Here is a 72,089-nt window from a genome sequence, read left to right on the forward strand (position 1 = left end):
TGGTGCATGGAAAGGAAAAGCTTGATTTGCATGATGACGGTAGTACTCATGATTTTATTTCAGTAAAATTGGTAAAGGAATTGAAATTACAGACTATACCTACGCATTATTGCATAAAAGCTGCATTTTTAGGCACTAGGTATAATGGTACACAAGAAGTGCAAGATTTAGAGATTCAAATTGGCCAATACACTGAAAGAAGAAATTTCTTAGTTGTTCCATTACAATCGAGTGACATTATTTTAGGTATGCCTTGGCGTCACCAGCATAACCCAGATATAGATTATTCCACACACACAATGAATATTAATTTTCAAGGAAAATCTATTATTCTATATGGTATGCATGCATCTAATGTTTTTCCAGTACTTTTGCATACTCAAGCTAAACGTGCATTACGCAAGAGTAGTAAATCCTATCTCATTTGGGTGAATGAATTGCAAGTAAAGGAAAATCATATGCACCCTAGGCATAAGGAATTTCTTGCATATTTTAAGGACTGTTTTGCAGAAGACCTACCACCAGGTTTACCTCCTTCACATCCAGAAGACCATAAGATAGACTTGATCCCTGGCACACAACCACCTTGCAAAGCACCATATAGCCACAACCAGATAGAGCAAAAAGAAATCCAGAGTCAAGTTGAGGAATTACTAAATAGAGGTTTGATTTGACCTAGCTGTTCTCCATTTGGTGCACTTGTATTGTTAGTCAAGAAAAAGAATAATACCTATCGTATGTGTATTGACTATCGAGCTTTAAATAAGATCACTGTAAAGAATAGGTATCCCATTCCTAGAGTTGATGACCTTATGAACAAACTGCAAGGATCTTCTATATTTAGTAAAATTGACCTTAAGTCTGGTTATCATCAAGTGAGGCTAGATAAGTCTGACATATTCAAGACTGCATTCAGAACCCAGTTTGGTCATTACGAATTTTTAATCATGCCATTCGGATTGATTAATGCACCTGCTACCTTTAGTAGAATGATGAACCGTATCTTTTTGAAATATCAATATTGTGTAATTGTTTTCTTTGATGATATTTTTGTGTTTAGTCAAAATGAGAAAGAACATTATGAGCATTTGTCATTGGTTTTTCAGTTATTGAAAGAAAATCAACTGTATGCAAATCCTGAAAAGAGTGAATTCTTTAAGACAGAAATTGAGTATTTAGGTCATATTGTATCATCTGATGGAATTAAAGTTGATCCTAAGAAAATTGATGCAATATTGAATTGGCATGTTCCTAAAAACGTGCATGAGTTACGCTCATTCCTTGGTCTTGCTAGTTTCTATAGGAAGTTTGTACGTAATTTTTCATTACTTGCTTTACCATTAATCAAACTTCTCAAGAAAGGAATTGTTTATCAATGGAACGAAAATCAACAGAAATCCTTTGACTTATTGAAACATGCATTAACCAATGCCCCTGTTCTACAGTTGCCTGACTTTAATAGACCATTCTTTCTAGTAGTGACCGATGCTAGTGGATCAAGAATAGGAGCCGTACTTATGCAAGACAATCATCCTATAGCATTTTCTAGTTGTAAGCTGAAACCCTCTGAGCTGAAATATTCCACATATGAGAAAGAACTATTAGCAGTTGTACAAGCATTAAGACTGTGGAAACACTACTTAATGGGTTCAAAATTTATGATAAAGACTGATCAACAAAGTATTAGACATTTACTTAGCCAACCCCAAATCTCTGACTGTCATATCAAATGGGCTTCCTTTATTCAAAGTTTTCATCCTATCATTCAGTACCAACCTGGAAAAGAAAATGTAGTGGTTGATGCATTGAGTAGAAGACTTGCCATTCATAATATTTCTGTCATATCTTTTGATTCTTTGATTCCTATGAAAGATACATATCACCAGGATATTACTTTTCATTCTCATTGGAATAAATTAGTTCAAAATATTTCATTCATGTTGATTCATTGTCATATAATGATGGATTTATGTTTTATGAAAAGAGACTGTGTGTTACCATTCCATTCCGATCTTTTGTTTTGAATGAAATTCATTGTCCCCCCTATCAAGGTCATAGAGGTATCATATCTACTTTATGTATGTTAACTGAAGATTTTTATTGGCCGCATATGGATGCTGATGTATCTAACTTCGTTTCTGAATGTTTGATTTGTCAAAGAGTTAAGAGACATCATGGTAAACAGTATGGATTACTTATGCCTTTGTCTATTCCATCTAAACCTTGGGAACAAATTTCTATGGATTTCATTACTGGTTTACCAAATACTAAATCTAACCATGATATGATTTGGACAGTTGTAGATAGATTTAGTAAACAAGCATATTTCATTCCATGTAAGAAAACTTTAACAGCATCATAGGCAGCACAATTATTTTTTAAAATTGTTTTTACTAACCATGGATTGCCAAAAGTTATCATTTCAGATCGTGATTCTAGACTTTGTAACAATTTTTGGATTACTCTATTTGCTAATCTAGGCACAAAGATTGATTTCTCATTTGCATTTCATCCAGAAACTAATGGACAAACAGAAGCCACAAACAACACCATTCTAGATCTTTTACGTGCATATACTATCTCTAAACCTCAGACATGGGACACTCATTTGCATTTATTACAGTTTGCATATAACAATACACCGCACACATCTACAAAGAAAGTACCGTTTGAAGTCATTTATGGATATAGATTATCTACACCTGTTGCATCTTTGTCTAATAGAATTCAGAGTGCTGATGATATTGCTAGTATGCATAACAGTATTTTTGATGAGGTTAAAGATATGATTGCTAAAGCCCAGCAATCATATACCAAACAAGCCAACAAGAAAACACAAGCCATGAATTTCAAAGTTGATGATTATGTTTGGCTGAGAATAGAAAAACGTAGACTGCAAAGTGTAGATAGACATCTAGTTGTCAAACTAGCTCCTAGATTTTATGGACCATTTAGAATCATTCATAAAATTAATGATAATGCATTCAAGTTAAAATTACCATCTCATTGGACAATTCACAATACATTTCACATTAGTTTATTGAGACCATTTAGAGGCCAATTACCTGTCCACCCTGTTTATGAAAACCCACCTTTATTAGAGGAAGAGACTGAAATACTTGAACCAGAAGCTATCATAGACACTGACTTTATGACCACTAGAACTGGCTGAAGGTATTCTAGACATCTAGTTAAATTTAAGAACCATCCTGTAGAGGAAGCACAATGGATGCACGCTAGAGACTTAAATGCTTTCCCCACTCTGTTAGCTCCACATTGAGCTAATAGCAATTGAGGTTAATTGCTATCCCACCCTGGGGGTATGATGCCAGGAGGCATATTCCACAGTGGATTCCGTGCCACGGTGGATTCTGTGAGGTTTTGCGGTGGATTCCGTAAACTTTGATGACCGGGGCTCATAACAAAGTGGATTCTTTGTGCGAGAAGTTGATGGGGACACCTGTCCTTTTCGGGCGTTTCATTAATTTAGTGTGTACATGGGTGATTCCATAGCGGGTGATTCCGCAAAATACATATTAAATTAATAAACGTTTATGAGTTTAGAGTGCGCACTCGTAATAAATTAAGGTTAGGATTTATTTCTAACCAGTTGATTTATTTATGTAGCTGAAGACTGCTAGGTATTCACTTTTGTCGGTTTAATTGTATTATTTTACTAACGATTGTGAATGCTTCAGTTAATGTGTAGAGATAGCAGCAGTGGCGGAGGAAAGCATTGGAGTCTAGCGAGTATTCAATCTATGGATTATATTTTGATAGGCGCCACGCCTATATTTTTTCATGTCTATTGAGGCATCGATTATTTATCATTATTTTGTATGCGCCTATGCGCACGGATATGTTATTTCTATTTGGGACATTGTGTTGGGCGTGGTGCGCAGATCGGTCGCAGATAGCTCACGTGGCGAATCCCGGAAGGTCCCCAAGAACAAAGTACTCTACCTTTTTGCACAATAACCAAGGAAAAGCATGCACGACAAGAGGCAAGAGACAAATTGGGTTCAATCTCCCCCATGCCTTGTGTGAGCGCTTCACAAAGCATGTATTTTATGTATATTTCCAATCTTCATGCTCAATAATAGCCCAATTACAAAAATATGACAAGCTTTTAGCTTTTGAGTTTGCTTTCTACAAAAATAGGAAAAATAAAGCTAATGGACGGTGCCCATAGAGTCTGGCACACCCAATCTCAATGTTCAAATAGAAATAACATATCCGGGCGCATAAGCGCATACAAAATAATAATTGATAATCAATGTCTCAATAGACATAACAAAATATACGCGTGGCGCCTATCAAAATATAGTCCAAATGTCGAATACCCGCTAGACTCCAATGCTTTCCTCCGCCACTGCTGCTATCTCTACACATCAACTGAAGCATTCACAATCGTTAGTAAAAGAATACAATTAAACCGACAAAAGTGAATACCTAGCAGTCTTCAGCTACATAAATAAATCAACTGGTTAGAAATAAATCCTAACCTTAATTTATTACGAGTGCGCACTCTAAACTCATAAACGTTTATTAATTTAATATGCATTTTGCGGAATCACCCGCTATGGAATCACCCATGTACACACTAAATTAATGAAACGCCCAAAAAGGACAGGCGTCCCCATCAACTTCTCGCACAAAGAATCATCTTTGTGTATGAGCCCCGGTCATCTAAGTTTACGGAATCCACCGTAAATCCTCACGGAATCCACCGTGGAATATGCCTCCTGACATCATACCCCCGGGGTAGGATAGCAATTGACCTTGATTGCTATTAGCTCAATGTGGAGCTAACAGAGTGGGGAAAGCATTTAAGTCTCTAGCGTGCATCCATTGTGCTTCCTCTACAGGATGGTTCTTAAATTTCACTAGATATCTAGAATACCTTCGGCCAGTTCTAGTGGTCATGTAGTCAGTGTCTATGATGGCTTCGGGTTCAAGTATTTCAGTCTCTTCTTCTAGTAAAGGTGGGTTTTCATAGACAGGGTGGATAGGTAATTGGCCTCTAAATGGTCTCAATAAACTAATATGAAATGTATTATGAATTTTCCAATGAGATGGCAATTCTAACTTGAAAGCATTGTCATTAATCTTATGAATGATTCTAAATGGTCCGTAGAATCTAGGAGCTAATTTGACAACTGGATGTCTATCTACACTTTGCAGTCTACGCTTTTCTATTCTAAGCCAAACATAATCATCAACTTTGAAATTCATAGCTTGTCTTTTCTTGTTGGCTTGTTTGGTATATGATTGTTGGGCTTTAGCAATCATATCCTTAACCTCATCAAAAATAGTGTTATGCATAACAGCAATATCATCAGCACTCTGAATTCTATTAGACAAAGATGCAACAGGTGTAGATAATCTTTATCCATAAATAACTTCAAAAGGTGCTTTCTTTGTAGATGTGTGCGGTGTATTATTGTAAGGAAACTGTAATAAATGTAAATGAATATCCCATGTCTGAGGTTTAGAGATAGTGTATGCATGTAAAAGATCTAAAATAGTGCTATTTGTGGCTTCTGTTTGTCCATTTGTTTCTGGATGAAATGCAGATGAGAAATCAATCTTTGTGCCTAGATTTGCAAACAGTATAATCCAAAAATTATTACAAAATTTAGAATCTCTATCTGAAATAATCACTTTCGGCAATCCATGGTTAGTAAAAATAGTTTTCAAAAATAACTGTGCTGCTTGTGATGCTGTTAAAGTTTTCTTACATGCAATGAAATATGCTTGCTTACTAAATCTATCTACAATTGTCCAAATCATGTCATGGTTAGATTTAGTATTTGGTAAGCCAGTAATGAAATCCATAGATATATGTTCCCAAGGTTTAGATGGAATAGATAAAGGCATTAATAACCCATACTGTTTACCATGATGTCTCTTTATTCTTTGACAAATCAAACATTCAGAAACGAAATTAGGTACATCTGCATCCATATGCGGCCAATAAAAATCTTCAGTTAACATGCGTAATGTAGAAATGATACCTCTATGACCTTGATATGGGGGACAATGAATTTCATTCAAAACAAAAGATCGGAATGGAATAGTAACACACAGTCTCTTTTCAAAGAACATGAATCCATCATTATATGACAATGAATCAATAGGAATGAAATTATTTTGAACTAATTTTTGCCAATCAGAATGAAAAGTAATATCCTGGTGATATGTGTCTTTCATAGCAATCAAAGAATCAAAAGATATGATAGAAATGTTATGAATTGCAGGTCTTCTACTCAATGCATCGGCAACTACATTTTCTTTTCCAGGTTGGTATTGAATGATAGGATGGAAACTTTGAATGAATGAAGCCCATTTGATATGACGGTCAGAAATTTGGGGTTGGCTAAGTAGATGTCTAATGCTTTGCTGGTCGGTCTTTATCATGAATTCTGAACCCATTAAATAATGCTTCCATTTTTTTAATGCTTGTACAACTGCTAAGAGTTCCTTGTCATAAGTGGAATATTTAAGCTCAGAGGGTTTCAGCTTAGAACTAGAATATGCTATTGGATGGTTGTCTTGCATTAGCACGGCTCCCATTCATGATCCGCTAGCATCGGTCACAACTAAAAAGAATGGTCTGTTAAAGTCAGGCAATTGTAGAACAGGGGCATTGGTTAATGCACGTTTGAGTAAGTCAAAGGATTTCTGCTGATTTTCAGTCCATTGATAAACAATGCCTTTCTTAAGAAGTTTGGTCAATGGTAAAGCAAGTAATGAGAAATTACGTACAAACTTCCTATAGAAACTAGCAAGACCAAGGAATGAGCGTAGTTCATGTACATTTTTAGGAACAGGCCAATGCAATATTGCATCAATTTTCTTATGATCAACTTTAATTCCTTCTTTTGATACAATATGACCTAGATATTCTATTTCTGTCTTAAAGAATTCACTCTTGTCAGGATTTGCAAACAATTGATTTTCTTTCAGTAATTGAAAAACTAATGATAAATGCTCATAATGCTCTTTTTCACTTTGACTGAACACTAAAATATCATCAAAGAAAACAATCACACAATACTGATATTTTAGAAAAATACGGTTCATCATTCTACTGAAAGTAGCAGGTGCATTAGTTAATCCAAATGGCATGACTAAGAATTCGTAATGGCTAAACTGTGTCCTGAATGTAGTCTTAAATATGTCGGATCTATCTAGCCTCACCTGATGATATCCAGACTTAAGGTCAATTTTACTAAATATAGAAGATCCTTGCAGTTTGTCCATAAGGTCATCAACTCTAGGTATAGGATACCTATTCTTTACAGTGATCTTATTTAATGCTCGGTAGTCAATACACATACGATAAGTATTATTCTTTTTCTTGACTAAGAGCACAGGTGCACCGAATGGAGAACTGCTAGGTCGAATTAAGCCTCTATTTAGTAATTCTTCAACTTGACTCTGGATTTCTTTTTGCTCTATTTGATTGTGCCTATATGGGGCTTTGCAAGGTGGTTGTGTGCCAGGTATTAGGTCAATCTTATGGTCTTCTGGACGTGATGGAGGTAAACCTGGTGATAGGTCTTCTGCAAAACAATCCTTAAAATATGCGAGAAATTCCTTATGCCTAGGGTGCATATGATTTTCCTTTGCATGCAATTCATTCACCCAAATGAGATATGATTTAGTATTCTTGCGTAGTGCACGTTTTGCTTGAGTATGCGAAAGCAGTGGAAAAATATGAGATGCATGCATACCAAATAATGCAATAGATTTTCCTTGAAAATTAATATTCATTGTGTGTGTGGAATAATCTATATTGGGATTATGTTGGTGTCTCCATGGCATTCCTAGAATAATGTCACTTGACTGTAATGGGACAACTAAGAAATTTCTTCTTTCAATGTATGGACCAATTTGAATTTCAAAATCTTGAACTTCTTGTGTGCCATTGTACCTAGTGCCTAAAAATGCAGCTTTTATGCGATAGTGCGTAGGTACAGTATGCAATTTTAATTCCTTTACCAATTTTGCTGAAATAAAGTCATGGGTACTACCGTCATCATGCAATATAGTTCTTTCTTTTCCATGCACCATACATTTCATAGTCAACAATGAATGTAAAGCAGGAATACCTGGTAAAGTGTCGGAAGTAGTAGTAATATCATCCTCTTCTTCAGTGAAATCTGGCATATCCTCATGCTCTTCTTCGTCCATGGCTCCAAGGTAGTTGATATGTGCTGATGGCTTCTTTGAATGACAATTTGCTGCGAGATGCCCTGGCTGGTGACACTTGTAGCATACTATTGGCTTGGCTTTGGTCACATTATTTGCAATGGCTGGGAGTCTGGGTATATTTGGATTTGCTTGTGGAATAGGCTTAGAATTTGAATTGACAGTGGATGGTAATCAGGTGGTTTAGGCCAATTCTTGCGGAAAGATGGTGATGAAAAATGACCTGGATTAAACCTTCTGAAATTGGAATTGAATTGTTTAGATCCATAATTACCGTTTGCTTGGAATGGCTGTGGTCGTCGATCTCTTCCACGTAACTTATCTTCAGTGTCGTGAGCTAAGGAGATGGCGTCTTCAAGGGTAGCAGGCTTGAACATGTTCACTTCAGCGTAGTAATGTCCAAGAAGTCCAGACATGTACTTCCGCTTATGTCTCGTCTCTGGTACGTCTTCAAGCATGCGTAGCTGTAGGAGTGCATTCCAAAAACGCTCTGTATACTGTGGAATAGGCTCACGATCTCGCTGTTGAAGTAAATCCCATTGCTTGATAGCCTTCTCATGAAATTGCGGTGGAAGAAAATTTTGCATGAACTTCTTCTTGAAATCTTCCCATGTAGCAAGACATTCTATACTCTTGCGGACTACAGTCCACCAAAGTGATGCTCTGTCTATCAGATGATTAGTAACACACTTGATTTTATCTTTTTCGGGATAAGTTTCCTCATGGAAATAGTCATCAAACTGGCTAATGAATGATAAAACAGTCTTTCCTTCTCTTATGCCATTGAAAGTGCGAAACTTGAAACTTCGTTTACTTATCTTGGATTCCTTGCGAATGGTTTGTGCTTCAAGGGTGGCGTCGATGGTATGGCGAATCAAATCTTCAGCTTGAGGTTCTTCTTTATCGGTGGACGCTCTTTGTAGCTTTGTCAATTGCGCTTGCAAGGCTTGCCTAGCTCTTCGCTCTTCTTCCAATTGCAGCATGATAAGATCCAGCTTTTGTTCCATGGTAGGCTCGGGTAGATCGTCTTCAGCCATAGGATCATCCATATGTGGGGTAGTCATCCTATAAAACTCAACAAACCTTTCTCACTCAAAATCAGTTAGCGGGATGAGCGTAGCTCAAATTTGGGGTTACAAGGCTATGTGTTTTTTTGGATATTTCTTCTTCAATTTTCAGAAATTCTGCAATATTTCTGTCTCCGTTTGCTAAAAGTACTTCAAGGAACTTGTAGATAGGTAGAACAGCTTGCTGCAAACAACTTTCCAGTTCAGAGTTTTTGCATACGAACAAGTCTTCTATGAGTTTTAAGCACTAGTCAGTTCTGATTTAGTCTGACTTGTAGAGTTGCAGACTTAGCAGACTTGCAGAGTTGTTGACTTGCTGGACTTAGGCCGACTTGCAGAACTTGCAGAACTTGATTAGAGTCGACTTACGGAACTTGACTTCAGAAGTGCGAGACCCGGAGTTACTGAACTTGTCTACCCAGTATAACTTGCAGAGAATTGTGTGACTTAGCTTAAGGAATTAAGCTTTAGCTTAATAAGCTTAATAACTTAGGCTTTGTGGAGATGAAGAGCCGTCAGAAAACGGCGCAAATCGTGGAGGACAAGAATATGTGTTTGATGACGTCGCGCAAATTTCGGACCCACTCAGTTACTTCGTTAATGAATTTTGTGGAGCTTCTTTACTTCCTTAAGCCTTTAAGCTTGTAGACTAAGATTTTTGAAGAAAAAGATATGGGCTTCTTACTGTTTTATCCACGACTTGTTTATGGAGATGAGGGAGTGGTCCTCCGCCTACAGAGCTTGGTCCTTCGCGATCTGACAGTGGAAACAGGGGTTCTTGATCACCAGAAGTCTGCCTGTATCGACGGTTCGCGACGAGATTGACTGTAGGGCCCGTTTGTTCCTGGAGCTCCGCCTTTGCCCGAGATTGGTAGCGATTGGAAGCTCTTGATCTCTGCTCCACTCTAATACCACTGGTGCGCAGATCGGTCGCAGATAGCTCACATGGTGAATCCCGGAAGGTCCCCAAGAACAAAGTACTCTACCTTTTTGCACAAAAACCCATGTAAAAGCATGCACGACAAGAGGTAAGAGACAAATTGGGTTCAATCTCCCCCATGCCTTATGTGAGCGCTTCACAAAGCATGTATTTTATGTATATTTCCAATCTTCATGCTCAATAATAGCCCAATTACAAAAATATGACAAGCTTTTAGCTTTTGAGTTTGCTTTCTACAAAAATAGGAAAAATAAAGCTAATGGACGGTGCCCATAGAGTCTGGCACGCCCAATCTCAATGTCCAAATAGAAATAACATATCCGGGCGCATAAGCGCATACAAAATAATAATCGATAATCAATGTCTCAATAGACATAACAAAATATAGGCGTGGCGCCTATCAAAATATAGTCCAAATGTCGAATACCCGCTAGACTCCAATGCTTTCCTCCGCCACTGCTGCTATCTCTACACATCAATTGAAGCATTCACAATCGTTAGTAAAATAATACAATTAAACCGACAAAAGTGAATACCTAGCAGTCTTCAGCTACATAAATAAATCAACTGGTTAGAAATAAATCCTAACCTTAATTTATTACGAGTGCGCACTCTAAACTCATAAACGTTTATTAATTTAATATGCATTTTGCGGAATCACCCGCTATGGAATCACCCATGTACACACTAAATTAATGAAACGCCCAAAAAGGACAGGCGTCCCCATCAACTTCTCGCACAAAGAATCCTCTTTGTGTATGAGCCCCGGTCATCTAAGTTTACGGAATCCACCGTAAATCCTCACGGAATCCACCGTGGAATATGCCTCCTAGCATCAGGGCGTGCCAGACTCTATGGGCACCGTCCATTAGCTTTATTCCTATTTTTATAAAAGCAAACTCAAAAGCTAAAAGCTTATCATATTTTTGTAAATTGGGCTATTATTGAGCATGAAGATGGAAATATACATAAAATACATGCTTTGTGAAGCGCTCACACAAGGCATGGGGGGAGATTGAACCCAATTGGTCTTTTGCTCTTGTCGTTCATGCTTTTTACATTGTAATTTGTGCAAAAAGGTAGAGTTCATTGTTCATGGGGACCTTTCGGGATTCACTACGTGAGCATACAGCGACCGATCTGCGCACCATTTATACAGTATATTAGTGAATCTATATTTAAGGCTCAAATTGCTAAGATTAAATTGTCTCCTTTTTTTAGTTTAATGTTAGATGAGTCTATAGATATAGGAAATAGGTAAAATATGATTGTCTATGTTTCTTTTTTGGATCATTATGAACATGTCACCATGTTTCTAGGGTTAATAGAGCTAGATAATGGGACTACATCTTGTCTATATGATATATGTGATGATTTCATGTCAAAATGTGGGCTAGATATTTCAAAAATGGTTTGTTTTGGCTTTGATGGTGCCTCTGCAATTATAGGTTATGATACCAGATTATCTACTAGGTTGAAAACAAATAATCCATTCATGACAAATATTCATTGCTTGCACATAGGATGAGCTTATGTTTAGCTGATACAATAAAAAATTTTAAAATTGCACAAAGCATTGATGCATGCACGAATTCAATTACTTCTTTTTTCTCAAAAAGTGCTTGTAGAATTAAAGCATTAGAGAACTTACAAGAAGAGTTTAATTGTGCGGTTTTACATTTCAGTCATATTCACAAGGTACGATGGCTTAGTAGACAAATTGTTTTAAAAAAAATGTGTGATTCTTATGAGACAATATTAGCACATACTCAAATAGAAAATATGACTCTTTTTTATAAATTATCAATCTTAGAGTTCATGTACAATTTACATTTTCTATTTGATGTCTTTCATAGATTAGGCATGTTGAGTAGAGTTTTTCAAAGTGATTTTGTGGATTTTATGGCCATAACTAGCTTTATAAATATTGAGATAAGAGCATTAGAAAAAAAAAAATGATCCCATTGTTGATCTAAATGCATCAACACATGATAGATGTGACTTTGACATCATACTCGATATTATGGACCACCAAGCGGTCAATCATATACTCTCGGAGCTTCCATTTGAGGTATTTATTACATGAGTATTAAAACTTCAAGAAAAGTTGATGGATATGATTTAGATGTATGTATCACATTTCAAAAGTTATTCGTAAAATCTATTATAGAGAACTTAAAACAATGCTTGTGTGATGATGAGATCATAGGATGTTTTAAAGCACTTGCACCATGCTCTTTTCCATCAAAGAAGGAAGCTTTTAGTGACTTAGGAAATTCAAAAATAGAGAAATTAGTTGAGTTTTATGGAGAAGAAAAGATTAGTGCTGCTGTGAGATGTATGACCCATTAGTTAGGAAATACGAAACAAAAAGAGAATATCAATCCTTTAAGCTTCAAGCCCCATTTGAATGGCATAAATGGAGCTTAAAAGATACATGGATTGCCATAGCTAGAAATCCCATAATGAGGGAGAAATGTCCTATGTTATTGAGATTGGCTAACATTGCAATATTACAATGTTGTAGTACAGCCTCGTGAGAGAGGTTTTAGCAACAAAAAAAAAAAGATCAAATCAAAGCTATGAAATCATTGAATGTAAGGACCATTGAGTCTTTGATGAGAGTATCTATAGAAGGTCCTTTGCTATGAGATTTTGATTTCTTAGATACACTAGAGATGTGGAGACGAGGTGCAAAAGATAGGTAGACATATTTTGGAGATGCTACAATGTAAATTGTATTTTTAACTTGTTTCTTTGATATATGTATTTGTAATCTAAATAAGTTTTGTTAATATATTTTGAAATGTGAATGTAGGTTGAATAATATGGGATAAGCATTAAGCTATCGACAAGCATAGATACTACTTTTTTCTTTTCAAAAAGTTTTCATTTGCTCAACTTATATTCAAGTATGTCTTTTCTTTCCAAGAGAAGTTAAAATTTTTAGATGATTTATCACTTTACAAAACATTATTTGATATTGCCAATGATGATATTATCTCGATCTTTGCTATATGTTAAAGCAAAGAAGAGAATGGGTAGACTCTAGATAATATCTACATTGTGTTAGTTATCCTTCCCTAGAAAACTAATTCTCTATGTGACATTCAAACGAAATGCTTTTCATACATATAGCCTTCCATATTGGAAGTGTCAAATTCTAGTATCGTGTCAAAAGAAATTTGAAAAAAAAACTCAACCTTCTAAGTAGACATGCTAACTCAAATTACAACAAGAAGATCGCATTTAAATAAAACCCTTCAAATATATTTTAGTTTAAAATTGTAATATTTCAATTAAATATAAAAATACAAATAACTATTAAATATTCAACAACCTAGCAATGGTCCTAACTTCTTGCCAACTTGGATTTTAAATTTTCACATATGTGATCACTGATCCATTGAGTTAATGGACTTACCTATAGGAGGCTACTAATAATTAGCTCTTCTTTCTTCATTCACTAGTTTTTTTAACGCACACGCGCGCGCACGCGCACACACACACAAACAAAATTTGAGGACTCTTGAGTCACGACACTGTTCAACATCGTTGAGCAATGAGCGCTTTCTTCTCCTCCTAGTACAGGCCTGCAGCGGCTGTGTGATTGCGCAGTGTGCTAGGGTTGGAGCCTGGGGGGCCGCAGCCACGAGCGTTTTCAAGTTGCATCTTTCCTCCTCTACGGCCTTACAAGCTATGTGACTATGCTAGGGCTGGAGCGTGGGGGGCAACCGGGTCTACGAGCATTCGAAGTTCAACCTTTCCTCAACGCACTCAATGCTACGTTGATGGTGGCAGATGCACGGTGTGCTCAGGCAGCAAGCTCTCGAGTCTACTGTCTCATCAGTGCTTGACACATGATGCTTGTCACTCGAGCAGCCTTGAAGCTCATCGCAGCTCGCTTGTGGCTTCACTCGACATGGGACGTACTCCAGCCTTGAAGCTCATCACTTGTGGCTTCACTAAACAAAAGTGCAGGTAGAAGCTCATCACTTGTGGCTTCACTAAACAAAAGTGCTACCTCCGGAGACTAGACTTCAAAGTTTGGAGTTGAGCAAAACTTTGAGCTCTCTCTCTCTCTTCTGGTTTGATTCTAGACTCTAGAGTCCAAACTTCAAAGTCTCGACTTGAGCAAAACTCTCTCTATCTCACAGGTGATAGCTTTATGCAATAGTGGCACAATCCACCCCCGCTTGAACCAAGCTTCAAGCACAAGCTGTTTGGATTTTGGGGCCTTGACAAGTTAGTTAAGAGATTGATTTCTCTCCATCTCTATCTCTTAGTGGACATATCAGAGGCTAGAGGAAACATTTGTAAGTATCCCTCCCCCGTCTTTCTCACCATGTTGTGTTAGTATATTTCTCTATTTGGTGATTGATCTGATACAACAATAGTTGAAGTCTATCTCTTTCTCTATCACAAAAACTTGAATGGGTAGATATCAAGTGCACACATCTCTTTCTTTCTCTATTTCCCCAATAGTGAGCAGCTTAGTAGAACCACGAATTTTTCTACTATGGGCAACAAAATCGAAGGTGTGTCTCTATTTATTTGTCTATAACATAAAAAATATTATTTGAGTATTGATTGTTTGATGCTATTATGCTTGTTTAGTGTTTAGTGTTTAGTGTTTGAGTTTTATATGTAGGTGATATGAATAAATTTGACTGTGCTGAAACTTCTTAAGTCATTATGAATCACGATAGTGTATTTGAAGCCTCAGCAAGTCTATGTTAGTTTTCTACTCCTTTAGTGGTTCATCTCTATTTTTCCTTATATGCGTATCCCCAAGGCTAGGATTCATTTTGAAATCTTAAAATTTATGTTTTTTCTACTTTTAGATCATTTTTGTGAGTATCTAAACTATATGCATCTATCACTAATTAGAGGTAATACTTATGAATTTTGTCAAGGTTTTTTGGTAGTGGTGCATATTTTGAGTCCATCTATGTTATTAGTTCCCTTCATATGTAGAAAAATGAGTGGTTGTGAAAAAGCAAACTACTTACCTTTTTAGTTTATCTATTGATACAACTTTCTATCATGTAAGAATAATAATTTTGTTGTTAAATAGAGTACAAAGGAGTGTATATTCATATGTGCAACATATGCACCATAAAATCTTTTAATTGTGTTGAACTTGATTGTATTGTAGGGAAATATAAGTAGATGAGGCACATTGTTTGGATATATACAAGGAGCACAAAGTGCAATATTGAGAAGAAGTCAGTGTAAACTTAAGGGTGTTCTAGCCAATAGGTAAGCTTCATCAATGCTCTAGCATCTAACTTGTAAAATAACCACATTGAAATGTGATGTAATTGCTTTATATGATATGGACATTTTTATGTTATTGATTTGGTCTACATATAAGGAAATGAGTATATTCATATGAGTTGAAGTATTGCATTTGTTTTGCTTGTCTTTTTATAAGTTTTTGGTTGCATACACATTAGTTTTAAGATTTGGTTAATATATACTTTTGGAATGGGGAGACCAAGAAAGGATAAACGCCAACGATTGCTAGAGCAATCAGGAGTTGCTATATCATATATGCATCATGCTAAAAATGAAAGTGAATATCATTGTGTTCTCAATGAAAGAAAAAGAATATATATCCGCACCTATGTCTCTCCATGTGGTGCACAGATCGATCGCCGTATGCGCACGTAGTGAGCGTCAGAAGGTCCCCAAGAACAAAAGAACTCTACTTTTTACACAAAAACCAATGAAGAAAGCTTGCACGACATGAACAAGAGACCAATTGGGTGCAATCTCTTCCCATGCCTTGTGTAAGCGCTCCACAAAGCATGTATTTTATATATTATTCATCTTCAAGTTCAAGAAATAGCCCAATTTATAAATTAACACGCTTAAGATTTTGTGTTTGCTTTTGTGCCACTAAAGAATTAAAGCTATTGGATGCCTAAGAAGTCAGGCGGTACCCAAATACAATGTCTAATACAAATATTTAAATCGTGCATCCATGCGCATACAAAAATAATAAATAAATATCAAGCACTTTAATAAATAAGCACGATAAAATATAGGCGTCATGCCTAAGATACGCGCCCATCAAAAATTGATGATAATTTGAATACACGCTATCCTCCAATGCTTCCCATTGCCACCGCTGCTTGCTCTACACATCAACTGAAGCATTCACAATTGTTAGAAAAATAATACAATTAAACTGACAAAAGTGAATACCTAGCAGTCTTCAGCTACAAAAATAAATTGGTTAGAAAACAATCCTAACCTTAATTTATTACGAGTGCGCACTCTAAACTCATAAACGTTTATTAATTTAAATATGTATTTTGCAGAATCACCTGCTATGGAATCACCCACTTACACATTAAATTAACAAAACACCCGAAAAGGATAGGCGTCCCCATCAATTTCTCGCACAAAGAATCCACTTTGTGTATGAGCCATGGTAATAAAATTTTACGGAATCCACCGCAAAACCTCACGGAATCCACCGTGGAATATGCCTCCTGGCATCACATCCGCGGGGTGGGATAGGAATTGTCCTCAATTGCTATTAGCTCAATGTGGAGCTAACAGTGTGGGGAAAGCACTTAGATCTCTAGCGTGCATCCATTGGGCCTCTTTAACAGGATGATTTTTAAACTTGACCAAATATCTAGAATATCTATGGCCAATTCTAGTGGTCATAAAGTCAATATCTATAATAGTTTCAGGCTCAAGGATTTCAGCTTCATTATCTAGCAAAGGGGGGTTTTCATAGACAGGATGTGCAGGTAGTTGTCCTCTAAAGGGTCGTAATAAACTGACATGGAAAGTGTTGTGGATTTTTCAATGTTGTGGTAATTCTAGTTTAAATGCATTGTCATTGATTTTGTGTATGATCTTGAATGATCCATAAAATCTAGGTGCTAATTTGACAACGGGGTATTTATCTACACTTTGTAATCTTCGTTTTTCAATTCGTAACCAAACATAATCATCAACTTTAAAATTCATAGCCTGTCTTTTCTTGTTTGCTTGTTTTGTGTATGATTGCTGGGCTTTGGCAATCATATCGTTAACTTCATAAAAAATAGTAGCATGCATATTAATAATATCATCAGCAGTTTGAATTTTGTTTGATAATGATGTAACAAGTGTAGGCAATCGATATCCATAGATAATTTTAAATGGTACTTTATTTATAGCTATATGTGGTGTGTTATTATATGCAAACTGAAGTAAATGTAGATATGTATCCCATGTGTGTGGTTTTGAAATAGTGTAAGCACACAAAAGATCTAAAATAGTACTGTTAGTATCTTCTGTTTGACCATTTGTTTTAGGATGAAATACAGATGAAAAATCAATCTTTATTCCTAAGTTAGCAAACAAGGTAATCCAAAAATTATTGTAGAATCTAGAATCACGATCAGAAATAATGACTTTTGGTAAACCATGGTTAGTAAAAACAGTTTTAAAAAACAATTGAGTAGTTTGAGATGCAGTTAAAGTTTTCTTGCATGGAATAAAATATGCTTGTTTGCTAAACCTGTCTACAACAGTCCAAATCATATCATGGTTAGCTTTAGTGTTAGGTAGACCAGTGATAAAATCCATTGAAATCTGTTCCCATGGTCGTGATGGAATGGATAATGGTATTAGTAAACCATATTGTTTACCATGGTGTCTTTTAACTCGTTGACAAATTAAGCATTCAAATACAAAGTTAGATACATCAGTGTCCATATGTGGCCAATAAAAATCTTCAATCAATATACACAAAGTAGATATAATTCCTCTATGATCTTGATATGGAGGACAATGAATTTCATGCAAAACAAATAATCGAAATGGAACAGTCACACATAATCTTTTTTCATAAAACATAAATCCATTAGTATAAGACAGTGAATCAATAGGAATCCAATTATTTGCAACTAGTTTATTCCAATTAGCTTGAAAAGTAGGATCTTGATGAGATAAGTATCTTTCATAGAAATAAGGGAATCAAATGATATCACAGAAATATTTTGAATTACCGGTCTTCTACTCAAAGCATCAGCAACAACATTCTCTTTTCCAGGTTGATATTGTATAAGGGAATGAAAACTTTGAATAAAAGCGTCCCATTTAATGTGTCGGTCAGATATTTGTGGTTGATTAAGGAGATGTCTAATGCTTTGTTGGTCAATTTTGATCATGAATTCAGATCCCATTAAATAATGTTTCCATTGACGTAAGGCTTGTACTATGGCTAATAATTCATTGTCATAGATAGAATATTTAAGTTCAGATGGTTTGAGTTTGCAGCTAGAGTAAGCTATAGGATGAGAATCTTGCATAAGGACTACTCCTATTCCGGATCCACTAGCATCAGTAACTACTAATAAGAATGGTCTATTGAAGTCAGGTAATTGTAATACAAGAGCATGAGTTAAAGCATGTTTCAGCAAATCAAAGGACTTTTGTTAATTGTCAAACCAATTATACACAATACCCTTCTTTAAGAGTTCTGTCAAAGGTAATGCAAGTAATGAGAAATTTCTCACAAATTTTCTGTAAAAGCTAGCAAGACCTAGAAAAGAATGTAATTCATGCACATTTTTGGGTATGGGCCAATTTAAAATTGCTTCTATCTTTTTAGGGTCGACTTTAATACATTCTGATGAAATAATATGTCTTAGATATTCAATTTCTGGTTGGAAGAATTCACTCTTTTCTAGATTAGCATATAATTAATTGTCTTTTAATAACTTAAAAATTAAAGACAAATGTTCATAATGCTTATTCTCATTTTTACTAAAAACTAATATATCATCAAAGAAAACAATGATACAATGCTGATGTTTCAGAAATATGTGATTCATCATACGACTGAATGTGGCTGGTGCATTAGTTAAACCGAAAGGCATAACCAGAAATTCATAGTGTCTAAATTGTGTTCTAAATGCAGTTTTGAATATATCAGATTTGTCCAATCTTACTTGATAATATCCAGATTTAAGATCTATCTTACTGAATATGGCAGATCCTTGTAGCTTATCCATAAGATCATCTACCCTAGGAATCGGGTATCTATTCTTAATAGTAATTTTATTTAGGGCACGATAATCAGTGCACATGCGATAAGTATTATTTTTCTTTTTCACTAATAAAACAAGTGCACTAAATGGAGAACTACCATGTCTAATTAATCCTCGGTTAAGAAATTTTTCTATTTGATTTTGAATTTCTTTATGTTCACTTTGGTTATGTCTATATGGTGCTTTACATGGTGGTTGTGTTCCAGGAATTAAATCTATCTTATGATCTTCATGTCGTGAAGGTGGTAATCCAGGTGGTAAATCAGCAGCAAAACAATCTTGGAATTGCGTAAGAAATTGTGTATGCCTAGGATGCATCTGTTTTTCTTTAGCTTGAAGTTCATTCACCCATATTAAATAGGATTTGCTACTTTTATGTAATGCACATTTAGCCTGAGTATGAGTAAGCAATGAAAAATTATTGGAAGCGTGCATACCATGCAGTGTGATTTGTTTTCCTTGAAAATAAATTTTAATTGAATGCGTAGAATAATCTATATCAGGATTGTATTGATGACGCTAGGGCATTCCTAAGATAATGTCACTAGACTGCAAAGGTACAACTAAGAAATTTCTTCGTTCAGTATATTCACCAATTTTAATTTTTAAATTATGCACCTCTTGTGTTCCATTATATCTCGTACCTAAGAATGCAGCCTTGATGCAATAATGTGTAGAAATAGTTTGTAAATTCAATTCTTTGACTAATTTTGCAGAAATAAAGTCATGTGTGCTCCCATCATCATGTAAAATAGTCTTTTCTTTATCATGCACAAAACATTTCATTGTTAATAAGGAATGGGGAGTTGGCATATTTAGCAAAGTATCCGAAGTATTACCAATGTCGTCTTTCCTCACGTTCTTCATCTTCGATTGCTCCCAGGTAATTGATATGGACGGATGGCTTTTTAGATTGACAATTGGCTGCTATCTAGATGTCCAGGTTGATGAGATTTGTAACAAACTATGGGTTTTGCTTTGAATACATTATTAGTAATGGCAAGAAGTTTAGGAATGTTGGGATCTATCTTGGTCGGTGGTAGATCGTTGCAGATTGGCCAATTGAACTTGCAAAGCTTATCGTGCTCTTCGTTTCTCTTGAAGCTGCATCATAATCAAATCCAACTTTTGCTCCATTGATGGTTCGGGTAAATCACCTTCAGCCATAAGATCGTCTATGTTTTGATCAGTCATCCTGCAAAATTCCAAAAGACCTCACACACTCAAAACCTTGTTAGAGGGATGAGCGTAGCTCAAAGGCGGGTTTACAAGGCTTGTATATATATATATATATATATATTAGTTTGGCTTTTGTAGTATGTCTCCTTTACGATTGCGAAATTCGATGTCACAACCATCTTCCAAGAAAATAATTGTACGTATAGTCTGCGTATTGATAATTGATTGTTGTAATCTGCTTCTGTCAATTCACAGGTGTGAACAGGGGCTTCCAGAGAATAGTAAAGTGGGTCGTGTATAACTGAATACGAATTGCCGCTATTGTAGTTGTTTGAGATGACTTGTTAGACTTTAGTAACTTGAGGAACTTGGAGGATTTGGAACTTTAAGCTTTAGTGACTAAGCTTAATTTTTGAGGACCAGAGGACGTTTTCAGCGGAATCGACGGTGGCCAGTTCATACTGCCACCGTAGGCGGAATAAAACGACTAATGAAGATTTTAATAAGCTTCTTTTTGAAGCTTATAAGCTTATTATGAAAGCTTAAAAGCTATGAAGGAAAATTCTTATTTGTTCTTCCACGACTTCTTGAAGGATCTATCCACGTGATCCTCCACCTACAGAGGCTGGTCCCTCGCGATCTGAGTATACAGCAGAGGGCTCTTGACTGCCAAGAACACGCTGGTATTGACCGTTTACCACGAGACTGACTGTAGAGCTCAATCGTTCCAAGAGCTCCGCCTTCGCGCGAGATCGTAAGCGATTGGAAGCTCTCGATCTCACCTTCGCTCTGATACCACTGGTGCATAGATCGGTCGCCGTATGCGCGTGTAGTGAGCGTCAGAAGGTCCCCAAGAACAAAAGAACTCTACTTTTTACATAAAAACCAATGAAGAAAGCTTGCACGACATGAACAATAGACCAATTGGGTGCAATCTTTCCCCATGCCTTGTGTGAGCGCTCCACAAAGCATGTATTTTATATATTATTCATCTTCAAGCTCAAGAAATAGCCCAATTTACAAAATAGCACGCTTTAGCTTTTATGTTTGCTTTTGTGCTACTAAAGAATTAAATCTATTGGGCGCCCAAGAAGTCAAGCAGTACCCAAATACAATGCCTAATACAAATATTTAAATCGTGCACCCATGCGTATACAAAAATAATAAATAAATATCAAGCGCTTTAATAAATAAGCGCGACAAAATATAGGCGCCATGCCTAAGATACACACCCATAAAAAATTGATGATAATTTGAATACACGCTATTCTCCAATGCTTCCCATTGCCACCGCTGCTTGCTCTACACATCAACTGAAGCATTCACAATTGTTAGAAAAATAATACAATTAAACTGACAAACCTAGCAGTCTTCAGCTACAAAAATAAATTTGTTAGAAATCAATCCTAACCTTAATTTATTACGAGTGCGCACTCTAAACTCATAAATGTTTATTAATTTAAATATGTATTTTGCGAAATCACCCGCTATGGAATCACCCACTTACACATTAAATTAACAAAACGCCCGAAAAGGATAGGCGTCCCCGTCGACTTCTCGCACAAAGAATCCACTCTGTGTATGAGCCTTGGTAATAAAATTTTACGGAATCCACCGCAAAACCTCACGGAATCCACTGTGGAATATGCCTCCTAGCATCACCATGGAAGTTATTGTATCCATGGTCGTACTCTATTATTGATGAGGAGGGTAAGGAAAGGATTAAATGCTCAATGTGCATTGTATTGAGCATGTCTAATCCTTTTGGCGGAAAATGTAGCATCACTATACAAAAGTAAGCCTTAGCTATTCATAATGCATCCGAGTCACATAAGCTAGCGGTTGAACATAAAAAAATTATGGCTAGTGAATATGTGAAGCATATTGAAAAACATATGGAACTTATGGTAGATAATGAGAAGTGTAGAATTAATATTGTGATACAAATCATGTATATAATGGCTATGAAAGATATGTCTTTAGAAGCATTTGAAGATGAATGTAAGTTTCATATGTATATGAAGACTCCAAGTATGCCTCTTACTTCTTAGTATTCAACATACATAAATCCAACTTTAGGAAAATAATTTCTCTTAGCCATCATGTATATGGTATATTGGGAAAAACTGAAGGAAGAGATTGGAGGTAGTCCTTTTTTTTCTATTCTCATTGATGAAAGCACTATTGAGAAGCATCTAATTCCTTATTTTACATACTTGAAGGATGGGGGAATGGGCCCTTGTGAAACTTCCTTTGTAAAAATAATTGTGGTTGAAGATGGCAAGGCTCAATCTATGTACGAAGGTATTTTAAAAGTGCTACAACAACTTGATCTTCCACTCTCTAGATTGGTTGATATGGTTTCGGATGGTGCCACTTCTATGGTTGGAAGAAGATTAGGATTGTTTGCTAAGCTTTCTAAGGATGTACCACATTTTCTTGGGGTGCATTGCATTGCCCATAAGGAAGCTCTTGTGGCCAAAGACACATGCTAATGCTTTGTAGAGATTAGTCATGTTGATAGCTTTGCTAATAAAGAGGGGATTCATGTCTTCGAAGAGTCAAAGTAAACAAACTCATGCTGTCTTTCTTACCTAGGAATTATGAGATAATGAGGATTCATGGAATGAGATGGTTGTCTCGTGGAAATAACATGAAAATGTAAAAATGTTGTGTTTTATCTTTAATAATATTAAGGATGGTTTTATTGTTAGCTCTTTATTTGGGCTGTTTTTTTGTTGTTTTACGTTGGTGAAAGTTTTACCTATATTGTTGGAATGTTGAAAGACTAAATATCCAACAATGTACAAAAAAACAACAAATTTTTAGCTATTATTCACCTCATGGCTATGTACTCAAGGAAGTTAATATTTTAAATCAGAAGTTTCAAGAAAATGATTGTGACATAACAATGATAGGAAGAGAAATAGATGTGCTCATTAGTCTCTTGAAGGATTGGTATATGACTAGTTCATTTGCAAATGGTTCCAAGCACTTAACTACCTTTTCAAAGACAATGAATAACGTATTATTCTCATTCAAGGATAAAAAAGGTATACGACATCGATATGTCTTGCACTTTACTTGATTAGTGGGTAAAGGACAAGTGATCACTCTTGATGGATGCAAATGGCTAGCAAAGGCTTTCATTCTGAGATTAATATCTAACTTTGATGAAAGATTTCAATATAATCATTTTTTAAATACAGTAAAGTTATTTTACCCTAAAAACTATTGGAGGGATGAACAAATTCGAGGTCAAATAGTTCAACATTATCTCACACAACTTTGTGACAAATTTGGCATAGGAGAGAGACATTTGGCTCACTCTAAAAAATGTGAAGGTGAATTGCAAAGATTTGTCTTATATCTCTTTGAGTCTTATCCATCAAAGGGTTGCTTGAAGCGTGGAAGCAATGTAGTGCTGAATTAGAGTGGATGCAAATGTTTCCAGCTCTATTCAAATTATGGCAGATTGTAGTGGTGTTACTAACAAGTTCAACTACTTGTGAAAGAGTTTTTTCTAAGCAAAACTGGGTTAAAAGTGATGAGAGATCATGCTTCTTTCTCTTCACTTTAAATTTGCTCATGTTTATGTCTCTTTCAGCACCAAAAGCACACTAGCAACAATAACTTTCCATATTTCTACTTATGATAAGTATAGAGCAACAACAAATTTTTGTATTTAGACGTTAATCTTTTTTTTTGGCAATTGCTTATAGTTATATAATATCCGATCCATTATGCATGTTCTCTCTCTTTTTGGACTGCTTATAAGCAGCAACAACTCTTTATGATCATACTTTTGAGAGGTATAGCAGCACCAAGTAACATGAATAGCTTCGTATAATCATACCAAGTTTGACATGTGCATAGTAGTTGCAATAACTTTTTGTATTTAGACATCAATATTTTTATTCTTAGTTGCTTATAAAATATGATATCCAATTGTCATGTCCTCTTTTTTTGGATAACTTATAAGTAGCATGAAGAACTTTTTGTTACCATACTTTTAACATATAAATTACAATAGCAACAACTTTTTGTATTTAGAGTCCAATATTTTTCATAGTTGTTATGTGATCCAATGTAATCATAGATTTTAATCTATGTTATTCATGTTATATGCAATGTCAAGATAAGCACTTGATAATTGTTTTTACTTGTTATGTGCTTGAACTTTTGAGTACACACGTAGTACTTTTATTTTAGTTAAGTCTAATCTAGTTTTCTCTAATTTAGTTTTCTACTATTTAGATTGGTTAAGTTGGCATAATGTAAACATAATATTTTATTTAAGTGTTGAACTAGATCAAACTTATATATTTTTAATACATAAGGTGAAGTATACTTAAAGAAAATATCCTTAGTCTAAGAAACGTGCTTTAAAGAGATATTTATCTTCTTAAGGTCATAATACATATTTTCCCATCTTTTTAGAAAAGCAAGCTCGGAGGTTGGCTGTTTCCCCTACATCTTGGCGGTTCAAACGTGGACTCTACTATCACCACATGCACTTATGGCGAAAGGAAAGAAGTCGCACGGTTTGTCTTACCAAGGAAATCGTGTAACAATGTCTCCGAAATTGTCCGAATATTGGCAAGGGCACAATTTCAAACCCTTAACCCTCAAACTTCAAAGCTTTTGTGAATTTTGTCATCCTTGTCACTTGAAAGTTGATGCTCAAAGAGCATCTTTGAAAGAGCAGGCAGTGGGAATGTGTTTCAAAGATCGGCACAACATGAAGTGCGTAGCCTCTGAGTCGCGTGAACATGTGAAGAAATGACGCCCCCAGGGCGCGACGGGCGGTTCTGTCGTCACAAACGTTTGACCTCTTCTTCTCCCACGCAGCTACATCTACCATACCCGATCGTATAAATCCAGTGCTAATTGCAGCTCGATCGACGCTCTGATCTCTCGGGTTTCCGTTGGTAGTCCTCGTCAGGTTCTACATAACTCGCGGGACCTGCTGCCAATACACTCGCACCAGCTACTTGGTGCTAGCCCATAACAACTACAAAACCAAACCGGCTGCTCTCCCTATCGTTCGTCGTCCATTGCTATATACATATAATCCTATGGCTCCGATCACGTCGTCATTCGTGCTGTCTCACATAGCTAAGCTCCTGCTGCCCGCAGATGCGGTGGAGAAGATGGGGCTGACGGACCTGCCCCTCGACAAGTCCATCACAAGCGTGGAGCTTCCCGAGGTGCAGTGCTCCTTTCCTTCGCAGACAATCCACCCGGACTACCTGCAGCTGAAGCAGCTGTCGCAGGAGTGGCTCCTCTCTCGTTTCGGCGAGATGCTGCTGCTGGGCGGCGCCGGTCAAGGCGGCGGCTTCGCGGAGAGCGTGGCCCTCAAGTCGCGCTTTGACATCCTCGTGACGCTGTCGTACGCCAACGGTCTGAGCTCGCGCATGCCAGCCATTATCAAGTTCATGGCGTGGCTGCACATGGTGGACAACCTGTTGGACGAGCCACAGGAGATGGCCGCCGACCCCTCAGCCGCTGCGCTACTGGGGGCGCGGATCATGGCCGTGCTGGAGGATCGTGACGATGACGAGTCCGCCGCAGCAGTTGCAGCTACCAGCTCTACACAGCTCTCGGCACGTGCCCGCCTAGCCATCCGCCTCATCGAGGAGTCGGCGCGCGAGGTGTGGTCGGATCTGCGGAGCGGCATGCCAGTGGGCCAGCAGCAGCGTTTCGTGGGCACGTTCCGCGACTTCCTTCGGGCCACTGCCACCCAGGTGGGCTACCGGCAGAGCGGGCGCCTGGCTGACGTAGAGGAGTACAAGCGGCTGCGGCGGGACTCCAGCTGCTGGAGAGCCTGCGATGTCCTGATTGAGTTCGCCCTCGGCATCGAGCTAGACGATCGCACGCTGGCCCACCCGCTCCTTCTCCGCCTCAGGGATGCCACCCTCTACCACATCTGCTGGCTCAACGACCTTCTCTCCTTCGAGAAGGAATATAAGGACGGAGATTTCTTCAACCTCGTCTCCATCCTCTACTACAACCGCCTCAGGGACTCCATCGAGGCCGCTTCTAGGAGCAGCTCCAGCGGGACTCACGGCGCCGTAACACCTCCCGATCTCCACCAAATCATGGTCGACGTCTCTCAGCTCGTCAAGGACATGGACGAGGAGTGCGTGCGCCTCGTCCGGGACATCCGCAGCGGCTCCGATCCCTCCTTGTATGTAAGCGAGAAGCTGGACGCTTACATCCAAAGCCTCACCTACTGGCTGGGCGGCAACCTCTCCTTCCACTTCGCCGGCATGCGCCACGGGCTTTACACCGCCAGCTACGCCTCCAAGAACCTGCTCGCTCGCCTGCCCGACGCCCTCGCGCACAATCTCGAGCTCTCCACCTGCGAGGCCATTGTAACTGCAACGGCTACTCCCCATCTCGCCCACCGCAAATTACCAGCCGCTCAGGCGGCCTAAGTACAAGCTCATAGTTACCATCCTTAATTATCAGTGGTTCCCCCTCGCTCGGTCCGCGGCCCACCTGTGTTGCCGTTGGCTTTCAGCCACCTATTTGGAAAAGAACCGGTTGCTCCAACACTATTATAATTAAGTTTAATAGCACCGGCCTGAATTCGAATAAGTTTTCTTGCGCCACAGCTATTGCCGAACCTTTGATTGCAGTACTATTTTTTGGGCCTATGTACGAAGAGATGGTAGAACCTTATATCGAAGAACACTAGCATTTTAATTCAATATCTATATGAGGATCCACTCTCTCATCCTTGTTGCCAATTTCAATAGCGTAAGGTCCAATAATGTGTATATTGATATATTGAGTCCTAATACCATAACTAAATAGTTGGCTTAGAGCTTAATAGAACTCACACCATCATTTCCCTCATGAAAGGCTTGAGCTAAGTGGTGCTACTCTCTATAAGTCCCTGCAAGACTTATAAGCCACATCCAAGACCCATGCATATAGATAATAAACATTGTCTCCTCATAATTAAAATTTGAACTAAACTTAGCAAGCATATTTTTGAGATCACCAACCCATCCTTATAGATCCACGAAATGATGCCAGAAGGCATATTCCACGGTGGATTCCGTGAGGTTTTGCAGTGGATTCCGTAAAATTATATTTATTGCTGGGGCTTGTACACAAGGTGGATTCCTTGTGCGAAAAGTCGATGGGGACGCCTGTCCTTTTCGGACGTCTCGTTAATTTAATGTGCAAGTGGATGATTCCATAAAATACATATTTAAATTAATGGACATTTATGAGTTTAGAGTGTGCACTCATAATAAATTAAGGTTAGGATTGAGTTCCAACCTATTTATTTATTTTGTAGCTAAAGACTGCTAGGTATTCACTTTTGCTAGTTTAATTTTATTATTTTCTAATAATTGTGAATGCTTCAGTTGATGTGTAGAGCAGGTGACGGTAGCGCTTGGAAGCACTGGGTGATAGCGTGTATTCAAATTATTTAAAAGAAATTATCATTTTTTATGGGCGCACATCTTAGGTGTGACGTCAATATTTATTTTGACACGCTTATTTATTAAAGCGCTTGACATATATTTACTATTTTGTATGCGCATGGGCGTACGATTTAAATATTCATTATTGGATATTTTATTTAGGCACAACTCGACTCTTTGGGCGTCCAACCGCTTTATTCTTTATTTGGAAAAAAGCAAACATAAAAGTTAAAGCGTGCTAATTGTAAATTTGGGCTATTTTTTAGCTTGGAGATGAATAATATATTAAATACATGCTTTATGGAGTGCTCACACAAGGCATGGAGGGAGATTGTACCTAATGGATCTTCTTGCTTCATGTCATGCAAATTTTCTCTCTTGGTTTTTGAGCAAAAAGTAGATTTCTTTGATCTTAGGGACCTTTCGACGCTCGCTACGTACGCATACGGCATCCGATTTACGCACCACTGGTGTCACAGCGAAGCTGAGATCGAGGGCTTTCAATCGCTTACCATCTCGTGTAAAGGCGAAGTTCTTGGAACGATTGAGCTCTACAGTCAGTCTCATAACAATCCGTCAAAACCAACACGTTCTTGACGGTGAAAAACCCCCTGCTTTGCACTCAGATCGCGAAGGACCAGCCTCTATAAGTAGAAAACCATCCGAAAAGTTCCAATTGTTAAGTCTATTTCTTCTCAGAGACTTCCAGTTTGTTTAGTGATAAAGCTTAACTTAAGCTTTTAAAAAAAGCTTAGCACTTGGAAATTCACAACGCTGCGGCGGCAAGATGAACTGCCATTCGACGGCGTTGTCCAACTTATATTGACGTCCTGGTCAATTCGATTTCGACTGAAAATGTTTTTTTGTTTTTAAAGAGCTTTAAGCTTAAAGCTTATTAAGCTCTAAAGGCTAAATTCCCAAGGATTCTAAGTCTCTCCCATAGTAGGAGTTCATACACAGCAACTCCTGAGCCGGTTTTAACTTCTCTGCAAGCCCTCATTCGTACCTGTACTCTGACAGAGCTAAGTTCCAGCACACAGACTACTATACGTAGTCTATACAGATGACATATCCTTTTGGAAGAAGGACGACATCAATTTCCATACCCGTGAAGAAGAAAGATCATCAAAAGCCACAAAAAAAAAACAAGCCTTGTAATCCTGAACTTGAGCTACGCTCATCTTGCTAACAGGATTTCGAGTGTGTGAGGTTGTTTAAAATTTTATAGGATGACCAATCAAAATATGAAATATTTTATGGCCGAATGCGATTTACTTGAACCAACAATGGAGCAAAAACTGGATCTAATTATGATGCAGCTTCAAGAGAAACAAAGAGCACGTCAAACTTTGCAAGGTCAATTGACTAGTCTGCAACGATCTACTACCAATCAAGATGGACCGCAATCTAAAAATATTATACGATGTACGATCGATGTGACACTTGAAGCGCAATCTATTCCGAAAGAAACAAAGATAAGTAAAAGAAATTTTAAATTTCGTACTTTCAATGGGTCACGTGATGGAAAGATTGTACTTGCTTTTATCAACCAATTTGATGATTATTTCCATGAAGAACAGTATGCTGAAAAAGACAAAATTAAGCATGTCACTAATCATTTAGTGGACAGAGCATCCTTATGGTGGACTGTTGTCCACAAAAGCATTGATTGTCATACTACTTGGGAGACTTTCCAAAATAAATTTTTGTAGAATTTTCTTCCACTCCAATTTCACAAAAAAACAATCAAACAGTGAGAACTTCCACTACAACAAAAAGACCTCATAGACACACTTTTAGATGCGATATTTTAATATAGAGAAAATCTTACGGGCGCGTCTACCGTATCACGTCTATAATCGCATGTATGAATGAATTTACAAGCGAAAATAGACGCATGATAGACGCACATATACACGCGTGAATACAAGCGCATAATAAACCAAAATTGCTATTTATTTAATTTATTTTGTGCATCTATTAGCGCGTCTATTTTGCAGTTAGACGGGCATATAGACACGCTTATAGACGTGCTTTTACAACCACCTGTAGACGCGAACGGAAAACAAAAAATCTCATTAAAAAAAAAGATATTTAATTTTTTAAAAAAAATTTGAATTATCTAGCGCATGTATAAGTGCGTGTACTCTGCATTGTAAACACGCTTATAAACGCGCATTTTCTGCAATTTAGACGCGCGGATAGACGCACAAAACAAAACTGAAAAAAAAAACCAGAGAGCATATGGTTGCTTTCTGGTTTTTTTTTCCCCTCCCATACATCAAATTGTGCATTTGGGAAAAAAACAATGGATCTAAAAGCACGAGAATTGAAAATAAAAGTCCATGTATTCATTATAGATTAAAAGCATTTACATGGGAAGTTTAAGTGCTTGCGACCTAAAGCGTGGCCGCAAGAAGTAGGCTCAAAGATGGATCATACATATACAAGAAAACAAGGCCATAGAGGAGGTATGGTGCTCCTCTACGAATCTAAAGAAGAAACATCTTCGCTAGTACCACCATGGCTAATAGTGTCGCTATCCCCCTCCTCGCTGTGCTCCACATCCGAGTTCGCCTACACACACAAAAGATCAAGGTTGCTTACGTAGACATGGTGGAGAAAAAGTTATAATTAGCTATACTTTTAATAGGAAAGTAAGAAAAACATACCTCCTCTGGCTGTCAAATCCTCATAGCCCGGTTGTATTGGTCCTTAGTGATGAGACCCTCCTCATAGAAGTGAAGCCATGTGGCTGTGCGGTTATGGCCTCGATGGTAACCTACCTCTCTAGGAGTAGGTATCCTACCAATGATAGTAGTCTGCAAAACAATTATGATATATACAAATAATAATGAGACACAATGTATTAGAACAAATTATATAAAGAATTGAAAAAAATATAAATTTTAAAAAACTAGAAATCAAAATATACTTACAAACTCTACCTCCCACAACTCTCTGCCGCCCGATCCGTAATGCGACGATCCCATGGTTTTCATTTGGATCCATTGCGCCTCTGCGTGCTGGTGACTCTTCACTTTCTCTGCTGCTTCCTTCTTGGCTTTCTTCCACTCTATGCGGTGGCACATAGGTGGTTGGCTAGAGGCTCCATGCCCCTCCTCCTGCCTCCGCAATGAGTCCCTGGCACGTGTCATGAGGTGAGATCTTTTGTTATGAAGTAAATCCCTCACTTTTGTGCGTCCCCAATCATCCGAGAATCGCTAAATCTCAGGATTTGGGTACCTCCTATGGACTGCCCTCAACACCTCCTGCCACAAGCCGCTTTTCTGATTTTTGAAGTGCATGAAACAATCGTTATACGTCGCATACACGACGCTCCTTATGTACGCCATTACATCCCTTCCTTCATCATCATGGAAGATGCCACCAGTATCTGTAACTCTATAGTACTGGCATACAAGCTCCTCTACGTGATCTATTGGTGAGGGTGATCGCTCGCCACCTCCTAGGCAATCCCCACACATGCCTCGTTCTCCCCCTCGACTCTCCCTCCTCCCTCTCTGTCGACTATCCTCTGCCTCGCTGGATGCACGTGCTTCTACAGATGCACATGCATCGGCTGACGCTTGTGCTTCAACCGATGCACGTATAGGTGTTGCACATGGAGTACCTGCATATGGAGTACCTGCATGTGAAGTACCTGCAATTGGAGTTTGGGAAGTAGTGCCAGGCAAAGACGTCAGAGGCATTCCAAACATGACACTAAACACCTCGTCCGCTGTGGGAGAGCGGCCAAGGTGTTTGGTCATCTCTCCCATGAAGTCTTCCCTACTAGGAAAACCTCCAAAAAATGCATTGATCCCCTGCCAAACGAGGCCAATGTATCATTCATGCGATCCAAATCCGGGTCATTGCTAGATGAACCAGGATACGACATCTGCAAAAAAAACACAGGAAAAAGACAAATTTGTTTACATACAAAAAATCATATATTACCTTCATTTTCAAAGAGCTTTCTTTAGACATTGAGCATAAAACTTAAGTGCTAATGCTTTTCATAAACAAGAAAACTAATAAACACAAACATGGGATTGGTCACATTCATCATTGCAAAAATATATTGTTTTTTATCAGAGCTGGGAGAGCTGGCGCGTGTATAACCGTGTCTAAATTACAGGTTAGATGCGCTCTCAGACGCGTTTCGAAAGTCAACCCTCTGTTCAACGCGTCTATATTCGCATCTGAGATGCAGTATAGACGCGTTGTCAGATGCATATTTTAGGTCAATGCTCTGCGCACGCGTGTATTATAGCGTGTAGACTGCAGAGCACACGCACCAGCACATACGCTCTAAGACGCGTCCTCAGATGCAATGAGAGGAAACATTTTTTCACGTCTATACCTGCGTCTACACTGAAATGTAGACGCGCTAGCAGACGCGCTCAGTCGGCTGATTTTAGTCCGATGACCGCCATTGATGATTTACAAAATGCAATACAGAATGGAATCAGAAATCCTAATACACAGACATAGCAGAGAGAGAGAGAGAGAGAGAGAGAGAGAGAGAGAGAGAGAGAAAGAGAGAGACTCACCTTGGGTGTTTGGTGTGGTGGGTGGTGGCGCTTCTTCCTTCTCCTTCTTCCTCTCCTTGGTAAGTTACCCTCCCTTGATGCTTGCTTGCTTGCTTGCTACTTCTTCTTGTTCTCCTCTCTCTTGTTCTCTCTTTCTTCCTCTCCTTGGTTTTTTTTTTCTTCTTGTGTGTTTGAAATGAAAGAAGAGGTGAGTCATGAGAAGGTGAGGCATAAAGAGACTAGGTGAGGCATGAAGAGACTGCATGTTGGCTAAACTCAAGCTTCAGAACCGCAAAAAACGCAGGAAAGAAAAGGCGTAGTTTGAAAAGAAATGATTTAAGTATGGTTTGAATTTTGACGTGTGCGTCTATTTTTCCGTGTATATGCACGTCTATTGTTCATGTAGACGTGAGTATAGACGCGGACATAGACGCGCAAATAGACGCTAATATAGACGCGTACGTAAACGCGGATATAGACGCGCATTTAGGCTTTATCATAATTTTTTGTTTTTAAGATAAGTTTTGATAGTGAATTCTTATCATAAGTTTTAATGTATTTATGATGAGTTTTGTGTATTTAAAATTGAGATCTCAGAATAATTAATACGCTAGCTTTAAGTTTTTATATAAACATATGAATGACAAATATTTTGATGTTGTCATGAATTAGGTTTAATCATGTCGTCATCATCACCTAGTGCAATGCATGCTGATGAGTCAATGAGCACATCCTCAAGTGAGGATAAAACATTACGTCTTCATAATCGAGATGCATGGCTACGACGAAAAATTAAATGCATGTGTGATCATTGTCGAGGGTGTATTTTTCGAGCACGTCGAATTGCAATGTCACACCTGAGCTTGTATGGAGAATGGGACCGAGAAAAATCACCGGTATTCATTGTTTTTTTTACCACTAAGATTGCTAGTCTATGTTACTCAATATATATCAACGTACATGAAACTCCCTTTTGTGGTTGAGCAGGATGCGGTGCCACATCCTCAGATGCTCCCTCCCAGGCGTCGAGAGGCTGTCTGCAAAACGTTGATGCGAGGAGGCATAGTCTTCAAGAAGAGTAGAGACTCACGACCATGATAGTAGCCCTCATGAAATGCCCCATCAAGTCGTAGAGGATGAGATTTTGGACAACATGGTACACCATCTATTTTCGCAACCGGTTCAGGGAGAAGGTCACTCTATGAAGCCAGATGATCCACTATATGTAGCATCATCTACTCCGTTGTATGAAGGTTGTACGTACTCCGTTCTTCGTGCGTCCCTCGAGATACTTAACTTGCAAACAATTTATGGATGGAGTAATATTAGTTTGGATGCGTTATTGAAGTAGGTATCAATTCAGTTTGGCTTATGAATCATAATATTAATTGTTCTATTTTAAAATCAGGCAGAAATATATGTTGGTGGTTTTTTAAGTCACTTTTAAAAATATATGTAGGTTATTATCACAAATGCTTCCAAAAGGAAACAAATTGCCAACTAAGAGAGAGCAAGCAAGACATTACTTAACATCTCTGGGAGACCTCAATTATGTCAAGATCCATGCATGTGTCAATGATTGTGTCTTATTTCGTGGGATTCATGAGTTCGCACGAGAGTGTCCTGTTTGTGGCGAATCAAGATACGAAGTGGAGATGAAGTCAATGGATGTGCCTCGTAAGGTTTTGCGACATTTTCCGATTGTTCCATGTATAAAACTTATGTTCAAGTGTAAGTCTATTGGAAAGCTCATGTCACGGCATGCTAGTCTCATCGTTCAAGTGATGGAAAATGGAGGATCCCTGCAGATACTGTTAGATATGATCAATGCCCCACCCTCATTAGGTGCTACCAATGATCCATGGTGCTCAAAGTTGTAAGGCCCCCATTATGAGGAGAAGCCAAATGTGAGCCCGGACATTGGTTGAGTCCTGACTTGTATATCAGATGAGGTCTATGTGACCGGATGGCAAAAAGGTGACTGTTGTGGGTCTAATCTTTGGGTTAGATGGAGTGGTTAAGCTGGTAGCAACTCGAGGCACATTGCATTGAGTTGCGTGGTAAGGGAGTTAAAAGGGGCCCCTATTGTGGGGTCCGGGGGCCGCGGAAGCGGCCCCTGGCTGGGGGGTCCCAGGGGGGCCAGCGGCCCCCCTGGCGGGGGTCCGGGGGCAGCGCCCCCGGCCCGATGGTAAAGGGAATATTCCCTGGAATATTCCCTGGCCGACTAGTGGAGGCTCATATGGTAGGTCGGTCAGCAGGCCGACCTAACGACCTTCGCGGGCTATAAAAGCTAAACCCCTTCGCAGCCATCTCACACTCATCTTTCACCCAGTCAGAGTTGTTGTTCCAGCTAGCCTTAAGCTCTTCACCTATCTTCTGTCTAGATCGCCATCTAAGCTTCACACAGTGGAAGCGCACGGGTGGACAGAGCCATCTTTGTATCAGTTGTTTGGAGTTAAAGAATTTTACTGATTCTCCTCTTATCTGTTGTGTACTCTCTATCTCTTTCTCAGATTCTGTTCGCTGCGCCGTGTAATATTTTACATGGTATCAGAGCCCAGGGGGCTCTAGAGATCGGAGAGAGTGCAAGAGGCAAAGGCTTCAACAGCAAAGAGAAACGATGTCGACTCCGGGAAGCAGTTCTGGCGCATCAGGAAGCGGTGCAGGAGGTGGTGCTGCTGTACCGGCTATTCAAACACTGAGGATTCGTCCACCAACCTTCAGCGAAGGCAAGTTAGATGGTACAAACTACACCTTGTGGAAGTTCAAAATTACTACTATCCTTGATTCTTATGAGCTTCTGGAGACTGTGCTGGGGACTGACGCAGAACCACAGCCTACCCCCGACCCATCAAATCCTAGTGTGATGATTCCTCCGAATGCAGATCTTCTACGAGCTTGGAAACGAAGGAATGCAGATGCATTGTGTGCCTTAGTTACAAGCTGTTCTGACAGTGTTTTGACTCTGATTCAGCATACAACCAAAGCGTCAGAGGCTTGGAATGTACTAAGGAGTCAGTATGAAACACGAAACCAAACAAGGATTCAAAACTTGGAGAATCAACTAGCAGCGGAGAAGTTTGCTGAAGGAGAGACGGTTGAAGCATTCATCACTCGGATTAAGAATCTGCGCGACCAGATGGCTGGCGCTGGGATACAAAAGACTAGCGAAGAGCTAGCTCGGAGGTGTCTTCGGATTTGTCCACAAAAGTTTGATGGACTAGTAACTGCCCTTAATACTCAGGTGAGACCTCAAGCTTTGACTTTTGAGGAGTTTTGTGCATTATTAATGGAGGAGGAGTTGAGGCTGAAAGCCCGAGAAGGAAGCAACAATGGAGATGCTGCATTCTCTGCCAATGCAAAAGGCAAAGGTGTTTCCTCCACCAAAAATGATGGTGACAAAAAGAAGAAGGGCGGCAAGAAGAAGTTTCAAGGAGAGTGCTTCTACTGTAAGAAGAAAGGACATGCAATTGCAGATTGTCGTGTCAAGAAGGCAGATGAAAAGAATGGTACCCTTAAAAGTAAAGGGAAAGAGACAGCCAATACGGCTGAAGCAGAGTTGGAATTATTCATGGCGACCATTGAGGAAGTGTGCTCCTCGGCGCAAGAAGAATCTACCACTGACTCTTGGGTGTTGGATAGTGGGGCCTCCCGTCACATGACCAACAAGAAAGGTCTATACAGTTCTATGCAGCCTCTACAAGAATCCATCACTGTGACGGTTGGAAATGATGCTAAATGCCCTGCTACGGGCACAGGTACTATTTCTTTTGTTGCTGCAAATGGTGAAGTCAAAAAGCTTTCAAATGTGTTGTATGTTCCCGAAATCAGAAGAAATCTCTTATCAGTTGCTGCCATAACTGATCTTGGTCATGAAGTAAGGTTCAAGAAGACAGGTGCAGAAATTATTGATAGTGCTGGCACAATTGTTGGCAAAGGAGAAAGGAGGAACAACCTGTATGAGCTAAGTGCTCTTACAGCCACCGCTGGAGTGGGCACAAGTAAGCTTTGGCATGAAAGGTTTGGACACATCGGATTTGCAGTATTGAAGGAGATGCAAAAGCAAGGTATGGTTGCTCACCTACCTACAATAGCTGAATTGAAGGAACCATGTGAAGCTTGTATGATGGGCAAGCAACAGAGAAAGGCATTTCCACAAGAAAGCAAGAATAGAGCACATGCTCCTCTAGAGTTGGTGCATGCTGACTTGTGTGGTAAGATGCCTACACAGGCCTTGGGGGGATCTTCTTATTTTATGTTGATTGTCGATGACTACAGTAGGAAGATGTGGGTGTACTTCCTTCGTGATAAGGCTCAAGCTTTTGGTAAGTTTAAAGAATGGCTAATACTTGTTGAGAATGAAATAGGGAAAAGTGTGAAGAAATTTAGAACAGATGGTGGTGGTGAGTTCAACTCAAAGGAGTTTGAAGGCTTTTGCAAGAGCAAAGGGATCAAGCGTCAATTGACGACGCCTCACACACCTCAGCAGAATGGTGTTGTGGAACGCAGGAATCGTACCATTGTGGAGATGGCAAGATGCATGCTAAAGGGCAAGGGATTGCCTAACCATTTTTGGGCTGAAGCTGTTAATACTGCAGTCTACATTCTAAATCGGAGCTACACAAAGGCTCTCAAGGGAAAAACACCTCATGAGGCTTACACTGGTAAGAAACCATCTGTTTCACATTTCAGAATTTTTGGATGTGAATGTTATGCACATGTTCCAGATGAGAAGAGAAACAAGTTACAACCAAAAAGCAGAAAATGTATCTTCTTGGGTTATAGTGATGAGCAGAAGGCTTACAAGTTATATGACCAAGAGGCAAAGAAGATCATCGCGAGCCGTGATGTGGTGTTCAAGGAGGAGCCGCATACAGTGGAGGAGGAGAAGGCAAGGTCTTCCACTTTATCATCAAGCGAAGAAGTAGTCCACTATGAACCTGTCCCGAGAGCTATCCCTATCCTTAAGGAGGAGGAAGCATCATCTTCAGATGATGAGGAAAAAGTTCACCAACCTGACATCACCCCACCGGAAAAGCCATTGCCGCGCTGGGTGAAGCAGCTCTATGACCACAATAATCCTATGCCTGCATCTGTTGAGGAGAAGGCAGACGGACCAAGGAGGTCTCAGAGAATAGAGGAGCAAAGGAGGGCTTCTGCTCACATAGTCAACATGGCCTTGATGGTTGAGATTATGAGAGAAGTAAAGGAGCCAACTGACTTAGAAGAAGCACTTGCAGATCCATCATGGAAGGCTGCTATGCAGGCGGAGTATGACAGCATAATGAAGAATGACACTTGGGAGCTAGTGGATCGGCCAGCAAAGCGGAAGATTATTGGCACCAAGTGGATCTGGAAGGTAAAGTACAAGGCTGATGGTACCTTAGAAAAGTACAAAGCTAGACTGGTTGCCCAAGGATTTTCACAAGTTGAAGGGTTTGATTTTCAAGAGTCATTTGCCCCAACTGCCAGAATGACCACTATTCGCACGGTACTTGCAGTGGCTGCCCACAAGAAGTGGCCAGTGTACCAAATGGATGTTAAGTCAGCGTTCTTAAATGGTGACCTCAAGGAGGAGGTGTACGTGGCTCAGCCACCAGGGTTTGAGGCCCCCCATTCTGAGAACAAAGTGTGTAAACTGAAGAAGGCATTGTATGGGCTGAAACAAGCCCCCAGAGCATGGTACCAACGGATAGATAGGTTCTTTTTAAACCTAAACTTCAAAAGATGTGCCTCAGATGCTAACTTGTATGTTTACAGGGATGGTAAAAAGTCTGCAGTGATTGTCCTATATGTGGACGACCTTCTTATTACAGGTGACTATGAAGATATGATCAACCAAACTCGAAAGGCTTTGAGTTTTGAGTTTGAAATGACAGACTTGGGCTTGCTGCACTATTGTTTGGGGATTGAAGTCTGGCAAGAGCCAGGAAAGATCTTCATCTCTCAGAAGAAGTATGCATGGGAGATCTTGAAGGCATTTGGCATGACCGAGTGCAAGGAGATAGCTACACCTATGGAGGTGAATGTAAAGTTATCCGTTGAGGATACATCAGCACTAGCAGACATTGGGAGGTATAGGAGGTTGGTCGGCAGTCTAATCTACTTGTGTAACACCAGACCAGATATCAGTTTTGCTGTTGGTGTTTTGAGCAGGTTCTCAAACAAACCTCATGAGAGTCATTGGAAGGCTGGGATGCGGGTGCTCAGATACTTGAAGAAAACTCTTGACTATGGTATCACATACAGTTTCGGAACTTCTCTTGTGGGGAACTGTGACTCAGATTGGGCAGGAGACATTGATTCCAGGAAGTCAGTTTCTGGTTATTGTTTCTCTCTGGGTTCAGGAATTTTCTCTTGGATTAGTAAGAAGCAACCAACAGTGGCATTGTCTTCTACCGAAGCAGAGTACAAGGCAGCTTGTTTTGCTGCATGTGAGGCCGTATGGTTGAGAAGGATTCTATGGCATATGGGAGTGCAGGATGAAGAACCAACTGTGCTGAGATGTGACAATCAGAGTTGCATCGCCATTGCCAAAAATCCAGTGTTTCATGCACGCACCAAACATATAGAGATCCAGTATCACTATGTGCGTGATTTGATGGAGGATGGGATAGTGGAATTGGTCTACTGTCCAACAGAGGAGAATGGAGCAGATATCTTCACCAAAGCACTTACGAAGGATCTGCTTCAAGTTCATCTTCAGAGACTCGGCATTGGGCCGAGGAGATAGTTCACCTATGGGTGGACATTGAGGGGGGGTGTTAGATATGATCAATGCCCCACCCTCATTAGGTGCTACCAATGATCCATGGTGCTCAAAGTTGTAAGGCCCCCATTATGAGGAGAAGCCAAATGTGAGCCCGGACATTGGTTGAGTCCTGACTTGTATATCAGATGAGGTCTATGTGACCGGATGGCAAAAAGGTGACTGTTGTGGGTCTAATCTTTGGGTTAGATGGAGTGGTTAAGCTGGTAGCAACTCGAGGCACATTGCATTGAGTTGCGTGGTAAGGGAGTTAAAAGGGGCCCCTATTGTGGGGTCCGGGGGCCGCGGAAGCGGCCCCTGGCTGGGGGGTCCCAGGGGGGCCAGCGGCCCCCCTGGCGGGGGTCCGGGGGCAGCGCCCCCGGCCCGATGGTAAAGGGAATATTCCCTGGAATATTCCCTGGCCGACTAGTGGAGGCTCATATGGTAGGTCGGTCAGCAGGCCGACCTAACGACCTTCGCGGGCTATAAAAGCTAAACCCCTTCGCAGCCATCTCACACTCATCTTTCACCCAGTCAGAGTTGTTGTTCCAGCTAGCCTTAAGCTCTTCACCTATCTTCTGTCTAGATCGCCATCTAAGCTTCACACAGTGGAAGCGCACGGGTGGACAGAGCCATCTTTGTATCAGTTGTTTGGAGTTAAAGAATTTTACTGATTCTCCTCTTATCTGTTGTGTACTCTCTATCTCTTTCTCAGATTCTGTTCGCTGCGCCGTGTAATATTTTACAGATACACCGGCATGGCAACATATAGATAATTTGTGGCCCGTTTCCAAAGAAGAGCCAAGAAATTTGAGATTTGGTTTAGGTATGGATGGAATCAATCCATTTGGCATCAAAAGCACATCATACAGTGTATGGCCAGTGGTATTGGTGAACTATAATATTCCTCCATCCATGGCAATTAAAAAGGGACATGTAACATTGTCCCTTCTGATTCCTAGAAAGCACAAGGTTAAAAACATGGACATTTACTTAGATCCTTTGATTGAAGAGTTAGAAATGTTATAGGAAGGTATTGAGGTGCAAGATACAAGCGCATTTGTATCCTCTAGAGATTTCACATTGAAGGCCATGTTGTTGTGGACCATGCATGACTTTCCAGGATACGGAGAGTGTTCAGGTACATGTATATAACTCTATATTTGAAATTCAAGACTTGAATCAATTGCATTTTATTAATTCACTTATTTTTACAGGTTTAACCACATTAGGATATCATGCATGTCCTATTTGCGGTCCCTCTCTAGTTTCCTCTAGGACGGCACGTTTAAAGAAGGTTATCTACGACAATCATCATCGATTTCTTCCTATTGACCATCCCAAATATGTTCTCCCTACTAATGGAATGACTCCACAATCTTTAACCATTCGAGATTGGAAGGAAAGATGGATTAATGCCGACAGCCACCCTCCACTCGGCATGAGTCAGTAAGAAGTGCATTTCTCTCGATTGACTTTAAAGTATTTAGCATGATGAATTGTTTACATAACATATTATTTGTTTGTTAGGTTCTCTATATTTTTTCATCTTCCGTACTGGACTGAACTCAAGATCAATCACCTGTTGGACCCCATGCACATATTCAAAAATGTTGTATCTACATTATGGGATCACTTGATAGGGGCTCGTGATTCAGTCAATGTAAGGGAGGATTTACGTAACATTGGTTGCATGAGACGAGCCTGGCCATGCATTGGACCCAGAGGAAAGATTGATCTATCCCACGCACCTTGGATGCTGTCAAAGAACGATGAAAAAATAGTGAAGGAACAAATATATAGCTTTCGAACACCCACAGGATATATGAGATGTCTCAAGGGAGCCTTCATAAAGAAAAAGAAAAGAGGTGTGGAGCAACTATTTGGTTTGAAGTCCCACAATTGGCACAAAATGATTCAAGTAAGGGTATCTCTAACCATGAATATAGTAATTAGTGGAGTAACTATGTGTAAACTTTTGGGGTATGATGACTTTTTCCTCAACTAATCATTTGATCTATGAATATTGTTTACATTCAGTTCGTACTTCCTACTAGCATATCCCATTGTGTATCCAAAGATGTAGGTGATATCATTTATAAGATAGGAGAGCTTGTGAGGTGTGTATACATTGTATTTTTTCATTATATATCTTTGAATTTCTACACAAAAATAAACAATTCTCAAATACATCTTGACAGATATGTGAGCTCGAAGGAAATTGATCCAAACACATTGCAAGATGCTCGAGTATTATCTGTTGAGGTGGTTTTTTTGGTGGATGAAATTTTTCCTCGATCCATTTTGACTACTCAATTACATTTACTCGTACATTTGATTGATGAGATCGCACTTTGTGGGACAGTTCATGTAAGGTGGATGTTTTTTCTTGAGCACTTCATGAAAACCTTGAAAGATTTTGAGGCAAAAAGCACGGCCTGAGGGAAGCATGGCTCAGGGTTGGTTAGTGCAATCATCCCTTGTTTATATCTCTAAATATATTGCTAAAGTGGATCCCTCTCAACCACGACTATGGAAAGATGATGAAGACTTGAGGATGACCTCTATAATACCTCAAGGAAAAGAAATGAGTAAAGTGCTAACAAAAGAAGAACTTCGTAAGTTAAATAGTTTTTGTATGCTCAATAGTGATGTAATGAGCAAATGGGTAACACTATATAATGAAGCAAGGGCAAGAAGAAAAAGCAAAAGACAAGAATTTCGCACTAGATATGGACGTAATGTCTCATTTCTAGATCATCTAAATGCGCTCCCAAGTCATATTGATATAGATTGGTTACATGAGGAAATGGAGAGAATGCAAAAAGAGGAAGAAATTAATATATCTCAAGAAGAGTGGGAATACGCACGAGGTTTCTTATCAAAGGTGAGACATACTATCAATTAATTTGTTTCTATAAGTTTTACTTTATATAAATAATTGACATGTTTGATCTTTTATCTTTTACTACTAGTGCACATTATTCAATGCACTTTGGTGTGAGGGTAAACATCTTCGAACTCAACGTATAGATGAAAAGAGAAATACCCAAGATTGTGGTGTCCTTGCTCACTTCGAGGATGCCAATGGTACCATGGAAGGTTATTGTGGCTTGATCCAAGATATTCTGAAGCTTGACTTCAGACGATTCTTTATATATGTACTGGATGTGAAGTGGTTTAAAGAAGTGGTAACAAATGGTGAGCATTGCACAATCAGACGTCATCCAAGTGGTTTTGTAATCATTGACTCTACATAATTTCATCAAAACAAGAATGACACATTAGTACTACCTCAACAATGCGAGCAAGTATATATGCAAAGGCTAATTTTTTAATATGTATACATGTGATACATATACACAATATAATAAGTATTTAAGTTTCTTGCTTTTGTTTTTCAAATACAGGTTGTGTATCATCCAATGGTAAACAATAACCGATGGTGGTATGTCATCTCTATATCTAATCGTTCAAAACCAATATATGGTAATATTACCGACATGGAGATAGCAGATGACAATCCAACAATTAATGATGATGTGCATGATGATACCATAATGGATGATATGCGTGATATAGTACAAGATGAACCTCGCGAGGATGTTCAAGGAAATGCAGAAGAAGACAATAATGTGATTGTCGATGATATTGATGAAGTTATTGAGCAATATAGCAACACATCTGATAGTGGGATAGACTTATTTGTTTTGTTACCTCTTGGTAACATAGACCTAGAAGTAGATAGTTTAGCAAGGGCTGAGCAAGGGCTGATCTCATTGAAGATGAGATGGATCATTCACTATAACATACTTAATTTGCTTAATGATTCAATGTGTATTATTAATTCTATGGTTTTTATCATGCGCACACGTGCATACTCAAGAATCAATAGTCAAGTTTAAAGCTAAATTGAATTTTCCATAATAAAAAGGAAGTATTTTTTATCATCTTCAAGTAGAGAAATTACGAGATACATATTGCAATGCTTGCTACTAATTGTATAATAAGGTTACTATCGCTTGCCGCTAATTACTTATATTAGGCTTGTCAATTGGAGGAACTGCCATTCATTAGAGAGCAATGAAAAAATAATTATTAACTCATTTTTTTAATTCAATGATTCAATGTGTATTCTTAATTCTATGGTTTTTATCATGCGCACATGTGCATGCTCAAGAATCAATTTCAGGTGGTTAAATAAATATTAACTTTGGTTTTTAATTATATTAATTTCAATTTTAGGTGGTTAAATAATTGTGCTTCTGCTGGCGCGTCTATATTGGCGTCTATTTGCGCGGATATATAGACGCAAAATTCACGTCTATTTGCATGCTCTTTTACACGCACATATAGACGTGCCTGACTTTGCGCATCTAACATGCGCATCTATACCTCGTTTCTGTTGTAGTGTTCTGCAACAAAGAGATTGCGAGCTTATTTTCCAATATACCGAGTGTTTTTGGAATGCTTTATTGCAACTACGAATGCTCGAACATGTACTTGAGGTGACTCATAATTGCAAGTTTATGCTTGGATTACTTGGTCACTTCTATGCAGAAGTGAACATGTTTAAGCCAACAACTCTTGAAGATGCAATTTCCTTGGCCCATGATGCTAAAGATAAGATTCGAGGATGGGATAAGCGACCACAACGATTTTTAAACAATGGTAACTTCGGTACAAAACAATTTAATACTAATTTTCGAAGATTTAATCAAAACCGTTTCCTTCCATCTTCATTCCATAAATCTGGGACATGACCCCCTGCTTTACCATCAAACAACACAAATCCAAATCCTAAGCCATCTCTTCAGCCAAATCCCAACATTGCTAAACTTCTTGCTATTACCAATAATGTAACGTGTCTACCTGTTTGCTCATAGGACACGTCTTAGCAGCCCATCAAGAAGAGAGTCTAGAAAGCTCCGCCCAGCACTCCCATGGAATGTTACGGGGTTTGCGATCTAGTTCTTTCCGAGTTTACCACGTGGTGGAAGTATTTCGGCTGTTCCCACTTAGGACCGACTTGAATCAGGATTTTTCTAGTGGTCGAACTCCTAGAACAACACCTAGCGTCGAACCCCAGGTGAACTAATTTACGCAGAAACGTCAGGGTCGAAGCAGATTCATGCTGCACTTGGTTCAAGGAGAATGGAAAATGAGAGGGATGCAAAGCTCGACCTCTCTGCCCATAGGGCATAGTCCCATTCTGTTCCCCTAAAACATCATAAATTGGGGTTCTAGTAACCTAGATTCTAGGTTAGCATTGCATGTTGTTCATTTCCTTCGAGCAAAGTTCCTTGCTATCAATTTCGTTTGAGAAAAGTTTTCGACCAACCGGGACCACCCATCCGACCCATGGCCACATCCACCGCACTTTCCTCAGGTTTTCTTTAGTTGTCTAATTACCTACCACATTTACTTGGACATGCATAAAACAACTTCCTTAATTAGCCAGTTAGACACTGGTTCCTTCATGTAATCTTAGCACTTGAAATAGAAAAACAATGTCAAACAAGTTTCTTTTCAACAGGTTATCTTTTTTTTTAAATCTTTGGAATACATCCATATAATCCAGCCGTAGACTAATCTATAATGCGCGCGAAGGCTATCGACCAATCCACAAGGATTACTAATCCAAGATTCCACCTGTAGACTAGTATGATCCAATCCCGAGTTGTGTTGGCCTCTTGTGCAGGGCTTGGAAGGCAAGGGATTTACGGCCAGAGCCCCCCTGGCACCTAAGCGTCCTCCTGCTCTAAGTAGCGCCCAACAGAGAGACCTCTCGCGGCGGGTTCGGTCCACGTTCTTGGCGTGGCTAACAACCCCCTTGGTTATGGTCAAGCAGACAGTCGAGGGTAACTGATGCTGCCTCTCCCTTGAGGCCTTCAACCTAAAGCATTACTTATCTTTCCATCTTTATTTCCTTGAGCAAAAAATTGCAAATAGTGCTCCTAAACTGTTACAACCACAATCAATCCAGTGGTCGGTAATTTGGCCAACTGCTAAGGAGTGAATCATTTTCTCCGAATGCATCCAGCATTCGATTTGGGATCAATTGTGACTTGGCAAGATCTCAAATGATTTATTTGTTCACCCTTTCATCCCTGGGTTAGGGTCATACCCTATCAACCCAAATTAACCATTACCTTTGATTTCTTAAGTTAAGACAGTGAATCCTGGCGACCATGTCGCTCTAACTTGATTGATCCTTTGCTTACTAAGAAAAACATAACTTCCCTTAACTTGGCAAATCAGTCCAAGAAGGTGATGTAACAGGATGTCTACTCATCCTCTTGCAAGTAAGCCTTGCGCTAGAACCTACCAACCTCGTTCCAAGGAGTGGCAAATCTCTCTTGTAATTAAACCACAAAGCCATGCGATATTGCAACTTGTTGCACAAGTGTCGCATCTATCTCATGGGATCATTTCACCCATTGAACGGCGTATCCTGATCAATGAATTTTGTTTAGACAAGATGTAGGGTTTAGGGTGTCTTCTTACCCAACCCAACCCTAATTGTACTAGGCCGACCGGTCCTAAAGTTTCCAAACTCAATCCGGGTTTTAACATTAGGTCAGTCGATCCTTAGGGTAGAAACCCTAGATCATTGTTTGCATGGACGTCCAATTGACCCAAACATTCCGTGAATGTGGGTAGGGTCTGACTATATATAGCTAATAGGGTCCTTGGGTTTGAGGGTTTCGACTTGGCATCCAAGTACGATACTAGGCTGCATTTCTAATGTGCCAAGTCCTAGCTAGTACTTGAGGTGTCTATCATAACGACTAGCTATGCCCATATGAATCCATAATGGTTATAATATTACAAGTGATTTAACTAAATTGATCTACTTGTCTTGCGACAAGGATGATCCTTTCCTAGAGATACTAAACTTCTTCTAAAGGTGTAAATAGTTGCAACACATCACAATACATGTAAACATGCAATTCATTACTTCTATGCAGCTATAAGGATTGGAATAACCGTTCTCTTTCCTTGCTAAAGTCATGACGAATGACAATTTGGAGATTATCTTGCATAAAACCTACAAGATTCACATCAAGGAACTATGCCCACAATCATTCGTATAATGCAATGGGATTTCATGCTTTGATAAGCCATGCAATCTTTTCTAAATGCAACTTGATGATTTATGCATGACGAATATGTAACATGCAACCCTTAGATACGACATCATTAATGAAGTTCATGCAAGACTAAGACTAGTGTTGACTTAATCCATTTCCAAGCATCTTTTGCATGCAACTTGCAACTCCGTGGTTCCATTTTCATACTGTGCAGTTGTCTAGGGTTTCATTTTCATGCCCCGCAATGGACGTTAACAACTCTTTCCATGCGAGACATAACAAGGAAGTTATTAACTAAACACAAAATACACTTGTTCTTTAACGGCCAATCAAGGATGCACTTAACAATTTCAACCTGTTAATGCTAGGCAATATGTGTTTTAGGCTTGTCACTTTGAAATGCACGACAAGGCAACATGCTACTAAACTTGTAAAATGGATAGGTAATTTACATTCATAACATGGGAAATGCAAATAACCCAATTGCATGACATGCATTAATTTTGGTAAATGATCATTCGAGTCGGCAATTTTCCCAAAATGCATTTTAACTTCGCTAGGTGAATTAGAAACATGTATAAGTGCTTCCCTTCCATGAAAGTTGTCGTGCTCAACGTATTTCTTTCACGTGGAATTAAAATCGTGGAACCTAGGCTTGTGGGCTCATGGGGATGTCGACGTGTATGTTTGGGGAAGAGCCTCCCTGTGGGTGCGTCTTGCATGTTCTTGGAGCCATAGAATTCAACTTAGCAACTCTTCTTTAACTCTTCCACGTATCGACTTCCTCCCTGCCGTGGTCTTTCAATTCTGCGTGGGACACAGCCCTTGCAAGCTTGGATCTTGAACCCCGGGGATGAGCTGTATGCACATGGCCTAAGGAGGCCGGGATTTTTTCCTCTTGGGGACAATTCGTGTGCACAAGGCTTAAGGCCTTGCCTTTAGAACAAGCTTCTAAAGAGCTTTTGTCTCCTAGAAAACATGGAGGGCCAATGATTGGTGGGAAGTCGATGACGAAAGGGGGGATTTGCTGGCGATATGGTGGCGGTGGTATGGCAGTGGTGCAGCGGACTGGGCATGGTAGGGCGATGATTTTTAGAGGTAGGCAGCGGCAACAACATCCTCTTCCTTCCCTTCGATCGTCAGTGCAACAGCCTCCTCTCTCTGTTCGTCTGATCCTCCCTTCCCTTTGTCCACAGGGGGGATTCATATAGCCTTAGGTGGGGGAAGGGAAGTTCCACCACGTGGAGGCTTCATGCCTTATCCCTTCTCCCCATGCACTCCACCACACTCACTCCTTCTCACACTCCCCACACACTCCCTCTCCTCCAACCATGCGCATCGGCTGGGGGAAGGGATAATTAGTAAAAAAAAATTCCAAAATTCTCACTATTTTCAATTTTCCCTTTTTTCCATAAGGGTGTTCTCATGCGGTTATGCGGTTTTAATCCCTGTCCTCATTTGCACAATGCAGATGGACTCGTTATTGCGCGTGCGGGGTAACCACTTAGCCACCGTCATTAATCGATATGGGAGATGATTATGCACAGTTTTTACGCAGCGTGTGGGGATCAAAGCTCCTTAATATTTCGAGCGAAAATATTACATTCTCTCTCGCTTGGAGGAATTGAGATATCCTCATCTCGAGAAGAACTAGGGGTATTGTTGGTTGAGAGTGCTTTCATCCATCCAAGTGGCATCCTCCTTGGGATAATCTTTCCACTGGACAAGGCATTCTTTCAAGGTTATGGATCTCAATTGTCTCTCCCTAACATCTAAGATCCTGTCAGGCCGTAGCTCAAGGACTCCTTGGCTAGGCATTACAACTTGTTGATCGTCAAGTATATGGCTAGGATTAGGTACATACTTCTTCAGTAGACTGATGTGGAATACATATTGAACCTTTAGGTTCTCCGGGAGTTCCATTCTATACGCATTGGATCCTAGGCACTTGAGGATCTTGTAGGGTCCACAATACCTTGAACTTAGCTTCTTATATTCACCTAAGGATAGGAAACTCTTCTTTGGGCGTACGCGAATGAAGACCATGTCTCCTTCAGCGAAGGTTCTATCTTGATGTTTCAAATCTGCGTATGCCTTCTGTCTATCCTTGGCAGCTTGGATGTCCTGTCTTATTGACTTCATTTGGTCATCCATATCTTCCAGCATTTGACTTGAAGCTTCAACCCTCAAGGTTGGATCCGAGAAGTTTAAAGTACTTCGACAGTTGTGCCCATACAATGCTTGAAAAGGGGTCATCTGAATGCTTTGTTGGTAAGAACCATTGTAGGCAAACTCAACCAGTGGTAAGTATTGAATCCACCTTTTTGGTTCACGGCAATAGTGTGCCCTTAGCATATCTTCAATGACTTGGTTGATTCGCTTCGTTTGGCCATTAGTTTAGGGATGGTAAGATGTACTAAAATAGAATTGAGTCCCAATGGCTTCAAAGATAGCTCTCCAGTGTGATGTGAAGAGAGAATCACGATCACTAATGATTCTTCTGGGAAACCCATGCAGTTTGAATATCTCCTTGATAAATAACCTTGCAATGTTAGAGGCTTTATAGTTTGTCTTAACAGGAATAAGATGTGAAACCTTGGTGAGCATATCCACCACAACCATAATGGAGTTGTATCCTTCCTGAACTTGGGGTAGGCCAACAACAAAGTCCATATTAATGAATTCCCATTTCATTTGGGGAATGTCAACTGGTTGCAATTTTCTTGGCATTTTGACATGTTTAGCCTTAATACGTTGACAAGACAAACATTCAGTGACATATTTGAGAACGTCACCTTTAAGCCTCTCCCAATAGTAGCTCTTCCTAACTGCATTAAGGGTCTTGGCATAGCCAGGATGTCCTGAGAAAGGGGAGTCATGAGCTTCCCAAAGTATCTTCTGCTTGAGTGACTCGCTTGCCGATATACATAATCTCGTTCTATAGTAGACAAGACCACTATTGATAGAGAATTCTTGATACTTAGCCTGTAGCTACGGGTCTTGATCCCTGATAGGGATCTTCCTTAGCATCTTCTGATAGGTTGGATCATGGCATGCTTCTTCTCTAGCTAGCTCAAGTATTGGGTTGTTTTGCCTGGATACCTTTGTGGCTAGAGATCTAGCTGTTGATGGATCCTGCAAGATTAGAGAATTTAGAAATGCCTTGCGATTGAGTGCATCGGCAACTACATTCTCCTTTCCAGGCCGGTATTTGATTTCAAAATCATACTCCTCCAGCACTTCAATCCATCGATGTTGCTTTATGTTGAGCTCATTTTGGGTAAAGATCCATTTGAGACTTTTATGATCCGTCACTAGGGTAAACTTGTTACCCAGCAAGTAGTGTCTCCAAAGCTTTAGAGCATGGATGACAACTAACAGCTCTAGATCATGGGTAGCATAATTCTTCTCATGGCTCTTCAGTTTCCTTGAAGAGTATGCTACAGGATGACCTTCTTGCATAAGCACACATCTTAAGGCAAGTGTGCTAGCATTAGTTACTACTTCAAACTCCTTACTAAGATCCGAAAGTTTTAGGATAGGATACCAAACTTTGCTTTAGACTATCAAAGCTAGATTGTTCAGCAAGTGACCATACAATTGATGTTTTCTTCTTTAGTAGATCCGTGAGAGACGCTGCAATCAAAGCATAGTTTTTTATTAAGACCCTATACCATCCTGTCAATCCAAGAAAGCTATGTATTTCTTTGACAGTTGTTGGTATTGGCCATTCCAGAACATCTCTGACTTTGTCCAGATCCACTGAGATTCCTTTCGTTGATATGATGAATCCCAGATATTCAATCTGACGTTTGAAGAATGCACACTTCTTCATCTTGGCATAAAGCTTGTGTGCCCTCATTGTCTCAAGGACAATGCAAAGCTGAGGTTCATGATCTTCTTCCTGTTTGGAGCAGACTAAGGTATCGTCGAAGAAGATGAGTACAAAGTCGTCAAGATATGGCCTAAAGATATCTTGCATTAACCTGTTGAAGGTGGCAGGTGCATTTGTCAGCCCGAATGACATGACTAGGAACTCAAAGTGTCCATATCTTATGTTAAATGCCGTCTTTGGGATATCTTCTTCCTTGATCTTTATTTGATAGTATCCAGACCTGAGATCAATCTTGGAGAAGATCTTCGCACCTTGAAGACGGTCAAAAAGTTCATCTATTCTTGGAATAGGGTACTTATTCTTAATGGTTAATTGATTCAACCCTCTGTAATCAATACACAGCCAAAGCGTTCCATCCTTCTTCTTCTGGAATAGTACTGGAGCTCCCCATGGTGAACTGCTAGGACGGATGTATCCCTGATCTAACAGTCTCTTGAGATGCTCCTTCAACTCAATTGCTTCCGGGATGGACATTCTATAAGGCCTCTTTGCAATTGGCGCAGCTCTCGGCACTAGCTTGATTTCATGATCAACTTCCCTTTAAGGAAGAAGTTATGTCAGCTCTTTAGGAAATACATTTGTGTACTCCTTTAGCCATGAAGGTTCTTCACTAGACTCCTGATTCTGATCTAGCTTATTAAGCTTAATCAATTAGAAATGTAGTCCCTTTCTAACTCCCTTTATAATCCTAGATGCTTTGGCCAATTGAATTTTTGGCTTTCCAATCTCCCCTTGAGTTGTGACCAATTCCCCTTCAGAATTTCGAAAGGAAACTTGACCCTTTCCACAATGAATGTGGGCATCATTAGGTTTAAGCCAATTCCATTCCGAGCAAACACTCATGGATACCTAGGTTCATAATCGTGAATCTGACTAAAGTCGACATTCCTCCCAGTAGGAATTCCACATTACATTACATGACCACTTCAGCTTTTAGCCAAGTAACCAAATCACTTTACTTCTTTATCAATATACACAGTCAAGACAATCATTGATAAAAAGAAGTATTATTTCATTCATATGGGCATAGCCCTTTCAAAGTACAATTATTCTTGGAGGGATGAAACAAGCTAATACATTAATTCGAGGAGAATAAGATGTTGTTGCATTCAGCTAGAACTAAGTAATAGTATGGATTGGGGTCATGGATTTCCATGAATTGATAGGTCATTGGAAGATTAGGGTATATTTTCCTTTGATATCCGTTCTTTTCATGACGTCCCAACACCTTAATTCTATCCGCAGGAATTACTCGAGTCACTTCCTTGTACACATACACGTTCTACTTGACCCTTCGACCTCTGACATGTAGGGTTGCATTTGCGTGAGCCTCAAAAAAGACGAACAGCTTCACGATCTTTAAGTCCTCCATCCACTTGATTCTCTTCAAGTTGGTTTGAAGGTACACAAGTCGATGGGCAGCTATATGTAATAGATCCTTGAAACACCCATCCATCTCCGTTCCATGTACAAGGGTGATAGATTGTAGATACGGTCTGGGACATTCATCATATTGAGCCTTCGTTGATAATATGAAGCACGCATCGCGGTCATAAACATGACTTGGAACACTAAGAATCTATTCCGTGCTTCATAACTCTGCAAGACAACATCGATAAGTAAGGAAATGTCCTTTACAGCAACATTTGCTCTACTTTTCCTTATCTTGAAAAACATTAGTTCCTCGTTGGTTCGCTCTAATACCAACTGTAATGTGTCCACCTAATCTCTTATAGGACACGTCTTAGCAGCTCATCGGGAAGAGGGTCTAGAAAGCTCCGCCCAGAATTCCCACGAAATGTTATGGGGTTTGCGATCTAGGTCTTTCCGAGTCTGCCACGTAGCAGAAGTATTCCGGCCATTCCCACTTAGGACCGACCTGAATCAGGATTTTTCTAGTGGTCGAACTCCTAGAATGGTAGCTAGCATACTACTTTATGCAGAAACGTCAGGGTCGAAGCAGATTCATGCTGCACTTGGTTCAAGGAGAATGGGAAATGAGAGGGATGCAAAGCTCGACCTCTCTATCCATAAGGCATAGTCCCATTCTGTTTCCCTAAAACAACATAAATCGGGGTTTTAGTAACCTAGATTCTAGGTTAGCGTTGCCCGTTGTTCATTTCCTTCGAGCAAAGTTCCCTGCTGTCCATTTTGTTTGAGAAAAGTTCCCAGCCAACCGGGACCACCCATCCGTAGGACGAACCCATGGCCACATCCACTGCACTTTCCTCAGGTTTGCTTTAGTTGTCTAATTACCTACCATACTTAGTTGGACACGCATAAAATAGCTTCCTTAATTAGCCAGTTAGACACCGGTTCCTTCACGTAATCTTAGCACTTGACATAGAAAAACACTGTCAAACAAGTTCCTTTTCAACAGGTTATCTTTTTTTAAATATTTGGAATACATCCATATAATCTAGCCGTAGCCTAATCCATAATCCGCCCGAAGGCTATCCAGCAATCCACAAGGATTACTAATCCAAGCTTCCTCTTGTAGACTAGTATGCGGGCCTCTAGATCCAATCTCGAGTCGCGTTGGCCTCTTGTGCAGGGCCCGGAAGGCAAGGAATTTATGGCCAGAGCCCCCCTGGCACCCAAGCATCCTCTTGCTCCAAGTAGCGCCCAATGGAGAGACCTCTCGCCGCGGATTCGGTCCACGTTCTTGGCACGGCTAACAACCCCCTTGGTTAGGGTCAGGTAGATAGTCAGGGGGTAACTGATGCTGCCTCTCCATTCAGGCCTTCAACCTGAAGCATTAATTATCTTTCCATCTTAGAGAAGTCCTTGTGGTCGGTCATATGTGTGGACCATATGGCCGAAATCCTTCTCCATCTAAAATAAATGCAATCAGCAAAATGCAAGAAGAATGTACAAATGTTTTAGAAGTGAGAAGATTTCTTGGTGCATGTGTCTTCTACCTTATTTGGATACCACATTTTGCTCATTGCTGAAAGTCTTTATCAACTCCTAAGAAAGGGCCAAAGGTTTCTATGGACAAAAGAACACACTAAAGCTATTCGGAAACTCAAGAAAATGCTGACTTTGGCTCCCACTTTAAAGAGGGCTAACTACTCTAATGGACAGCCCATTATACTCATAGTGTACACAAGTCCTATTAGAATAGGATGGGCAGTTGGTCAAGACGACCTTGAAGGCAACAGATATGTGATCCGCTTTGGAGCAAAGGTTCTTAATGAATGACAAAGAAGGTATGCTCAAATTAAAAGAGAGCTTTGGGGAGTAGTAACTGCATTAAAATGTGACAGGGAGTACTTCATGGGCGCACATGTTATAGTTGAGACAGATTGCCTTCCACTCTTGGGCATGATAGCCAATTGTTCCACTCATGACATAGCCATGCTAAGATGGATAGCCTATATTAAATCCTTAAATCCTGATTTGAAACATATTGCACGTAAAGATAATCCAGTTGCTGACATGCTTTCACGTGCCAGATATATGGATGAAGAAGAAATGATGGATGAAGAAGAATCAGAGTTTATAAATGAAGCTGTTAATGCAGGTACAACAAAAATTACAGTAAGAATAATAGGTTTAGCTGATAATACAACTTTTATATCAGCAAGGATGGATGAATCAACTAAAGAAGGACAATGGACAGCTAGTAAACAACATATTCCATGTTTTGTTATGGTTTGTTCACACTTTAAAGAAGAATATTATGCAGATGATTGGCTAAAAATTGGCTAATTTGTTAGCACTATGACAAAGAAGGAAGAATGGACTCATGAAGAGTTCAAGAGAATTAAGAGAAAAGCCTATGGTTTTTTTCTTAAAGATGGCTACCTTTGGAGGCATGCAAAAAAGAAAGGAAGAGCGCCTATTCGTGTCTTAGGTGACAAAAAGACACAAAGACAGGTCATGCAAGAATTCCATGAAAGCCTATTGGCTGGTCATAGAGGCACACGGGGTACTTTTGCCAAAATAAAAGAAAAATTTTGGTGGCAAAACATGTATAAAGACATTGAGCATTTTGTTGAGTCTTGTCATGCTTGTCAAATGTATTCTATGGTAAAGCATAGAGATGGGCTTTAGCCTACCTATCCTTTATCTATTCACTATAGAGACTCCAAAAACAGATTTAGCTCCTGAAAGAGTAAGATGAACTTATTCTAATTTAGACAGGATTTGAGCACAATCATTAATATGATAAAAAACAAACTTTCGACATCCAAGTTCATTGAGTTCTTCATTTTTCTCATGAACTTCACATCCTCTGATTGGAACATCATCAAGGAAAGGAAGAGTCAATTGAGGAATATAATCCCTCAATACTTTATGCATGGCAGTCATCATGTGAGCTACTGAATTCGTAGCCCCTTGAGGTAGAGTACACATGCGGACTAGGCCAAGAGGCGTCTTCATTGTAGTAATGTCACGGCTTTCCAAAGCAAGCTGAAATTGGTCGTAGCCTGACTATAAGTCTCCCATGGAATAGATTGCCCTTCCTGCAAAAGCTTCAACAAAATCATCCACAATTGGTCTTGATCCAACATTTCTAATAGTGACTTTATTAACGGGTTGCAAATCTTGAATGAATCGTAAAGATCCATTCTTCTTAGGTACGGTAAACCATCGGTTGGAATATGGAGCTCAAGATGGCTCCAATATTCACATTTTTATCTTTTCATTTAAAAGTTCCAATAACTTAGGCAAATGAGCCCTTGGAACTGGAATTGGTTTAAGATTCCAAGGCACATGTGGGACCGTAAAAATTACCATTGGAGCCACAATGCTTGGATCCACACAACCGATTTCATGCCGCTGAAATGAAAAGGCTTTACCATGGTTCTTTAACATCTGCATGAAAATTTGTCTTTCAGCCGGCAAGAGGAAAGAGTCTTCACCAATTTTCAGCTTTTGTAGACTTTCAGCTGTAAATTGATGGCCAATATCTTTAGGATCACGAAGGATTGGTTGTTTGGATACCCTTTCTACCAATCCTTTGCTTTCAGGTGGTAGAGGAGTAGCTACCGGCTTGACCTTCTTATCAACTGTTTTATATTTTGTTTCTACTCTTGCTTCATCCTTGTTTGGCTGTCCAAAGGCTTCATAATCTGCAAATTCTTGAATTATGTCATACATATCCAATGTACATACCTGTATGGATTGATTTTCAGCTTGATTTTCTGCATGAACGACTGTATAAATTTCAGCCATTGTATCATTATAATTCAGCCCATAAAATAGACCTGAAATTTCTTCATCTTTAGGTAAAACATCAATTTGCTTCAGTTCTTGCTCCATATGACTCAAATACTTTCTTTCAGCCTTGTTCATGGCTGAAAATCGTTTATAACAGCCCACTCCATTGGCCAAAAAAACCTGCAAATCAGCTTTAGACCTTGCCTCCTTCATATGTGGAGGTAATTTTTTATGACATGATTCACTGCCATAGCCTCCACTTATAGCAGCGCTACCCGAAAACCCTTAAATTCTCGGGCATTAAGAGGAACGGGATGATCTCTCAATCGATCCCTATTCCGATGGTGATTAACACAGACAGTTAGGAATTGAACAGCCTTATCATTATCCTTGCTTCTTATCCGAGAGTATGATGAACCATCATCAAGAGCCTTTGTCTCTAAACGATACTCGGAAATAAATGCTTGTCCAAGAATGATTGGATAACTGCAAGAATCTTGAACAAAGAAATGAAATTCATCTTTTACATTACCAATAGTAACTTGTACATAAGGACACGCTGCATAAAGATCGCCAGAAGAGTTATTGGCTGCCTTCATGCGCCACCCTAGGTCCACATCAATGGGCTGTCCACCATTCTCATAGAGACTTCTTGACATAACATTAATTTTTGAACCATGGTCTATAAGGGCAATGCATGGAGTTTCTTTCTCACCAATTTTAACAACAGTTTCAGTAGTCGCCCTTGCCCAATGGGTACGGAAATAGTGACTACTTGGAATAAAGTGAGTTTCACTTTCTTCTTGCATGTTGTGAAGAAAAGTCTCTTTCTTTTGCATGGGCTGCACTTTAGATTGAGAAGTTTCCACCATTATGGCTTCTTCAGCTTCTGCTTCATAAATGTCTTCATCTTTGGCTTCTATGGCTGCAATCAATTCTTTGACTGCCTCCAATCGAATCCCTTGAGTTTTCAACTTCTCTTCATCGTGCAAATACACATGAAGTACTTGCAAAAAAGCATGTACAGATTCTTCAGTTTCCTCACCAACATATTGTCTTTTTCGTTTAATTACATCAATTATTACATCATGAAATCCTCATTTTGCAATAACGAGAATTTCACCTAATGTAAATTCAATTCTACTTCCAAGAATCCTTTCTTCTAGGATCCGTTTAAGATCCCTTGCGGTCTCTATGTCTGACTGCAACTTGTAACTGGGACGTTTGCTTTTTCTTTTTCCTTCTGTCTTCTTTGCTTGAGGGGCATCTCCCATGTCAAATTCTAGTGGTGGCGGATTTTCAGCAGCCTTTTGTTGGTCTGGTTTGCTTCTTGTTATGCGTTTAGTCGGTCCTGAAGAAGAAGGACCGACAACATCTTCTTCTCTTTTCTTCTATCATGGCTTCTTGATTATTAATTTCAGCTAGCCGAGCAAAAGCTGAAAATGAATCCACAGGCTCGGACCATCCGGTTTTTCCTCGAATACATTGGCTGGCAGTGGTTAAATCATCCTTAGTTGCCTTGCCTTGCTCCATGCGTTCCAAGACCTACGTCCACACTTTAGATTTTGAATTAGTTTTACATGCTTTAACAATTTCATTAGTTGGCTCAATTTGCAACCCATAAGTTGTAGCATCAACAACTACATAGGCTGTTCTTGTTGCCAAATCCTCCAATCTTTTCTTCATGCCGCCGTTACCGAAGTTTGGCTCAAGAGGAAGCCCAGTTTCGGTTGCATGAATTTTGCCATCCTTCCAAAAGACTAATTTTTGTGCTTCGGCTTCACGGAATGCTCCGCACTCCCTCTTGTCATGTTGAAGGCTATCACACCAAATGCAGCATCTTTTAAAGCCTTCTCGTGCAGGTCTTTGGGCAGTTGACCGACCCCTTTCTTCTACTTTAGCATCAAGCCTTTCTACTTTAGAATTAATTTATGTTAAATTAAGATGGAGATCCCGCATGTTTTTAATTAACTCATCCATGACATCCTTCTTTGGAGAAGGAATAACAGAATTTCTTGGTTGCTCAGCCATAGGGATAGGAGGTCGAGAAGCTGAAACAGGCTTCTTCATAGAATCAGTTGTTACAGGGGTTGATCCCCATCTTAGGCGCAATCGCTCTCTTCGAGCAATCATATTAACTGCTTCAGTGACATCACTCCAAGCAGTCTTTAATCCCGACTCAGAGTTAGGGTCTTCAAGTCGGTCAGTCAATTCCTCCTGAAGAGAAGAATCTGCAGCTTTTAAAAATAACTCAATCTTTTGACTTTCCATACCTTGTTGGTCATCAGGATCTAGTTGGGCAAATTTTCTTTCAAACTCTCAAAAATTCTTCTCGAAGAGCCTTTTTGAACACAGTCCATCCAGCATCTTTTTGGGAAAGACCATGAATTCGGTCCTGGAGGCCATGCACAGCCAGGCGGGCAAAGTAACAGCTCCAGGCATGTTGAGGAACTCCAAAGAAGACCATCTTGTCAGTGTAGAGACGGATAAAAGAGGACACATTTTGCCCATTAAATTGCTTGAGCTCATGCCCAACTACTTCTAAGGCCTTAATGGCAGCAGCATCAATCCGTTCTTCTTCTTGTCTCCCTTGTTGTTGCAATTGCAACTGCTGCTGAAATTGCAGCTGTTGTTGTTGGCTCTCTTGCATTAGACGAACCAACTATTGCAAAGCATCTCCTCCCGAGCTTGATGATTCTCCCATTGGACTTCTTCTTCTGTAGCGGACCTTCACGTCGGGTTCACCACTGTCGTCGTGTTAAGAGTTGAAGGTCTACCACCGGGGCTTTTAGTGCAGAAGAAGAGTTTGGGATTCAAGATTCAGAAATGAAAAATGGATTGGGTTTTAATAAGATTCGTGGTTTAGAAAGAATTTAGGTACGGAAGAGGAATTCAAGCCTTCTCACTTTGTACTTAGCATACATGAACAGAAGGAATAAGTCTAACTTTATTACATCAAATGCTTCAGGATGCATACATCATTTCATAAAGGATATTTTCAGATTTCTAATTCATTTATGAATGTCAAATGCAAGCTCTAATGGCATTTATTTCATATACATAAATGGATTTCAATCCTTTGGGTCAAGTATATTGTTGATAGAATCAAATGCATCCAAGATTTGGGCCAAAGATACATGAAATGAATGGGAAAAGAATAATTTTAGCTTCAGCCCTGTTTTAAAACAGAAAATTTCAGCCCATACACAAATTCAAAATGAGTGCATAAACTCAAGAAGCAGCACTTTTGATCATCTATGAACAATGTCCTGAAGAAAAGAGGTCATTGTTCTCTATTACAATCATAAAAAACCCATGTTTGCTCATAAAAATAGATCAAAATAGTGGGCTGCCCTGTTTATGACTGGTTATTTCAGCCCATAACAGTCCATAAGTCTTCAATATCCTCCCCCTTTGCTTGCCCCAAAGTCACTCAAGTACTTTGGGCACAAGTTGGGCTTCATTGGACCAAGAATAAGGTAGAGAAGATGAGAGAAGTCATGCATAAGAGCAGGCTGAATCCTCTTCTCTCAGATTTCTGCTCTTTTATAGACAGTTTTAGCATGCATTTTCGTCAGACCAAAGAGGCAGAGAAGTGGAGCTCTCACCAAGTTTACATCTTCAGTAGTTGGACCAGTTAATCTTCAGTTTGCATGCTCCATTCTATGCATCTCAGCTCCAGCTTTCTTCCAGTTTCCCTCAGACAGAGCAGCCCGCATTTTGCGCCGAAAAACGTGGGCTGCTCTCTGCTCTAACCCTGGTCACTTTTTGACCAGCCTAGGTCACTTGTTGGTCACCTAAGTTAGTTACTTTTGGTCCCATGTGGACCTAGTGGACTTTTGACAGTTTTTGGCAACATTTTTGGGTTTTGTCCATATTTTTGTACCTGAATTAATGTGATTTATCTAGCAGACTGTCAATTACTTCCAGATGTCCAAGTTATAGGTTCCCATATACTTATTTTTCATAAATGTACATGGTATATCTGCAAATTATATGCTAAATACAAAAGAACTTGTATAAATAAGATAGATATTGGATAATAATGCCTGAATTTTGTATGTAAATATCTCATACAACTTCCAGTGAAACTCTTCTGTGTTTATAAGAATCCCATGATTTATATCATGGACAGTAAACTCTTTGACAGTGTGAGGCGGCGAGGGCACAACTCGAGGCCAGAGTGGTCCATCATCTTGGAAGTGGCGGCCACAGGACATATTTGGAGGACTTTGTAAGTTTTTCTTTTCTTTTGCTTGTTTGTTTTTTTGAAATATTCTTTGTACTGACAATCATGTTTTTAACAGTTAGCATTTTGTTTTCTTTGCAGCACTCCATTACAAATCGCGATCTGATAGGCCTTGAGACTCGATATGCAGAGAGGCACGGTCTCAATGCATTAATCGACCGATTGTATAGACGCGGCAGCCCTGTAAGTCACTCATCTTTCTTGTCCGTAGTTACCATGAGATATTTGAATGCATTATTGTATGGTGGATTGATGTGTTGTTTCTTTTTCTGCAGAGTCCGTTTGATGCTCCTTTGTGGCGGGACGAGCTTTCGGGGGACGAGGATTTGTAGCTCGTCCTTGGATCCTTGGAGCTCAAACACCTTTATTTTTTAATCACCTGATCTATGTAAACATTTTCTATGTATTAGTGATATCATGTCATGATTGTACCAATCACTTTTTATGCGATCATGCATTTATTTCATGTATCAGTTTTATGATTTCAGTATACATTCTTTTTGTTTGCAAGCGCTTTGTATACAATAGTGCAGAAACTATTTTGTATGGCTCTCCACAAATTTTTTTTTATCCTTGTTACCATCGATATTAGCGTCGCAAATTTTACTGCTCGTGTCACTATTGCCATCGCTATGCGCGTCACAAAACATCTCTATCAGCGTCGCTATTGGCGTGGCAATCAGTGTCGCATTTAATAACGATGCTTTTTGCGACGTTATTAATAACGATGCTTTTTGCGATGACGGGGGTAAATTTTGTTGTTTGTATTTTCGTCGCTTTAAACGTCGGTATAAGGTCTATATCTTGTAGTGAGATGGCAGACTCAGACACAAAGAGATGAGTATCCCTCATCTGAGTATTAGTTTGGACTGTTAGAAAGCCCACTTAGATGGCCAAATCTAGGACTCAAAGAGGCAAACCTACTGCTGGGATGGGTTTTACAGAAAGCAATTTTTGATAATTTTGACAAGTCCATGACCTACTATGGCCAACATCTAGCTACCCAGCAATCCAGGTTGAGACTCAGACTTGCAGATGAGACCATAGAACTAATTGTCACTAAAACTTTAACCTAATAGTCTAGAAGTGACTGAAATTACCAACCACTAGCCACTTATCTCTTAGTAGAGACTCAATTTGACTACCTAGGTTGATCACCTATCAAGCCACCTAACAAAACCCATAAGGGATCCAAAATCGAGTGTTAGGAGTAATCACAATTCATGCGAAAGAGCTACAATTGCATGAAACTAATTAGTTAAAGTGTGGATGTGATTGATTTCATCAAAGGTTGTACTGTGCATCATAGATACTTAAGTGGATCCAATAACTCAAAGTCAACCATCCCTAGGATGGACATCCATCCTACATGGATACCTAGGCCATCTGGACCTATCATGACCCATCCATTGAGTGACACTCTGATACATTATGTAGAGGAGCCAAACAAGGACGAAGCATATGTGAACCCTTGCATCTTGTATGACAAAGAGGATAACCCCATCTTGATGGATTTGTAGATAGGTGACAATGATGGCATTAGGTATGGGAAGAGATAGAGGTCTAGGAGGATAGAACTAAGAACCTATTATGTGCTAGACTTGCAGTCACCCAAGGCATATCTCATCTCACTGACCCAAAAGTAAGCAAGCCAATCGAGAAAAAGTCAAGCTCAGATGTCTAGAGTGTGGGATATACACTTATATGTCAAGTGCCCTAGGAAGAAAACCCCCACTAATTTTGTAATCATGCCATCGATACCATTGTGGCTATTTGGGGTCGAGAAACATAATGGTATGGCCACCCTGATTCCATTGAACGCCATGACCCAAGCACAAATGAAGTAGGGTGATATCTCATTACTCGAACTTAGCAATTTTGACGCAACTTCAATAGGGAAGAAGACTGTAGGAGACAGAGAAAGAGGGATGAGATGAAGGTAACGCTCAAGATAGATAGTGCAATCACACTACCCAAGGGGAAGTAAGTCATGGATGTAGAAGAGAAAACATTTGCTCCTAAGATGATAGAAAAGGAGAGTACCAAGATTGGGGAGTATCCCAACCCATGGCACTAATTGGAAGTAGTAGATATGGTCCAAGGAGTGGATGAGAGAAGCCCAAGAGCACCTCAAAGATGTTTAACCTATCATAGAAGATGAGATCAATGAGCTATCTAGTGTGAGCACACCACTCTTGCCTGTGAACACATTAGGAGATGCTACAAGGAAGAGAATTGTAGATATAGGAGTGGGAGTAAACATGCTCAATGATACACTCCTTCAAGCATGGGTTAGTCCATTTGTGGAGATATCTAGGTTTAACATCAATTGGCCAACAAAATGAAGATCAAACCATTTGGAGTACTAAAATACTAGCCTCTTAAGATAGTAGGATTCCAGTTCTCAATGAACTTTATAGTCATGAAGAGAGTGGACTACACCATCTTGCTAGGCCAACCCTAGATGCAAAATGCACCAGTGATAGAAGACTAGGATGATGGTCTAATATTCTTAGTCAATAGACCAAAAGCTACAAAAGTCAAGATGGACACTTGAAAAACCACATGGGTTGACCTAGATGCCCGAGGGGTCCACTAGGATTTATCGTATGGTACCACGTGAGTGTAAGGGAGGGGGGTTATTTAAGGGAAGGAAGGTACATTTTATAAGGTAAGGTCCCATAAATAGGGGGTAGATAAGGGGTATTTTCATATATTTCTTGCATGCAGGTGACATCTCCTTATTACTACTAGTGAATCCCCCGTGCCTAGATGCCATCTCCACTATATTCAAAGAGGACTCACAAGTCTGCACTTCCCACAAACCGCTAACAAAATATATCCCTTACCACCGAGTATGAGTGGGATTGGATGCATGTGATAGCCACCATCAATCTTCAATTCTCAGATGAAGAGGAGGATTATAAGCAGACTGCCTCGATAGCCATTGAGTCCCAAAAAGTCACACCATCTCAAATACCAAAGAGTAGGATCCCACCATCAATACCACTCTGCATGATGGCTAGGAGCTCTAGCAGTCAAACAACACTTGTTCCCTTCCATGTCTCATCTAAGAGACTCAAACTCCAAGGGATTCTTGAATATTTGAGTAGAGAGGTGGCTGGTAACCCAGCTGCCAATCTCAAACCCCTCAATGACCTCATGGATGAGCCGAATTGGCAATGGACCAAAGTGCACAACTTGATAGTATTGTACAATTGGGTGCTAGTCATGGACAAAAAGAAGGCTGGGAGCAAAATCCTAAGAGATGAGTAGTAGTTAGAATATGATGATTTGGACGAGGAGTATGGAGAAGAGGCCGATACAATAGATTATGCTATGGATGGTCGAGTGATCAAATATATACGAGTAGACTCCAAGCCACAAAAGCCCACATCTTTAGGATTAAAAGAGAATTTGTCAGGACAGAATGCGACCATACTTGGTTGAAATATCTAGGCATAACGGACTATGAGCAAGCTGGATTAGTTCAAACCAAGTACCACACCACTCTTTAGAATTGAATCGGTCTTAGAGCTACAATGAAGAGGGACAACTATCCACTACCCTACATGGAACACATGCTCAAAAGAATAGCGGGGAAGGAAGCCTACTGTTTTCTGGAGGACAGCTTCTGAGGTTGCATCCAGGTGTAGGTACACCCTAATGATAGACATAAGATAGCATTTGCAACCGAATGGGACCTATTTGCCTACATAATCATGCCATTTGGGCTAATGAATGTGCCAACTACCTTTCAGTACCTCATGCATACCATCTTCAAATACATGCTTAGGCAAGAATTAGAGGTATTAATTGACAATCTATGTGTCCACTCCAGTTGGAGGGAACATCTTGATAAACTTTGCTAGTCTTTGAGCAGTGTAGACTATATAATCTCTCCTTGCATCTTGTGAAGTGCCAATTTTGGCTAAAATATGGCTATATCTTAGGGCGCATCATGCCTAAGAATGGCATTACCACCAACGTCTCCAAATATTCAAGGTCATTGTCGATTTTCCACTACCCACAAACTACAAGGGAGTTCAGTGCTTTCTAGGATACACAAGGTACTAGCGGTGATTTGTTCTAAACTATGCAATGATTGCTAGACCCTTTTACAAAATTTTTATTGTATTTGAGTGAATCAAGGAATGTCAATGTGCTTACAAGGACATAAAGAGAGCTCCTACGATTGCACCAATCTTACCAACCCCAGATTGGAGCATAACTTTCCACGTGCACATTGATACATCAAAGTTTGCTGCGGGACCTATTTTGTGCCAACCTAGTGAGCATAATCTCAATTATCCTATGAGCTTTACTAGTAGACAATTCATAGATTTGGAGATGAATTACTCTGTGATGATGGAGAGGGAAGGCCTAGCCATGGTGGTCACCATGAAGAAGTTATATCATTATATTCTAGCTACACCCTTTACCTTCTTCATTGACCATCATACTTTACTTTATTTAGTAAACAAACCTTGCACTACATTATGCATAGCTAGATGGTTATTTCTGCTTCTAGAGTTTGACTTTTTCGTGATTGTACACAAAGGTAGACACCACTACATAACAAACCATATGTTCCACATACCCACAGGAGAAGCTACTGATGAGGGCATCATATACAGCCTACTAGATACCTAAAAGGGAGAGAAGGATCGAAGCTTGGACTCGAGAGCTATGGCGGGAGAGCAAGAGCAAGAAAAAGAGAGACAAGAAATGGGAACTCCAATAGTCACAATGTGTGACCGGGCCTTCCTTTATTCAAATTGTCACTAAAATAATAAAGAATAAAGTGATGGTGATGGGCGCCTGCCACCTGTAGTGTGCAATGGTGGTGACTATCAGTGTAGTAATACACGGGCGGGTAGGAAAAGGCGCCTTTATCCCTAACAACCTCCTAGTTAAAGGCGAACGTGCCCTAGTGAGGAGTGAAAAGCAAAAAGAAAAAGACAGTACAACATGTACACATGTACAACATGATGAGGAAAGACATCATCTCATCCCACGCCCATCAACCTCCTAAGGAAGGCAAAGTGCTCTGTAGAGAGGCTTTTTGTGAGCAGATCTGCAGGATTCTAGTCAGTCGAGATCTTGACAAGATCAACAGACTTGTCCTGAACAACCCCACGTATGAAGTGATACCTCACCTCAATGTATTTCATCTTCGCATGGAAGCATGGATTCTTGGCTAACTGAATAGCACTCATAGAATCTGAATGCTGTGTAGGGATAGCATCAATACCAAGGTCAGCAACCAAATGACCCAACCAAATGGCCTCCTTGCAAGCCTCAGTGGTGGCTGCAACATACTCGGCCTCTGTAGTAGAAAGGGGCTGCATTTCTGCGCCCTAGACATCCAAGAAACAGCACCTCCATCATATGTGAATACATAGCCAAAAGTGGACTTCCTACTATCTGCATGTCCTGCATAATCAGAGTCAGTGTACCCCACGACTCTTGTATCCTGGCTGCCATAGCATATGCACATATCTGCAATGCCCTTCAAGTACCTCATGATACCCTTCACAACATCCCAATGCTTCTTGCCAGGTATAGCCATATAGCATGCCACAACACCAACTGCAAAGGCAATATTTGGATGAGTGGCTATCATGGCATACATAAGACTGCCCACTACGGATGCATAGGGAATCTTGGCCATCTCGGCCCTCTACTCATCTGTCTGCGGACAATCAGCCTGTGATACCTTCACATAAGAAGGCAATGGACAGCCCATTGGCTTTACGTCGTGCATGCGGAAGCGCTCAAGGACTTTATGAATGTACTTCCTCTGTGACAAGTAGAGGAGTCCCTGATGCCTATCGCGTCTAATGCGCATACCAAGTATGTGATTGGCCTGTCCCAGATCTTTCATCTCAAAGCTCTTCTTGAGCTGAGACTTAAGAGCATCTAGCTCATCATGAGCTTTCCCTGCCTATCAGCATATCATCCACATAGAGGACCAAAATCAATAAAGAACCATCACAGGCTTTCTTCATGTAAAGACACGAATCCATAGCACTCCTATTGTAGCCTTGTGACTGCATAAAGGCATCAAACTTATGATACCACTCCCTAGGTGTCTGTTCCAAGCCTTAAAGACTTTTCTTCAATTTTCACACTAGGTGCTCCCTGCCAGGTTCTGCAAAGCCCTTAGGCTGCTCCATATAAATCTCATCATGCAAATCCCCATATAAGAAAGCCGTCTTAACATCCATCTGGTATAAATCCAAGTCAAACTGAGCAACCAAAGCCAAGACTAAGCGCAAGGTGGTCATCTTAACCATAGGAGAAAAGACCTCATCAAAGTCCACACCATGCTCCTGCTTAAAACCCTTTGCTACCAATCTAGCCTTGTATGCCGGCTTGGGGTGTCCAGGGGTACTTTTTAGCTTGTACACCCACTTGCATGGCAAAGCCTTCTTGCCCGTAGGCAAGGAAACCAAATCCCAAGTGTCATTCTTATGCAGGGAGTTTATCTCAGACTGCATAGCCCTCTCCCAGGAGTGATTGTCATCCCTACACATAGCCTCATCATAAGTGAAAGGCTCTCCTGCATCATCTGTAACCAATACATAATGCATCGAGGATTGAAATCTATCAGGTGGACGTCTATCTCTAGTAGACCATCTCACGATAGGCTCTACTGCCTGCCCAGCTGCCTATCCAACGCCCTGACCATGAGCATCTGCTGTAGTTGTAGATTGTCCAACTGGCTGTGCGAGAGCTCTTAGCTCCTCCTGAAATATGACCCTACGGATCTCAACAACTCTCTCAGGCTGCCCATGCATCTTGTCTTCATGGAAGACTACATCATGACTGTAGATGACTTTCCACACCTGCGGACCCCAAAGACAGTATACTACCCATCTCACCTGCATCCCCATAACCAAGGAAAATGCATTTGACACTCTTAGGATCCAGCTTACTTCTCTTGTCCCTGGGCACATGGCAAAATACCTCACATCCAAAGACACGGACATGCGCATAAGAGGGAGGTTTTCCGGTCCATACTCCTTTGCAACCTAGAAATCCAAACCACTAGAGGGTGATCTATTTATGACATGCATAGCTGTACTAACTGTCTCAGCCCAAAAGCTCTGTGGTAGGCCTGTGTGGCTAAGCATACTACACACACGCTCCTAGATGGTTCTATTCATCCGCTCAGCCAAACCATTCTGGGGGGGGTGTAGGGGGTGGTCAACTGACACCTCATTACATAACTGCTCAAAAGCACGTGAGACATACTCACCCCCTGTCTATAGGCATTTTAGCCTATACCCAGACTGGTTCTCAACCAATGCAAGCCATCTCTGAAACACAGCCAAGAGATCGGATTTCAGCCTAATGGGATAAGCCCAAACTTTTCGTGAAAAATCATCTATGAATGTAACAAAATACTTTGCACCACCCATAGATTAACAAGGCATGGGCTCACAGACATCCGAATGTACCAATTCCAAGGGCTCAGTCATGCTGGCCTACCAGACTTCTTATTCGTAGACCTAGTCTGCATGCTATAAAGACAATGCTCACATGAATCAAAACATGTATAATCAAGGGGTGGTAAGTATTGCAAACTAAAAAGCATTTTTATTCCCTTCAAAGACATATGGCCCAAACGGGCATGCCAAAGAGACACATGTGGGATAGAATCCACAGACAAAACATGATCAAGGGAAGAACCTAACAAATCAAGAGATAGAGCCAGCCAGCCTTGGCACCTCTCGCAATCACAAGTGTGCCACGAGTGATCTTCCATGTAGAGCCTCCAAAACATACATGATATCCTGCGTCATCAAGTTGTCTAGCTAACATGAGAGTGTGTGTCAAATTAGGTACATGACGTACATCCTGCATAACAAAACTGCTGCCAGAAGGAAACTACAGCCTAACATCACCAATGCCCACAATATCAAGAGAGCTGTCATCACCCAAGCACACAGAACCTGAAACAGTACGATATGAATGAAACCACTCTCGGTAAGGTGTTACATGAAAGGACGCACTTGAGTCCAAGAGCCAACACTGTGCATACATAAAGTGTATCTCTATCATCTGCGAAGCACTTGAAGAAGCTACTAGGATATAATCATCAGCATCAATATCCTCAGGTTGCATAACATTGATTTCTTCAATTTAACACTGGACTTTGCAGGCACTATGCTGTGATTAGAAGACTTATCCTGCACTTTGTCTTTCCCCTTATCTTTGCGTAGTTCATGGCATTGTGGCCTAATATGGCCCTTTTTCCCACAATGGTGACAAGTAACATCTGCATTCCTGCCACAGGATTTGCTACATGACTTCCCACGAGACTTGGACCGAGATTTCTGAGAATCCCATCCACGGCCACTACCACTGCCATGCTTTCCATATCCATCATTCCTGCCTCTAACTTTCATAGCATGCAACACACGAGAGACATACAAATTCTTACGGTTAACCTCTTCCTGTAGAAGAGCACTCTCAACATCATATAATTTCAAGCTAGCAGTAGAGGCACATAATGCAGTGTGGAGGAATACATCCCATGACTCATTAAGAGTACCAAGCAAGAAAGAGGAGTGACAAGAAATGGGAACTCCAACAGTCACAATGTGTGATCGGGCCTTCCTTTATTCAAACTGTCACTAAAAGAATAAAGAATAAAGTGACGGTGATGGGCGTCCACCACCTGCAGTGTGTAGTGGCAGTGACTACCGGTGTAATACACGGGCGGCTAGGCAGAGGCGCCTTTACCCCCAATCTTCCTCAAATACATTGTAGTGAACCTTTTCTGTGAGAGATAAGACAATAGTAGACTTGCATAACTCATCAAGCTCAGGCTATTCTTCAACAGCATAGTTGCAGGCGGATGCCCGCTTAACCTCGAAGGTTTGATATGCAATTTTTGCACTAACACTTGCCAAATCTGGCTCTTCCAATAAGAGTAACTCATACCATCAAGCTTAGTGATGTTGAAAATAGCATGATCAGTGGACGAACTCACCATAATGCAGGCTGGGAGACTGTAGACAATTCAAAACTGCTTGTTGTTTATTGCAAAAAATGACCAAAAAATCACCAAAATCGAGGGAAAATGGCGAGAAAAGTGGAATCAAAGCTGTTTCCCACCAAGTACTGGTGAAAGTACATCATTTCAAAATATTTTAGCATGAAAAATCCATGTCAGTCTCCATACATATATGCTTGCTGTAATAAATTACAGATTTCAATAAATGAGAGCTAACAGTGCCAAAATCGGATCCCAAGTCAATCAGATATTGCCAAGACCAAATCCGGCATCATGCGGGCATAACATAGGCATGTGACAGTCGATAAGCATGAATCCAACACCCAAACATGTCATACAAACATCTGCCAGTGAGTAGGCACACCCCCTAGTCAACAGGGCAAAGTGTTCCTGCCACTACCAAAATTTGACACAAGTAGGTGTCAGCTCACAAAGATACGGATCCAAATCTGAGACTCAGCTCATAAGCATACAATGAACCAAGACATATAATGTATCATCCCAAAGGGTAAGAAATCCCAAAGTCTCAAGTGTTTGTAACTGCTCAATAGCTTATAACTGCTCAATGCATAAAAGCACCACCTGCTCAATGTCTGATAAGCATTCAAGAATTCTCCTACTAGCACAAAATCCGTATATATGAGCTCAAGAGCTCAAACCAAGGCAAGACACAGTGCCAATGACATAAGTCCAAGACAATACATCAATAGTACATCCCGAACATGTAGGCGGTAGAGCATCCGTATGTAGCATCCATAAGCATGTAAGACATCAAGTACATCCAAATCCAAGCTCTGACAAGCCAAGTAACATATGAGCACTCAAGCGCAACGTATGCATAGGGTAATCAACCGGGACATGAGCATCAAGCCGTAGGCAACGGGTATGTATAAACCCAAGGAGCATCACTGTCAAAGCATATACCACTGTCAAGCATGAACCATGTCAATGAGTGCATAATGTCAAAGCTCTTCCAAAAGCATCCAGAATGAAATCCAAGCTCGAAGTCGTACCCCGAAGATCAATACTTCATGGCATATATCCGAGACATAGGCCGGAACCAATAGGCATAACCCAAGGCATGTGTAATAGCTTCAACCCGCTTTTATTACAGCATGAAATGACTATAAAAACTGAGAAATTTCAGTCCCAAATCAGTGCCAAAATGATGGCATAACATGTGCAATCCATCCCCAAGTCGATCGGCATCCAAAAGGCATCAAACCGGTTGACTATGTATGCCTAGACAAGCATAGCATTTACTGTTAATGTAGCATCAGCATAACATGACTGTGAACTGCTGTAAATAGTCCCAATAGTGTTTGAATCAGCCCCAAATCAATGTCCAATGCTCAAGCCTTCAAGACCAAGCCATATACCATGTCAAGAGTGCATTATGAAGCCCAAACATCATGCCAATGACCACTAGGAAGTAGGGGCTGCTTTGGTGTTGTACACAGGCTACAGGAAAATGGCACAAACTGTCCATGTGGCTGAAGTTTGAGGTGTTGGGGGGGGCAAGAGAAGTGGCCAATGGTGGCCCACAATGAGCCCCAACAAGTCTTGTTCAAAGGCAAGTGAGATATAAAGGAAGGGAGCTTCAATGGTGGCTACCCCAATCTTGTTTACAGCCTGTGAGACCTGAGAACTGAAGTAAACCTTAAAGAAAATGATCAAATACCTTTGCTTGAATGCCCTCAGGGTGCCTCAATAGGCCAGGAAGAAGCTCGGGAAGTCAGGGGGAGTGAAGGGAGCTCGAAGGAGTCAGATATGGCTGCCAGGAAGGAGATCCAATGCGAGTAGGGAGTTGATGGGAAGCTAAGAATGCAACGAACCAAGCTCAAGAGTCGGGAAGCCGAGCTCTGATACTAGGTTGAAAGGGAGAGAAGGATCGAAGCTTGGAGTCGAGAGCTATGGCGGGAGAGCAAGAGCAAGAAAGTGAGAGACAAGAAATGGGAACTCCAACAGTCACAATGTGTGACTGGGCCTTCCTTTATTCAAACTGTCACTAAAAGAATAAAGAATATAAGTGACGGTGACGGGCGCCCACCACCTACAGTGTGCAATGGTGGTGACTGTTAGTGTAGTAATACACGGGCGGCTAGGAAGAGGCGCCTTTACCCCCAACAATACCCATCTTTTTAGCATGACTAGTGATGAGAGATACTTGTTCAGAGCTAATTTAATACCAGAGTGGGCAGATGACATAGTCCAAATCCTAAAGCATGGATTGTGTGAGAGACCCATAGACAAGGCTAGGCTAAAGTGTCTTATCCTCAAGGTCCAACCCTATCAGTTAATAGCTAGACAACTCTATAGACTAGGACATGATGGGTTATTATGAAGATGCTTGTGAGCATGAGATGCATGACGTACTTGCTAAGATGCATGGCAGAATTGCTACAAGACACTTTAACAAAAATATTATAGCATGCAAGGTGCTACAATCTCCAATGTGTTCACCCACCATATTCTGCAATGTAGCTAAGTTTGCAAGTCATTGGGATGAGTGCAAGAGAATCAAACTCTCCATCTGGAAGGATAAGATGGGAGTTGACCCCGGTAGTAGCACCACAACCCTTTGAAAAGTGGAAATTTGATTTCATTGGGTTGATTAGTCACACAAGCAAAGTATATAATTGTGGCTACACATTATCTCACGAAATGGGCTAAATCCTGGTCCACTACAAAGAATGATGCTAAAATACTGGCTATGTTCCTTTGGGAGTAGGTGATCTCATGATTTGGCTTCCCCATTGAACTAGTTAGTGACGAAGGCACACACTTTATTAATGAAGTGATTATCCATTTTCTTATCCATCTTCTCACCATATTACCCTTAGGCTAAGGGTGTGGGGGAATCTACGATTAAGATCCTAATGAATGTCCTAACTAAGGTGGTCTCCACATCATGCACTAACTAGGACAACAAGCTCATGGCAGTGTTATGGGCCCATAGGAGAGCTTACAAGATCGCCATACGGAAAACACCATTCAAGCTAACCTATGGGACCGAAGCAATCCTACTAGTGGAGTTCTTTGTCCCAAGCTTCAGAGTAGCAGTATAAGAGAGATGGAAAGGAAGAATGGAAAAAATTCGTGGAGGAGTTAGAACAGCTCTCTAAAACTCAACTTCTTGCAACTCATCCACTAATCTACGAAAAGCTGAGGCACAAGAGCTCATTTGACAAGCATGCCAAACAATGCAACTTCTAGCAATAGGGCAACCTAGTACTTGTGTACTCCATGAAGGCCCATAAGCAAAATATTAATTTTAGAGTCTTGGGACCTTTCAAGGTTTGCAACATTAGTTGAACCGGCAATGTAGAGCTTGAGAATCTAAAGGGGGAGAGCATAGGCTTCTTTAATGGCAGTCGCTACAAAAAGTACTACCCCCTAATGCACCCACTACATGAGCCTCCAATGCTAGACATGCCTATAAATGTAAGAGTAGCAACCAT

The 72,089-nt window shown here is 40.2% G+C and overlaps 1 protein-coding gene across 1 annotated transcript; it reads left to right on the forward strand.

The window, feature by feature from the left end:
- The first annotated feature begins 25,543 nt into the window (after positions 1–25,543).
- On the forward strand, positions 25,544–26,905 carry LOC148033591 (microbial Terpene synthase-like protein 13). The gene has a single exon (XM_087680939.1). It carries the CDS (start codon positions 25,544–25,546, stop codon positions 26,903–26,905), a length of 1,362 nt encoding a protein of 453 aa, XP_087537065.1.
- Positions 26,906–72,089: the final 45,184 nt, after the last annotated feature.

The sequence above is a fragment of the Lygodium microphyllum genome, chromosome 7 (genome assembly GCF_053477565.2).
Source record: "Lygodium microphyllum isolate KBCC chromosome 7, Lygodium_microphyllum_v1.1.10, whole genome shotgun sequence".
In the NCBI taxonomy this organism is placed as follows: domain Eukaryota; kingdom Viridiplantae; phylum Streptophyta; class Polypodiopsida; order Schizaeales; family Lygodiaceae; genus Lygodium; species Lygodium microphyllum.

Excerpts from the sequence above, each read along its gene's own strand:
- LOC148033591 (XM_087680939.1), top strand. The coding sequence starts at position 25,544 with ATGGCTCCGATCACGTCGTCATTCGTGCTGTCTCACATAGCTAAGCTC.